We start from the raw sequence: 72,089 nt of genomic DNA on the forward strand, positions 1-72,089 counted from the left end.
TCGTACAACACTGCCGCGGTGAAAAACATATATACTTAAGGGATATTTCAGGATTTTTGACATAGGGCCTCGCTTACTAGTTATCCAGAGTGTTGCTGGAGATATTTTGTAATTCATGCAGTTCTTATGTTTGAAGAGTTTCGTGGCGCTAGGCTAGTGCAAGGCTAGCTCATTTCTATGGTATCAGCTAGCCTGCATTAAAAACAGTCTGACCCTGAGGCAAATCACTTATATCACCAGACTAACCATATAAATGTCTGTGTCGATAGAATAATTTTAACCATTTTGCCTTTCAAAATAACTTACATTTGAGCAGCATCAGCTTCGTGTTTGTATAAGCTACGCAGCGGCGGAGTGATCTGCTAGAAAAAAAAATATCTCCAGGTATCAGCAACACTCTGGATAGGCCCTAAGTCAAAAATCCTGAAATATCCCTTTAAGTGTATTTTAAATAGGCAGCATTTTTCTGAAACACATTTTTAATATATTGTCATTTGAACATATTGAAAATTTAGAATAAACACATTTTTGAAATCATACTTCAAATGTATTGTTTTAAAATATATTTAGGTACACGTCATACAAATATTTTTTCAAAAATATACTTAAGATCATTGTTAAATCTATTTCTGAAGTTGTACTTTCCATGTATTTTTAAATATATATATATATTTATACATACCCAGGTGAAAATAAAGTATACTTAGTGCACCAAAATTTAACAAACTAAATATATTTTTGAAATGATAGTAAAATAAACTTTAAGATGAATTTAAAAAGAATCAAAAGTATATTGAAATAGTCCTTAATATACTTAATACTTAATATACTTTATATACTTAATATATAGTCCTTAATATACTTTTGTGTGCTAAAATGGAACAACTTTACATACACTTATACTTTAATTATATTTTAATTTTTGCATTTAATTTATGATTGAATAATACTTTTCAATGTAACTTTAAGTGTATTCATGATGTCTTTGCATTTAACTTATAATATAAATCAAAATAGATTTAAATGTCCCATAAGTTGTTCCATAATAAAGACAATTGTCTAATTGTGTTTGAATGCAGCAGTTCCCGCAGTGTGGGATCTGCACAGTTGTCTCCGCCCCTCCCCTTCTGTGTGTTTGTCTCTCCACCTGCCTCAGTCCAAAGCAGTTTCTAAGATCCCAATGTTTCTTGTTCTACTCAATGCTGTACTAAATCTTTTGTGAAGACACACCTAAAGACTGTGTCTTCATGTAAAGATGTGGGGTCGCGTGTCAAACCTGTCCATGATCTATGTGATGGTAATGTTTGTAAATGGTAATGGCTATCGGCTCCTGCGGGCAGCGAGTCTCCCCTGTTTGTTTACTCCTGATGCTCCTCATAAGTCGGCCTTTGGAGCGGCTCAGCTCACGATCATCATCATAGACTGAAAAACATAACCTGTCCGTCCCAAATCTGCAGGGTATGATCAAAATGTTTGTTTTGAACTTAACTCAAACTGTTGAATACATAAATGAATATGTAAAAGCTATTTCCTAATCCATGTCTCTGTCATTTCGATGGTAACAAGACCTTTAAGCGGGCGGGGCTTAGGTCGAGATAATGGTGCTGGATCTGGTGTATCTGTGCCATATTAATGTAAACATAAAACTACTTGTGCCACATTCAGGAGTGTCTAATGTCTGATAATGACATAGAAACACATGAAGGTTGTGCAATCTGTGGTCAACACATCTCACCGCAGCAGAGCTTCTGTTTACTCTTACAAATTACTACCTATGTACAGGTAAAAATAACTCATAACAGCTAGATTTATGACAGTGATGGGATTTTTCGGCTCGTTGCTGGGAGCCGAGTCTTTGGGTCCACTCATTTCAAAGAGTCTTTTAAATCTAATATTTCATTAAGGCCAGCCAAATAACTCACAATATCTAAGACGCCATCAATAAAAGTCACACTTCTTTTATTCAAATAATCTAAAGCTTTCACTTGTGTTGCCTGCCCCATTGTAGGGCTAATTGTTGGGTGTTCATTTGTGGGAGTTCTGGGTAAAATTGACTGAAAAAAAGTATACTTAAAGGGACCATACGGAGTTTAAAAATGTTACAACTAAGTGTTTCCCTCCTACATGTTCCTCCATGTCCTAATGTGTATATAGTTAATATAGAAGCTGCAGTTACACGTATGACCTGAGGTGGCAGGAGTGAGTATAAAATGTCCAACTTGTATCTAGTCTCTTTAAAGCATACTTGAACATACGTTTTGCTGAGGGTAAACCTGTGGTACAATGTCTGAATTTCACTTAAAGCATAACTTAATGTTAATATGTGGCTCAATATATGTGCACTTTTAAAGCAAACTCAAATACAACAATGACTGTAAAAGGTTATTACCAATGAACAGAAGTATTTTTAGGGGTTGCCTATTTTAAATCATTTTCAGTTTAGGCTCGAGGTCAGGGTGCAAAAAAACATGGGGAAACATTGGGATAAGGCTAAGATAAGTTTGAAAGTATCATCAAATACTTGCAATAAATCTAATGCCCCCATTGTAACACTTACCACATGAATGATCCCTTCTAGTAATAGTTAAAAAGCTCTAAAACCTTTCATGCTCTGTAAGAGTATTAACCCGTTCTTAAAGGCCCTATACCTGACATATCTCACAACTTTTCAGGGTCACTTTCACAGCAATACTGAAAACTAGACTGCAAGTTCATGAAATTCATTCCAATGCTTTATAATTGATCAGTGTTTTCATACCTATAAAATCAAGTACAGTGCCTTTAAGTCAATCACTTAACATCAGAAAGGAAGCACACCCTGTGAAGAACAACACAACTATGGAACAATGAAGCGCCATTAAGATTTATTGTACACACAAGCTTTTTCATACATATTGTTTTCCTACAGAAACCTCAGAGAATAACATTAAAAAGTAAGAAAATAATGATTCAATTAATTGAACATAATGGCATTATTATTATTATTATTATTCAGTGTTGGATGAACGTGGATATATTATGTACTCCACCACTGTTCCCTCGATGACCAGATCTCGAATGGCGGCCAAACTGTCCAGTGGCTGCTCTGAGTTAAATTCTTTCTGCATTTCTATTGCCTGAGAGCTGCCAAGTACCTCCTTGTCACCACCTGCGTTACTATCGGCAACTTCTGCATTTTCTAACTGCACTTTTTTACTATTTTCCATTTTTTCTTCCTCTACGATTCCTCTTTCGCTCACCTTTTGCTCTGTGTTTAAAATGACAGTGCCATCTTCTGGTAGAACCTCCTTTCGACTCTCGAATTGCCAGTTTTCCATAACCGGCCCCTTTAAGTAGATTGCTTTATCTGTCGACTGGTGCAGTACATTTTCTGTAGCATCACAGACGATGGCTTCACTCAATGCCTCAAGGCTGATTTTCATCGGATATTCTACTCGTGAGGTTGGCGACTCTGAGGAGGGCATAGATTGACAGACATTGGAATCTTCCGGTAACTTTTCCAAATCTTGAACCTCGGGATTGGTTGTCGTTTCAGGTGAACTGTTTTGAGGAGCCTCTTCCAAAGCATCTTCGAAACTTGTTAAAGATTCGAGGACTTCCAGTGGATCGGAATCCGAAATTTCCTCCCAGATTTTGACCGATTCCGAGTCTGACGATTCGTACTGCAGCAGGTCCATGACGGGCTGGGACTGAATCTGGCGCGTGTCGGCCGTGGAACTGTCATTGATGTCCTGGGTCACCACAATCACAGGTGCAGCAAGTTCTTTCACTCGGTTGACCGTCACGCTCGATTTGTTGGCTTCACGGATAGGACCGTTGTCTTTGGCTGAATCGGAATCTTGAACCGGGACAGTTGAAGGAATATCCCGCAGTGGGAGGGCTGGACTGTTTGGCGTGGATGGCGCTGGGGTCTGCCCCAAAAGGCTGTACTGACTCAGGGCCAAATCGGATGTGTCCAGTAACAACTTGCTGCTAGTTTTGGACGTCGCTTCTTGGAGAACTGCAAAGACAATTGTATTTATTCACAAATATCGGCTTTTACAATATATTGATGGACGTTTTATTCAACTAGGGAAAGTACAGGTATAGGGCCTTTAGTGTCAAAACTTTAGGACTGTTCAGAAAAAAAACACCTTGCTTTAGTACAGGGGTGCCCAAACTTTTTGTCTCTGGGGGCCAAAATGAAAAAGCGTCTGTGGGTCGCGGGCCAAACAAGGCGATGTTAGCGTGAAACACATATAACTGCAAATAATACTAGTTACAGCTCCGTCCTGGGCTGCCCCCTGGACTCTGTGGAGGAGGTGAGGGACAGGAGGGTGTTAGCCAAGCTCACCTCCATCATGGACAACACCTCCCACCCACTGCACGGGACTGTAGAAGAGCTGAGCAGCTCTCTCAGTGGCAGACTGAGACACCCTCAGTGCAGGACGGAGCGCTACCGCAAAGCCTTCATCCCCACTGCTGTCAGACTGTACGATAAGACTGTGAAGTAACGCCGACTGTAACAAGTGAATTTCTCCTTTGTGAGATCAATAAAGGTTTATCTTATCTTATCTCATCTTATTTTCTTTTTTTGGTATACATTTGCATTTAATTCTATCTATGCAAAAAGCATGCTACAAAAGTCTAGTTTTAGCAGAACAAAATCAATTATTGTAGCAATATAGTGCAAAATGTAAACAACACCACCTGTAACCTGCACTACCTACAGTGACTTTGCCTCATTCATTTCTTTAAGTCAAAGAAAATGCCATATTAGACCAATTTGAAAGTGTCAGTTCAGCATAAATTCTTTTATAAGTCATATATGTCAATGACCTTTGCAATAAAATTTGGAAAAACGGCAAAGTTGATGCTACGACACTCTATGCCAGAGAAATACCAAGACACCAGAACAGTGTTTCCTTAACTTTGCGAAAGGAGTGAAACAGCGCCCCCAATTTGTCACTGGTGGCCAAAAGGTGTACTGCATCCATATTTGCCATTGAGAATGAATGGGAGAGAGTTAGTATTAACCAGGTGCGACGCAAAAGTAGGTCACTCTCTGGCGGGCCCCACTTTGGGCACCCTTGCTTTAGTATATGTCAGCAAAAAGATATGCAAATCTCTGTCAGATGCTGCGAACTTGCGATGTATTGTGGCTTCTTACGATACGGATATTGTGCCATAAAATGTACAACCCAACAATAAACAGCACCAATGTACCTTTTTGGATCTCGTTGTTGAGGATGCCCCTGAGCACGTCCTCGTACACGTTCTGAACCAGGATGAAGCTGCTGAAGTCTGAGAAGATGTACTGTTCGAACGGCTGCAGCTCCTGAGACAACAGAGCACACACTGTAGTATCACGCCACGACATCTCGGGCTGATCCGACTTTGTAAACATGGGTTCATCTAGCGGCTGTTGACTGACCGTTTTCCAGGTGCTGTCCACTCTCCTGGTCAGTGTGGGCAGAGCGATCTGCAGCAGAGCGTCCTCATACAGTCTCTTCTGAACCAGCCTGCTGTCATAGTCCAACTGCTGCTCAACACAGACGGTCAAGTTTAGCTGTCGGATGTCTGTACTGGAGAACATTTCACTCGACGAACAATAAAATACAAGAATTCATTTAGTCTGTTCGTTTTTTAGGTCAAATATACCCCTTTCTCATCACAAAACATGCCTGGAGCAGTGTTTTGACTCATGCATCTTTGAGTGATCGTTGAATCTTGCCCAAACCACGGTGGCTCCTCCAGTTCCTCCTGAGGTCCTACACGATCATTAGGAGCAAGTCTGGTATCATTGTGAGGCTTGTTTTTTTAGTTGTTAATTACAGGACATGGCCATAGAAATACGTTGGAATGAATTCTGGCAGCCATCTTGTGCCTGGTTCTTCTGACCCAGTGCAATGCAGTCAAATGGGAAAAAAACACTTATTTCCTTTCATTTTGATTCAGTTTTCATCTCTTTTTAGTTATTCGTGACTCTTTGATAATTGACTGATCTTATGTCATGTCTGTCTAGAAAATATCATTTTGCAGTTTTTCAAATGTTATTTCAATCGCATAGGAAAACACTTCCAATCATTCAGCTCTATTTATATTATATCTAACATTTGTTTCATACTTTAAAACAGTATTTCTGTACTTTTTAACACTGCATGACCAACATTTATTGAACATGGGACAGTGATACAGTGAATGCTGCTAACCAAGGGAATGAATGGAGAAAACAATGCTAATACGGCTAAACAACACGACGAAAAAGGATACCTAGACTTAGAAGTAATAAACCAATCACAAACAGTGAGTGTATCTCACATTCTACCATTGAATCAATGACAATGTAGTTCCTGGTTTTGCATTGGTGCTACAGAGGTGTTAACCTTAAGGCTAAAAGCTAACATTAATTCAACGCCGCTAACATTTGGTGAAATAGCAAAACCATCCAAATTTTAGGCTTGATGTTTATTTAATTTTTCTTCCATTTTATTAAGTTTTTTGTCTTTAATTTACATTAATGTGGACAGAAATAACTGGAGATGCCTATCCTGCTTTTTTGCTACTGATACCGATGGGGTTTGAGTGTCTGCCGATATCCGATATTTATCGATGCCAAGAGACTTTCTTAAAAGTGTCATTCTCTGAGTGAAAATTTGTATTGACTCATCTCCATGGCAAGATCAATAAAGTCATTTTTTATTGTCATGTTACAGATCAATGATCAATTATTTCTATGGATAAACTCTTGAAACATTTAACAAGGATCACTGGACTTTTTTACACTAAATATCCTTGGGTATATGACAGGCTTTAGGCTACACTAATATAAACAACACACATGAAGTGATCTGATCATTACAAATATGTTAAATCAGTAAAATACAGCTGTGGCTATTTTATTTTATTAGGCCATTTCTAGCATAGTTTCTGAGCCAGCCTTGATTAGTTTTCGTTAGCATTAGCATGCTCCCGCTAGCTTTAGCATGCTTTTGCTAACCGCAGAATTTTGCACGGCGATCAAAAATACATCTGCAAAGGTTAAAGCCTAATTTAATTCTATGGTTAAAACTAACTCAGCGGTTGAATTCTCCAGGTTTTTAGTTTTACAATGAGAGCCAAAACTGGTATCGGATATTTGTAGCCGATACCTAATTTCCTATTTTTTCCAGTATCGGCTCCGATATCTGATACCGCAGGGGGGCTATAAATATTCAGTATACTGATTGTGTCACTATTTAACATACAGCTGACTCATTTTTAACTGCAGTTGCATTGTCCTGGCACATTAGCAGCACGTGTGAACACAATGAGAAAGAGATGCTTTAAAAATAAAAAAAAATAGATGTTTTTCATTGTCTACTCAAATGGTGAAACACAACAAAATAACCGTATTCAGACACTTGAATCGCTTAAAATCATTGCCAACCCTTTTAGTCAGTACAATGTACAATGCGCCTCCTTTAGCCAACATTAAACCTCTGAATCTCTTCTAAATAATGATGAGGTTGGGAAAAAAAAACAAAAACTAAAAAAAACAGTGAATTCATTCTACAACCTACATTCTCATATTCAGAGGCCCCAAAATGTCTTGAGGCCACAGTTGAGTAGAAGAAATAAAAGGCATCATCTAACAGTAATGTTGCGTAGTCTGGAAAACCATTTGGAAAAATCATTTATGTATTAAGCAATCGGTTCCTTCCTCTGATGTGGTAAACCGTCTAGACTACTAGATTTGCGTTTTTTTACCTTGAGGACTCTCTCTTTGGCCCGGTTGGTCTTCACGCTGTACTGGTCTGGCAGCAGTCTGGCCGAGGTGCGCAGGAACAGCTCGAACGTGTAGACGGCGCTGTCCAGAAGCTGGAACACATGATGACTTTTACACACCCGCACACCCACACACAGACAGATGGAGCCTCGCTGTTTCCGCCCCGGTCCTAAAGCTGTCGTCGGCGGACCGTTACCTTCTCCATGTCCAGATGTGCAGAGTGGACCAAGCGCTCGGTCCGGCTCAGCCCAAAGCGCTCCCGAAGATTGGACAAGTCCCCTTTTAGCTTCTCCACCCGCTGGTAGCATTTCTCCAGGCCTGTTTTAGTCAGGGAGGAGACCTGAAACGGCAAGACAAAGCACATTACATTCTAATACTCCTTTGGACACAGAAAGTTCTGTTCAATTAAAACTAAATTAAGTCACAAAAGCCTCAAGAAAACTTCTGATGCTGGTTCTTTGATTGTGTTCATTGGATAATAACTTCTGCAAAGGTCCTCATGAGGTGCCTCTGCTCATTTTGGGACAAATACGTCACTTCTTATTAGTAGGACTGTCACAATAATTACTATATTGACTTATTGTTCGATAAATAACAGTTAAACTATACATTTTGGGCTCAATATTTATTGTCTGTACATTTATTTGCATTTTTCCCTATTTTTTTCTTTGTACAACTTGATTTCTTACTGAAGCAAATTGTGTTTCATTGTTTTTCATGTTTTTTGGAGTTTGTGTGATATTTTAGGATTCGGATTATTAGGATGATGCACTTTTAGAGCAAAGGTTTACTGCCATATCTATACTTTGGAGTTGACAGTATCTCGTACCTTTAGATTCAATAATGTCATTTATCTCAATATATCTAACTGGCCTACTTATCAGCACAAATCAGGACTTGACTGGAAACATATACTGGGATTATGGAGGAAGGAGTGAACTCATTCTGCGTTCTGATTGGATTATCATCTTGCATCGATAAATTAATGGTGTAAATTGCTGTTGTTTTAACGTCTTAACCCCCACCTGAGCCGAGCACATTTTCTCAAGTTTGGCTTTACCCAAATCTAAAAGCTCCTTGGAAAAAAAAGCGGTAGACTAGAAATATTTAGCCATTTTTAGCCATTTGTGAAACATTTTCATTTTTATTTGTACTGGTTATAATTACTTTATTATTGTAATAACAATAATGTATATTTCTTTACCTTCTTTACCACTGGGATGCAGTTCTTACTCTGTGTGCTTGATGAAACCTCTTTTCTCAGCACATGGCACATTGAAGACTACAATTATTTGATCACTAAAATAGTTGAGGATTATTTCCATAATTGATTTGCTGTGTCAGCCCTACACCATTGGTATAAAAACGTATCTTAAGAGTCTTACACTGGTTTGTAGCCCACAGTATTGTATTGTCTGCAATCTGCTCCGTCACCACTAGATGTCCACAGCTCCTTCATCCTTTTGCTGTGTTTCTTTAGACTAACAAATGAGATGTGTCCGTACCTTCTTGGTGACCTCGCTGCCTCCTCCTTTCTCCGCCAGAGCCGAGTCGATCTGAGCCTGTAGAGTCTGCCTCATCTCCTGGAGGGCCGGGCCCATGTTTTCTATCAGAGCGTCCAGCACGGAGGGCAAGTACGGAGAAATGCACTCACTGAGTGCCCTCTCTGCCTCCGCGCTCACACAGCCTGAAAGCACACTAATATTAGGCTGATTACCTGAAGAACGGGGTTGTGCATTAAAGCCACACTGCGCAACGTTTCACCCAATTAATATAATAGAATTAGATACAAACAGTAGAGTAGCCAAAATTGTTATTCAAGTAAGCGTAATGTGATAATGTTACTCAACAAGCTGACGTAAAAAGTAGCCATCCAAATAATTACTGGAAAATTTGACTCTTTTTTTGGGGGGGAAATGTCGTTGGATAGAAAAAACATAAAATAATGATTTATTTTGACAAAACATTGCAAAAGTAGCATTATCAGTGGGCTTGCTTGTTTATCTATCAGTGTTTTACAACCGTTTAGTTGCTCTTGTGACATTTGGTATGTTTTTCCAGAGAGATTAATAATCTCTCTGTGTGGCCCCTCCCCTCACTGCTGAGCTCAGGGATCAAGGAACAGAAACTGCTCTCCTCTCGCACTTGACTTGGCAATAACTAAGTTAGACATAATCGGACTTTGTAAGATCAACATGAAAGAGAGTGAGTATTTTATGTAGAGTATAACAAGGCCCGGTAAGTATTAGGGGCTGAGAAATGTAGTGAAATGATGACGTTTTAGCTGATGTTTATATGTGAGTGATATGGGAACAGCTTTATAATACAGCAGAATTATTTTGGACTTGTGCGCCCCCTGTACCTCGGATCTTGTCGAGCAGAAAAGTGTGCGAGCCAGTGATCTGGTCCAGGTTGGCCCGGATCAGGCCCTGATTGGCTGAGGCGGAGCCCTGACACTCCTCTCTTAAAGCTGCCAGGCCGGGCTTCAGCTGCTCCAGCACCAGGGTATGGGCTGCATGCACCGTCTAAGGAGACAAATGTCAAACTGATCAGTAACTCACTATTGTGCTGATGCTACAACCAAAAATAGTGCACCCCATGCTGATAACAGAGCTGATAAAAAAAAATGAAAATCTACCTGAACAGTTACTGACATCACTTAAATGCAGGAAGCCTGCTCTGGAGAACGTTTGTGGACGTTACTTACAGCTGCTGAGCTACAGGTCGTACGAACCTCTCCAAGAGAACCAAAACTTAGAACCAAACTCAAAACTTCTTGCTCTGGAGACAACATGGAGCAGCGCAGGAGGAAGAGGAAGGAGGAGGTGGAGCTGACCAGTGCAGGACACCACTCTCTGACACATGGACACCAGGAGGCGGTGCACCGTTTCAGAGGATCACAGGAGCCGGGTGCTATGGTTTTACTTACCTCCAAAAACATGCTGGTCAGGTTGACCCACAGTGACGCCGCGCTCAGTCGCAGCGGCTCAGGACTAACACCTGAACACTACTTCGTTGTACTGTTGTATAATGACAAATAAAGCACTTACTAACTACTCAGAGAGGGTTCATGGATTTGAGCTGCAGGTGTTTATTGGGTTGAGGCTAAATGCTAACCGCGGTAGAATGCTAACGTCTTGAGTAGCTTAAACACAGACTCAGACTGAGGCTTTGTTGACAAGACGAACTGTAAAATTCACAGAGAAACGTTTTCGGTCACCTCTTCGATGTGTTCATGTAGTCTGAGGAGTGGAAACAGATCTTAAGTAAATCCTGCGTCTTTGCCTTATAAACATAACCACATGCTGTTTTGGTCACATAAACGTGCGTCTTTTTACTGTTATCTTCTTGAGCAATGATCACGAGTACATACAAAATACTACTGTCAATCAATTGTCCTTCATTTTAATCCTGAGATATTGTTACATGTTGTAACAAGGCAAGGCAACTTTATTTATACAGTGCATTTCGTACACAAGGCAACTCAATGCGCCAGTTGACACTGCTGGAAGTGACTTGTAACTGAAACCACAAAAAATAGCATATATTCTCAGGTTGTGTCTTTGAAACTCAGTGACCACAAACAACCGTGTTCTGGCATCCTGCTTTTAGAGAATCAGATGCACCACAGGAAATATTCTACCGATAGCTGCTGCCGACATGAAGTCAGCTCAGTTGAACACCCTACAAAAGTGCATGCACTGTCAGTCAGTACTCCAGCAACATGTCACGCTTCCTTAGTTTGAATTTCTATAAGCAAAACTCCAGCAGAGAGGGCGAGTGTCCATCCACACGCACAGTGCAAAGTGAAATCATGTGGAGAAAGCTCAGACAAAGAATGTAAAATGGCTAAACTGCAACTCTAGCTTTGTTTCTGATGAATGAACATTAAAGAAGGGGGTATTATGCTTTTTTCAATCACACAGCACCAGTCTATATCACACTACAATGATGACAAACCTTCTGTTGGTCTGTAAATGCAGTAAATTAGAATAACTGCCTTGTATAAAACTGCTCTCTCAAAATGGCTGTAGTGAATGTCTTGAAATAGGCCTCTGTCTCTTTAAGAACCTCTGACCCTTTCCGACACGCCCCCTCCACACGCTGTCTGTGGCATCAGTGATGAGGGGGTTCTGCTGAGGAGCAGTGGTTGGTTACTCGGCTGGTGGCGAAAGCTCGGAGGCGTCTCCAGGAGGTGGGGGCGTTCCTAGGAGAACTCAGGCAAACCTATCCCTAAAATGGCCGCCATCAGAGTTTTTACAGATTACTCAAAAATACGTGAATGTGCCAAGGCAACACTTCAGGCATGTTTTTAATGAGGGAATGATGCATAATACCACCCCTTTAAGTCAGTTTGACATGATCTCTTAAATCTATGTCTTGTTTGAGCTGTGCTTGTCATTACTATATGAAGCATCTGTGCCACTCACCGCTAACCACAGTCGAATTCTCTCCATCCTCTTGCCTTTCACTTTGTTTTGCAGCTGACTCTGTAACCACGGCAACACTTCCTCCATCAGCTGAGCCGCCAACACCTGCGAATGCGCGGCAAAGGTCAGCGCTCACACACACACAACGGCAACTTTTATGATTTACGATAATACAAAAATACAGTAAAAAACGGACTTGTTCTTCAGAGCCCAGCAGCATTTCCCAGCATTCATAGCAGCCTTTGTCTCGCCTGTAAAGCCGCAGAGCGTGAACAAAGGCTTGGCTCTCATAGGAAGCCTCAGACCATGGATCTGCGGGGGGAAAAAATGATAGAAACACTGTCGTTTTTTGTTTTGGCAACAGCTTCAACACAGCAGCTCCATGTTTATCGTCTAATACAATGGTTACGTTATGTTTGTGTGTTGGAAAAAAAGGGCAACTATTGCTCCTGAGACATTTCACAACTTTTTGCAGAACTGAAAGTGCCAAACGGATCACATCACTACTCAGGCATAAAGAACAGACGGATGCCAAACCACCTAACGAATCAGTTTCTCTACAAACGAGAAGACAAAAAAAAAGTACTTTTAGAAAAATATCCTCACTGAGAATTGCAGTGACTACCATATGCTTTGGAGACATTGTTAGCTAAAGAGATGTGAACATTTGAGAAACTTACTTTTTAAGTATTTGTTTCATTGATATCTGCGTTCACACCTTTAGTATGATGCAACCATGCCAATAAACGCATTGTGCGGTAATCAGTGGATTATCGGTCCTAAGAAGTAGTTGCAGTGAAAAAATCTCATGTGTAGGTTGGCCTCGTGTGGCATGATGGTGATTTTCCTCAGAGAGTTTACATATCATCTGTTTATTGTCATAAACCATCTGCATGCCAACGGAAAGGAGTAGGTTTGGTGTCATTGTTGGTGCTTCTTGTGATTCATAATCTCTCTGTGTGGCCCCTCCCCTCACTGCTGAGCTCAGGGATCAAGGAACACAAACTGCTCTCCTCTCGCACTTGACTTGGCAATAACTAAGTTATGGAAAGAACCCAATTATTTTCTGAGTAACTAATTTTGAGTAAAACATCTGATGTAATTTTCCGCCAAACGCATAAAAGCAGTGGTTCTCCATAAATGGGCTGTGCCCCAAAATAACCCTTTAATGTGAAGATCAATCATCACGAAACAAAGAGTGATGTGATGGCCACAACTCCGGCACCTGCAGGGAGTCCTAAATGCTGCGTCCCGCCTGCTGACCGGCACAAGAAAATGGGAGCACATTACTCCCATTCTGTTCTCTCTATATTGGCTCCCAGTTCCCTTTCGGATCAACTTTTAAATTCTGCTGATTGTTTGTAAGTGTCTAACTTGCTGGCACCAAAGTATTTGTCAGAGCTGCTGCAGCTCTTCTACTGTCCTCCCAGAGCTCTGAGGTCTGCAGACCAGCTCCTCTGCTTTGGCCTTCAGTCAGGTGTAGACAGACAGAATGAACTGTTTTATTGTGTGTGCATATTGTACATATTGCTCTTGTACCTGTACAGCCCTTTGGTCAACTGAGGTTGTTTTTAAATGTGCTTTATAAATAAAATTGACATTGACAACTTGGTCATTTTGAAACATTGGTCCTCACGCAAACTCATGCTGCAGGTTCCAAATGACTGGAGGCACCTGACGTGAAAGTAGAGAAATGAATCTGTTGCTTTTCTGTTCCCTTCGGCCCTGCTATACGACCATATCAGTCCAGTGCTCCGGTCTCTGCACTGGCTTCCTGTCGTTCAGAGAACAGAATTTAAAATAATTCTGCTCATGTATAAGTCCCTTCATGGTCGGACACCAAAGTACATCTCTGATTTGCCATATGAACCACCTCAACCCCTCCCTGAAATCCTCAGGGAGGGGATACTCCTTTGGTGGTTCCCAGAGTCACCACCAAACACGGTGAGGCTGCGTTTCAGTGTTGTGGAACAGCCGCAGTGAGGACATGAGACAGGCGTCAGCCTGACTATGTTTAAGTCCAGGCTGAAAGGACACCTTTTTACTGCTGCCTATGGCAGATGATTGTATCTAAACCAATTTTATATATACAATATACATATATATTTTTTACTGTATTTTTTATGTAATTTTATTGTGTTTTTAATGCTTTCTATTGCATTTTTTATCGTGTCTGGTGTTGCTGTGAGGCACATTGAGTTGTGCGTGTACATGAAATGTGGCTTTCAAATAAACTTGCCTTGCCTGTATATGTTGTCTTCTAACTGGTTGACTCTTAGTAAGAATGAATTAGTCCAATGATTATTATAAATATTACATAAGTTTTAATGAATTCAGTATATGGCAAATGTGATGGATTGGTTTGACTGTCTCTATGGAAAACAACATAAACACAGAAATAGGAACAGAGTAACAAAAACTATTGAGGGGAAAGTGTGAGCTCATTGCTGCATAAATGTAGCAGCAGCACGTCGTTGGTGCGTGTGTGCGGTTACCCAGGTTGTGATGTCGGATGCAGCGCTTGAGGGCAGACAGGAAGTGATGTCGTTCGTCGTCATGTTGAAACAGGAAGCCGTAGAGGCCGGTGTGGGGCAGGTGTAAGTGCACGGCGGAGCCCTCAGGAGGTGACGCTGCAGGAGAAGAGTCCTCCTTCACTCCTAAAGATACAGGATAAATAACCAACGAGTTTAAACTAATACACTTGTCGGCTGTTTAGATCATTGAAATTGTTTGTAAGCTTTATTTCAACACAAACCATCGAGTATCCCAGAGCAGGATTGGGCCAGCACAGTGCGGGCTTCATCCTCAGAGGTCAGTGCAGCGCCCCCTACTGGCTGGAGGACACATTTGGCAGCAGTTCCACGAAGAAAAGTCTACAAAAACGACACAGAATATAATACAAAGCGCTTGCGGAGATGTTCAAAATCGCGGGAGCCTTTAATTCGGTCAGTTACATCATTGCTCTCGTGTATCTCCAGGTTGTGGTTTCGTTTGAGCACAACGTATTTCTCTTTGCCCTTCTTGCTCGGGTCGTCCCAAGTGGAGAACCTGGCTCTGCTTTCAAACACTACCTCTTCAGGATCGGACGTTGGCTATAAAGCACAAAGGGAGAAAAGTGGGAGAGATTTCATGGAATGTTTTGACATGACAAAAAACATTTGAAGCAACCACTCTAGTCGGTTCCTCAAATGTATATTAACAGTCTTTGTGGTGAGCAATATCATTTGGTGCTGCCGTTGTTGGATGATGTGACAGCTCATAATATTATACCCTCTGAGTCAGCAACAGTCCTCTTTCCTGTTTCTTGGGCTCCACCTCTTGCTGTAAATGCCTGAAGTACGCCGCTGGATACTGCTGCCGATAAAACGTGCTGAAACTCCGGAGAGAGCTGTCCACCAGCCCTGCAAAGCATATTATTTATACATATTTAGGCGTGTGATTTTGAAAAAAGGGTTGCCCAATGTTGTATCGGTGGGACCAAGGCCAAGAGATCGCACACACAAGTAGACATGATTATTTTCTCTGCTCTACACTGTTTTGGTCTATTGAAAATATGATCAATGTCCAAATCAATTAGAAATGTTAATCAATTTCCTGCAGTGGTGAATGAAAAGACTCGGGAGTTAAATGTTCAAAGCAAAAGTAGCCTATTACAATTCTAGCAAAATAAAAGTATAAAAGTAGGTGCTTTCAAAACAGAGGCTGAAGAAAAGTGGTGGACTAAGTGAGTGTGGCCTCCCTCATCGTGTTCAGCGTGGGCTAACTGAAGCTCATTCATGCTAGCAGTTTGACTGGGGTTTTGGAGCCAGGTCCTATGTTTAGAACGGTGGAGGAAAAAAACGGATTTGCAGATTTCCAAATCACAGAGGCACGCGATTTTGGCCCATGTAGCTGATGGCGGTCGCCCATAGGAGTGGATGAAGCGGCGAGAGACGGCGACGTGCGCTGCGCCATGTGCTTTAGTTTATTTCTCAGTCTAGTTAAGGTGCGCGGTAGATCGTGGATGTACAGTGAAAATATCAACGTTTATAATACGGTCACCGTGAAGGACTAGGCTATATTCTCTGTTAGCATTGAGTTAGCCGCCGTGCTAATCACTCACTTCAGAGTCCCTATTTGCTAAACATAATTCAGTATAAACTTTTTGTAAAATATATAAATGGCAAAGTGGAGTATTTTGAAGTATTTTTCATATGATTATAAAGGACCTAAAAGTAAATAATACTTTAAAGGATCTATATCGTGCAAAATCGACTTTTTGGAGCTTTTAGCCATGTTCATTATTTCTGTTGTAAGAAAGAAATGAAAAAAAAAAAGGAATTGCCCGAAGCACTTCCAGGTCAGCGCTGCCCCTGCGGACAAAACAAACGCACCCCCTGAGCGTCTGAACAGATGTCAAGTTTGCAGCTGTGAAGAAGAAGCTCTATCCTTCTACTACTCTGGACACGCCTGTTTTTTTTTCTTACGCTAATGTTAGGTAACATTAGCGTTAGGTAATGTTACCTAACATTAGGTAATGTTACCTAGCGTTAGGTAATGTTACCTAGCGACTTTATTCACCTGCCAAAGAAGAGGCCACTCGCCAGAAGTTGGAATTTCTTTCCAGGATTCAGCAACTATCAGCCAATAGTGTTTTGCTGTGACTGTCTCTTGAGGGATGTAAATATATATTTTTTTTAGCGAGGAGGTAATAATGACCAGCTTGTATTCAATAATGATTTAAAGAGAGGTAAAAAAGTCTATTGAAAGTCCATTACAGCAAGGAAATTCCGGAGCCGGCCCCCATTTCCTATTAGGCTTCAGCAGCTAATCGTGGTGCTACATCCATGTTTTTCACTGTCTATGTTTCAAATGTATCTACAGGTGCTCATCATATAACTAGAATATCATGAAAAAGTGAATTCACTTCTGTCATTCAACTTAAACTGTGAAACTAATATACGATAGACGCATTACATGTAAAGTGAGATATGTATAGCCTTTGTTTGTTATAATTTATGGCTCAGCTTGTAAAAACCCCAAATTAAAAATCTCAGAAAATGGACTGTAAGCCATAATCATCAAAATTATAACAAAGGCTTGACATATATCACTTTGCATATAATGAGTCTATATCATATAATAGTTTCAAGTTTTTAGTTGATTACAGAAATAAATGAACTTATTCATGATATTCCAAGAAGAAGATTGAAGATTTGTGCTTTTGTTACTATCAAATCGGGACTAATACTAGACTAAACAAATGTCAGCCACATTAACTTTATTTCTAACTTTAATATTAGAAATTCAGGTCAAAATGACTTTACTGCAGCTGTAGATTCATCGACTGTGCGCCACTGTGAAAATAAATGTGCATAAACCACAACTCAAAATACTTCCAATTCACAAATGTAGTAGGAAGTGGAGATAAGTGCTGTTTTAGTATGATAGTATGACAGTGGACGGGCAGGGCACATGCCATTAGGGTTGTTTACTCAAATCCCCTTCATCTCATACCGCAGTGGGTCCATTCTCAAACCGATCTGATGTTTAATGGTTGGAAATAGCAGTAATTACATTCCCACAGATTACAGAAAGGAAGTGTTCCAGCTGATAACACGTATAGGAATGTGGCATGCTCCCCGTACGTTCGGGAATGTCACAAGTGAGACGTTTATTCTATAGAAGTGTTTGCTACGATCTGGCACATGTCATACGAAGATAAAAGTGAAAGTAAAAAAAAATATGTTCACAGATCTCTCTGTAGTAACTGTAGTAACTGGGATTAATTTGTGATTTTGATTCACAGCGTTGACATCACTGATTTTTTTTAAAATAATATTATTCCGCAAAGTAAATCATGATTAAAACGCCGGACAAAGCTTATGAGATAATAGTGAAAGTCTTGTTCAGAGTGAAGGGCCCCACCGAAACCACGGCTCACTAAAGTTGAAACTTTTCTTCTTTTAAGGTGTATAATATTTGACTATTTAAACAGCCGCTAATAAACGAAAATATGCAGGAGAGAACAGTACTAGCTTTTCAATTATTGAAGAGTAATGTAATTCAAGTGCTGTGTAGTTTATTTCTTTGTATGGAAATTAGGGACCACCATAGAAAGTTGTTCTAATTATTTTTTCTTTCTTTTTTTTTGTACACAAATGTAAAATAAAACAAAAACATTTACCTGAGATGTGGCTGGCTTTGGCCTCGTCCAGCAGTCCAGATGAAGAGGCCCCCATGTCGTCCCGTGTGTCCGAGGTCTGAGTGGGTTGCAGCTGTGTTGAGGCGCTGCACACAGGAAGCCCCAGTGAAACATGACAGCTAAATACATTGTGTCAAGAGCCCTGCGCTCAACCCACTTCCTGTGGATTCTCTAACTCCATGTGGTGAAGAAAGTAAACATCTTACTGATGTCAATATACTGTCACTGCTGCAGCCCTCTGCTGGTGATAAAGGGTGGATGTTTGGATTCCAGCCCAGAGTCTTAAAGCTGCTTGTGGGAGTGTGTCCGAACAGCAGCAAAAATGAGACGAAGATACGGATGAAAATGCAACAAAAGAGCAACTGAAACGTGACCAAAGATGTGACGAAAAGAGTGCCAGAAAAGTGACAAAAAAGTGATGGAAAAAGGTGATGAAAATGCACACAAAAGAGCAACAAAAGGGAAGAGAGCAGTGACAAAAAAAAGGGATGAAAAAGAGATAAATGTGAGGAAAACGCAACAAAGAAAAGCCACAAAACAGCAACAGAAAAGTGACAAAAAGCGATGAAAATGTGGGGGAAGAAAATGCTACAAACAAAAACGCAATGAAATCAAATGTCAAAAAAGTGACAACAACGCAAGAAAAAAAAAGATCCGTTTAGGTTCGTTTTGTAGCTTTCAAATGAGGCTGGCCCATAGGCGGTCACCTATAGATTTGGGTAAAGCTGAACAGGAGAAAACGCACTTGGTGAAGGCGGGGGGTAAGAGGTTAAAGGGAAGTTACTTGACATTTCACAACTTTCAGGGGGCAATACTTTTACTTTCACAGAAGGTAATGTAATGGTTTGCTAACAACTAGACATTTGAGTCCTCTTGGGGGGGAGGGAAGTCTACATCCTGCATTATTTAAGCTTTTAGTGTATTGGAATTTTGCACTTTATAACATTACAATACCGTATGGTGTATGGAAAAGTAATAAGCTCAAATAGAAAGTCTCAAATGTCTGGACAAAAGTGGTTGATGTGAAGCAGTGTGAATGAGGTCCTAAAAGCTGATGCTAATGTTCCATAAAAATCAAGATAGATCTGTGAATAAAACGGATCAATCTCATCTCTAGTTATGTCACAGATGTCAACAGTCCTCCTAATACAGTTAATCCTCCTACAAGTACTTATTCTGGTGGAGGCAGCAGTCCACACTTCAGGGGAGAACATCCTGAGCCACTGTCAGGCCAGCGTTTCACCAGCTTTTCCTCGCTCTGTAACTCACAAAGAAAAGGACACTCCATTTGTTGCTCTTCAGACACTTTTGTCAAGACGCTTAAAGAGTTGGGTAAAGCGAAACTGGAGAAAATGTGCTTGGTTCAGGTGGGGGTTAAGAGGTTACATGCAATGCTTTGGGCCAATCAGAGCTCAGGTCCCTCACCACGGCCCAGCTCTGGAGAGGGATGACTGGCTGGGGTACTGGGACTTGCTTCAGAGCGCGTTTGGACACGAGCCACGGCACAGCTCTGGCTCCTCTCTCCAGCCGCATTACGCGCAGGACCACATTACGCACAAAGCACCGTTTCTTCAGCCGCCTCCTCGCTTTATCGCCACATTTAAACGTGTGCATTCATTTCTGCAGATTGGGATTTTATATTTTCCATCTTGCATCTTATATATATATAAAGAGGACTGTTTTTGGGGAGAGTTTGGAGATGGAGCGCAGCGGCGGATTGCCATTGCTACTTTTGTTTAGTTTGGTTTTATGCGCATCGAAGTGTGAAGAGGCAACGATAGAGAAAAGTCAGGATTCGTCGCTTGGGGAGGGGCAACAGAGCCAAGGAGCGGAGGCAATGGAGGTGAAAGAGCCGGGAAAGGCACATCCATCTCAGGTGGTGAGCGGGACCGCCGCCGGTGCGCAGGCGAGAGCGCTCAATGTGACGCCTACCTCCGAGCCGCTGGAGGAAGAGATGGACAATCAGGAGAACATCATCAGCCAGGTCAGCTTTACAAGTAAAAAACTATCGAAAACGAAGCCAGTGTATTACTTTATACAAGTGTTGTGAAAAAGTAACCCACAAATATGATTATTTATGTGCTCGACAAGCTAACGTGACTTTCAATTAGCACATGTATGTATTCCTCCGCCGGTAAGGGGCTAGCTGCTAGCATGAAAGTTTAAATTAGATACTACGCAAATAATAAATTAAATGTTGTCTAAAAGTTATAATAATACGCCCATATTTACAGTGGAAGAGGTTTAAGGCTTGAATAGGCTTCTTTTGTATTTTTTTTTACGTAGACAACTTACTAACAAGCTAGCTATATTTGGCAATTAAAGTATCCTTCCGCCAGATAATTAAATTGGGCGCTAAATAGTCCTTAGTGTTGTGTTTACTATGAAGTTATTCTGCTAAGATGAATCAATATTGACACGCCTCATGTGATATTAAAAAATATGACAACTCACACTTTCCAGATAGATAGATATGTATTATAATAAGCATTATATAATTGGTGGAGAGGGAGGGAATGTATTATTGTCCATCAAACACTAACTCACACACTCCATTAAAGCAGTACTAAGTAACTCTTCCCCCTAGAGGCCATAAGTGCAACTGCAGGTGTAGTAGGAAGTTACGATTTTTTAACTTATTAATTGTCTTGGAGAGAAGACAGGAAAGGCGAAGGGAGAGAGGGTTACTGTGCATCCAATTATACAATGGAAATATTTTTTTTTCACTCAAACTTGGCTGTAAATACTGTTTACGTTAGCCCGCAGTTAGCTTTGCCCGTTAGCATGTTAGCTTCTTCTTCGTGATTACATTAGTGTGTATTGCTTTCTCCGCACCGGTGGCAGTCAAGTTGCAAACATGGTTTTCTGGTCAGAGACACCAGGGGGAGATGAAAGACCCTCCACTCATCCCATAAACATTTGTATTACCCCCACAGGGACTACGGAAAGGATTTATTAAGGTAAACACGTTGCTTAGTACTGCTTTAATGCTTTCATACATACTCGAGGTTAAAGAAGTGTCTTGCCTAAGGACAGTCAGAGGATTTGAAACTTTTGAAAGTATTTAAAAGAGTCCGGTCGTCCGCAAAGATGACATGAAAGGCCAGTTGATTTATGTGTCCGGTTTTCTTTAAAAGTTCAACCAACTTTCCATCTCTCAGTGGAAAATTCAGACATAATTTTGGACACATGTTCTATAAACCCAATTTTCCCCCTTTGGAAATTGAGATTTAGTGATTGTGTTGGACTCAGCAGTTTCTGCACATGGCTAAAAATACTGCGTTTGAACCAACTCCAGACCTCAGTGAGTCAGCTGGACAGTGTCATGGGTTCGCCCCACAATTGAATGTTTTATGGTGAAGGCTTTCTTCTTCCCGGTGGCTGCTGGTTATGTAATTCCCAAACTGTAGGTGCTCCAAACCCAAATAACTGTTGGTAAGTATTGGAGGCTCTCAACATTTCATCACGCTTAAGTGCATACATTTACGTTTAATTGATGTTAATTCTGTTGCATAAAGTCTCTTGTTTTCTACTTTAACAAGCTTCAGTTTAGTAGCTTCAGTTGTGATTTTTGAGCAGTGTAACCGTGACTAGATTAAAAGGATTACGTTTTGTTTCAGTTGTTGGGAGATTACGACAAAGTGAGGACCATATCATCCGGCACAGACTGTGTTTGCCGCTGTGTCGTCCGACCAATCAGGCGCTCCGACTGTAGCCTGATGCAGGACAGTGCCACTGGAGCACCGGTCCGGGACGTTTACACTGTGGAGACGGTGACCTCAGGGAAAGACTGCCGGCGCTGTGAGTGCTTGGCTCCGCCCTCTGCTGTCAACCCCTGTGAGGGAGAGTACCGCTTTAAGAAGCTGCAGGAGGCCAGCAAGGATGACATCAAGGTAACAGTACAAGTCCAATTATGAACCGAGTGTGCAGCATTTCATTCATTAGCACCATTGTCTTACATATCGGTCAGTTGGGTTCTACAAGGCTCTGTTTTGGTCCCTTTCTTGTTCACTGTTATATAAATGACATTAGGCCTGGGGCGGTAACCGGATTACCGGATTACCGCACACACCGCGGGTCTGAGTTCCTCACCATCATCACCGCCAAAAAAAAAGAAATGCCTTTAAGTAAACGAAATTTTACCAGAAAAAGAACTAATAATAAATCCGAACAAGTGTCTCAATGAAAAAACTAACAAAAGTCTCAAAAAAGACCAGCCACAGGTGAAAATAAAATGAAAAAGCAGCCGCCCTGAGCAGGTAAGGTGCAGCAGTCCCATATCAGGCCTACGTGAGCGCGGAGTGTGTGGGTGACGAGATACAGCTCCATATGCAAATGAGCAGGACGCATTTACTTAAAGACTTTCAGACTGGGCCTGTTCAATAGGCGACGCGAGGGCAAACAATTAAATCTGACCCGCACCTTATTTTCCATAAAAAAAAATTGTTTTGGCATTATCCGTGCCACGACGCTCCGCGGCGCATTCGCTCCGCTTTGCGTAGCTGTGTTTATGCGGCTCCGCTACATCACCTCAGAGCGGCTGAAATGTAAACATGGCTCTGTAAACCGGGGAAAAACAGCTGAACTACGAAGACAAGAGGCTGATCGTTGGACGGACTGGCAGATTTGACCAAACCAAAGCACAAGGACACTCGTGCGTCGTGTTTTCAGACTTTTTCATGGATCATCATGGAGGAGCAGGACTCTTCGCGGTCCTCGGCAGGTGGACGTGTTTTCCTTCTTCATCAGGACAAAGACCTGACCAGTACCTTTAAGGAACGGATCTTTAGTTTGGGATGTGTTTACAAAGCGGGTGATGAAGCTGATGCAGCCTGAGTTTGGGGAAACTGCACCGGGCTGGCACGAGTGTTCAACCGGTCAACACGTGTGTTAAACTTGCTGTCTGGACTCTAGCTTAGCCCATTAATATCAGAACAATTCATTTGACAGGTAAATGTTTGCTTCCTTTCTCCTTTCACTCAATTTGATCTGCATTTGTGGGAAACATAAAGATACAAGCACAGAGATGTTTGTTTGCGATGGTCGGAGTGAAGAGGCTGAAGCTGGATAAATGATCACGCTAACATGAGCGCGTCATCTCATAATAAGAGCCTAAAATACTCAGTTTTTCATAAAAGATAGCCCTCCCTCCCCTGTTCAAATGTGTCTCCCCCACCTTTGAAACGCTTCTGACGCCAGTGAGCGCTATATCGCAAAACTGCGGGAATTTGTTGATTGCCGCCCGCGGTATGAAAAAACCCAAACCGGCACAGCCCTAAATGACATTTTTTAGTTAAGTTTAGTTTATTTCAAAATTTCATATATACAATCATAATCAACTTATAAACCATCATGTAACGCTACATGGAAACCCAAAAAGCTTCAGGCTTATCAAGAGGACCTTCCAGCCATTTGTCCTGAAGTTCACACACAAATGTACGCAGATGACGCTGTGATATATGTCCATGCTAAATCAAGTCAGAAAGCTGCAGCTGGGCGCCCGGGTGCGATGGGAAAATGTCCAGATTGGATGGTGCAATCATGTTTGACACTACATTTCAGCAACTGTCTGCAAGGCCATAAGAAATAATTATCACTTTGCACTGGAAACTATTGTTTAAGGAGTTGTAAACCTCTGGAAGTGAAGTATTTAGGTGCATCCTGTATTAACAACATTTAATTTATCACAGTTCAGGTATATTCACCACCATAAAGAGCACAGATTTATTTGCGATAATATTTGCACATCTTACATATAACATCACCACTTGGTCTATGTCAACCAACACTGTTTTTTAGTCTTGAAAAAGTGTCTGAACATGTTTTTCAAATGTACATTTTTAAAAGATTCCCTGTCCTTGAGCTACCATAGTTATTAGCTTGTTTTTTAACTGTTTTATTCTACTATGTCCTGGAAGCATTTTAACATAATTTAGACGATATAGGCGATATATAATTTGCCTTATTTGATCACATATTGAAACAGTTCTGTCATTTATTACTGTAGCTTGCCACCATAATAGACCTTCTGGAGGGTTCCTTGTACGGGATGGACTTGTTAAAGCTGAACTCTGTCACCACTAAACTACTGACCAGAGTCGACAACTTGGAAAAGGTACAGATAACAGAAAAATAATGATTCCAACATGCTAAGTATATACAACACTCATTCCTAATGCCAAGACTTTTCATTTACACGAGCCCACTCGCCAAAGTAGATAGATTTGTAAACCTGACGTTGTATGCTATGAGAAAATGTCACTTGCTTTTGGTTTATTTTATAGATTCATCCTATATTGTATGAATATTATGCAAAATACTTCAAATGTCTGTCTATGTTTCCAGTCTTTTTCTCGTACTCTCACTGAAAAACTAAAAGAAAGAGAACGCATGAAGGAAAAGGAGAAAGAAAAGAAGTCTCAACAGAAGAAAAAGAAAGTCAATGATTTAGAGAGAAGTAAAGTAAACAAGCAGGTAAACACACTGACTTACGACATGTCACAGAATATTTCGGTGGATTTGCTTGGTTTTTCATGCAGGTTTCTTTTGTTGTTATATTGTTGTATTGCAGAAATTATTTGAAGAGAAGTCGCCGGCGAAAAATAAGACGGAAAATCAAAAACCTCCTCAGGATAAACTAGAGACCAAGCCAAGTATCAAGGACAAGAGCAGCCTGGTCGTCAAAGGCGTGACGTTTTATAAAGCTGAAGAGGAGACCTACAAGGGGAAGGAACAGGGCAGGAATACAAAAGATAAAAATAGTCAGTTTTATCCTTGCCATTATGCTATTATGTGAAAGCTATTTTTGACAATTATTTACCTTATTCATTTCAGTGGATTTGTTAATTGCCGACGAGTTTCCCCCAACCCGCTCCACCATTCCTCCTGCGACCACAAAACTCCAAGAGATCCCTTCAACTACCATAAGGACCACCACAACTACAAGCAAACCAACGACTAAAGATAAACTTACAGAGGTGTCCCAAAAAGCAGACCAACCTCCAAGCAGAGCCCCTATCCAAAAGACCACCGCCTCGACTCTGTCTGATGTGGGACGGCCCATTGATGCAGCTCCTACACAGCCCCAGCCCGGTGTGAAGAGCAAGCTAAGCTGGACCGAGAGCCCGGCCGACCAGCCCAAGCCCACCAAAAAACCTGGTAACCTTAAGTGAAGATGGCTGGTTTCAGAATGCAGTCATGGCTTTAGGTGTGACTAGTATTATATTATTGTTGCCTTGTCTGAACACAAGTGTTCTAAATGTATTTCACCAGGTCTGTGTAAAGACACAGTGGCCAGTATCTCTGAGCCTGTCCAGCACAACACGTATGGTTTAGCAGACGGAGCCTGGATGAGAGACGCTCGAGGCCATGGCAGTGTCATCTACCTCACTGACGGTCACTATGGCAACACCCTGCTGGAGTTCAGAGACATTGATGCTTTCAAATCAGGTATTTTTGCTGTGTATTTTTTCCCTAGTGCAGTAGTTCACTATTCGGCATAGATACAGTACATATCTGTAGAGCTGCTATCCCTTAGCCGACCACTAGGGGGGCCTGCTCCAGACGTTGCCTAAATGCAGTAATATTGATCAAATTGCAGTTGCAGTTTGAAGTATTTGTTCGCGTTTTGAACTGAAAAGAGTGAGAGAGGAAGCTTTCTACCAACATGTCAGTGACATGTGACATACCACAGTAAAAAAGGAAGAGATTGCTTTACGTGTTTGAAAACATGTTGCCACAGCAAAGGTCATTGTTCACATTACACGCTGCACTGCCCCACAGCTCCACAGACTCACAGATCCACAGACTCACAGCCCCACAGTCTCACAGCCTTTATATCACTGCTGGAATCCATGTGAAAGAAGCCCGGCTTAAGCTGACGGACAGCAGTTAAGACCCGCCCCCCTCCTGTTTTCTCTATGGCTGTCCTCGTTAGTATAGTGGTGAGTATCCCCGCCTGTCACGCGGGAGACCGGGGTTCGATTCCCCGACGGGGAGGCAATACCTTTTCCTTATGCGCTGTTAACACATACACTCTTTTATAGAGTGTACACATGCACACATTTGGCAAAAATATTACATTTGTTTAGACCGTGGTCGAACAACCTTTAAAACAGTGAAAGCTTTACTGCCCCAGTTCTTCTCTGTGTCTCACTTCCTGCTGCAGCAGGCTCTCTTTGTTTTTCTACGGATCAGGCAAAAGGAGCCTCAAGGCTTTTTCAAAACTACAATGAAGAGCAGAAATAAGTAAAGTGAGAGTAAGACGTTTGAAGTGTAGAGTTGCGTCGCGGTCTGCAGACTAAAGGCGCAGGCTCATGAATAGGTCTTTTGTTGTGGTAAACGCGGTGAGCAGATAACCCCCAGGGCAGAGGCCGGAGGTGAAAGGTTTTAGCCCAGTGTGTTTTGACACAAACTGGGGTCACAGAAGTCTATATTTTGAAACATATCTTTATGCAAGACCACAACAGTCCTCTTGACTCTTGTTGCATCAGCTACTTCATTTTCCCCTTTGGAAAATGTATTTCTGTTGTTACTTTTGACTGAAGTAATCTGGGCATGTATGGTTTTCCTGTGTGTTTATTTAGATAAATCATTGACGTGTGTCTGAGGAGAAAAATTGCCACTGCTTTGCTGGTTCATATGTTTGAATGCCCCTCCCCCGACCACGAGTCTTTGCTTTTCCTGCTCTTCTGAGCTCAACTGCTCTGACTGGAGCATTGCTAATGTGGGTTTACAAAGCATTAACTTTCTTTTTACATTTCTTCTAGCTAATAATTGTTGAGCTGGAATAAGGAGAACCCAATAAATATGAAAAAAATAAATAAAACCTGACCAGACATTTCTAGCCCAGCTTTATGAATATAGCACATTTCAACAACTTGGACTATATCCACACGAAGACAAAACGCTTATAATTTCAGAATCTTTCTCTATAAACACGGAGCCAGCTCAGTAAATGAGTGTGTCCACATGAAGCCACATGGGATTCATGGATTTACGATGTACAGAAAAGACGAGTTTATTCTTCAGATGTAATGGGACTGAAGCAGAAAAACTGTCAGTGACCAGACTTTCACTGTCAGTCCAAAAACACAGACTGAATAGAGGCTATTCTGCAGTGTTTTACTTCTTGTCACCTGTGGCTCACAGACCGTGGTGGAGCATAGAGGAGCGGAGAAAAACTCATTATAAGGTCAATAGATTATGGAGACAGACACAGCTCTGGAGCTGTGATGTCATCGTTTTAGTCAAAGTTGTGGAGACGCCTTAACAACGAAGCCATGTTAACGGCGTTTTGAGATCTTTCCACTCAGGGACCTGGTTTGGAAAATATTTGTTTACAGTAGGGTTGGGCGATGTTTACAGTGAACCATCGTGATGGACGATGATATCGTCCATTTCTCATTATAAGCATTTTTTAAAGACATTTACATAGCCTATATAGAGGCTGCATATTACTATATATGTTAGGAAAATGTGAGATTCCATGATAAATCGATCTAAACTAAACCTAATCTGAACAAAATCACGGAACACGAATTTTGCAACAGAAGTGTGTGTGTTAAAACTCGTGCGTAAAGTCTGAGAGGAGAACGACTTATTCAGAGCATCAACTCCTCAATACCAAGGCTCTTATCACACTAATACAAATGTAAATCGGAGCTTATTATTTGCATTTGCTCAGTATTAATGTAATACTGGGTAAGAAACAGTGGGTGAACGGGACAATGTTTAGAAGTTTGCGTCGTAGTTTACGTTTTGAAGCCGCTCCAGCCTCTTTCTCTCCTCTCTCTTTCCTCTCTCGCTACTTCGTGAGAATAATCTAAACCCATGCGTGCCCAGCTTGCTCCGATGTGAGAGCCGTTCTTGTCATTTTAAAACGGTTTAAGTTTCCGTACGAAGTAAAGCAAAACCACGCGCTGTTAAACTCTGAGGTGCAGAGAGAGAGAGAAAGCTCCGCGCATCAGAAATAGAGCAGCGCTGCGTCTTTACTTTAATAATTACGGCTAACACATCATGTCTTCTGGCAGGTACTGAAACTGAAAATTCGTGATTTAATTTACAGTGCAATCTCTGCAAAGTTTGTAGGTTTACACGGCCTACTGAAGACCAGTGCGTGTTTCTGACAGGAGGGGGCGTGGCATCACGATGGTGGCTCTACATCGTGATGTTGCTCATCCATCATGATGGACGATGATATCATCCATCGGCACAACCCTAGTTTACAGACCCCCAAAACACCGGTTTCGTGTGGATGTTGCGCTGTATTGATAAAATATTTTCGTGTTTAGCCCTGAGCTTGACTTCGTGTGGACAGGGCCATAGACAGTTTCCAAAGAGCTGCACAGACAAGAATTAAGTAAGTGCTTTGTTTGTCACTGTACAACAAAATTGTGTTCAGGTGTTAGTCCTGAGCCGCTGCGACTGAGCCGCACTGCCATTGTGGACCAACCTGACACGCATGTTTTTGGAGGTAGTGAAAACCGTAGCACCCAGAGGAAACCTGGCTGGCTTCCTTCAGTGGTCCTCTGAAACTGTGTCCTTCACTGGTCAGCTCCTTCCTCTCCCTCCTGTGCAGCTCCCTCCGACCCAGAATAAAGCATAATAACATAGATAATATAATAAGAGTTTCATTCAGCTTCACTACCTTAAAGCTGCCCTCAACTATTCCATTTTCCGGCCCGGAATTGTTGCATTCCAACATTGCTTATTCTACTCAGAAACCTCCCGAGCTGCTGCCGCTAACCCGCTGTAAAAAGCCAAACGTAACGACTTCGTATTGAACAAACAGACGAGCCACGCACACTTCTTCTTTCACAAACACTCAAACTAAACAGTTTCGGGTGGAGTCTATTTGCGCACACGGCAGTGTGTACGTGCACACGCATGAGCGCTCCCACGTGCACGTCAGCGTGAGCCGGTGTCGACCCACAGGACACAATCTGAGTGGCAGAAAACAGGCTGTAGCTCGAGTTTAGTTCATTATTTTACTGCACTAAGTTTTCATTTGGACTCAGTCCCCAGAGCTACAGCCAAACCTAACCAACAGCATTGATTTCCTACAGTAGATATAGATAATAATAACGATTAAAAAAAAGTTAAGTAAGTGAAGTATTTTAACTCCCATATATTGTGTAGTGTATGCGCAAAGTAGAAATAAAATGTAGAGTAATAAAAAAATAAATATAGGCCAAGGATTAAAGCCTACGTATGCAGTAGCCTCTAACTCACTTTTTTTTTTCCTTTTAAAGTACCAATAAGAGTACCGTAGCCTAACTCTATGATTGACAGGCTCTGGAGCTCTGGAGCTCTGTGGAGGCTCGTTGCAACTTCCCGCCTTTTTGCCCTTTTACGCCGCGCTCGCACCAAACAAAATTAAGTCACTCGGTGGAGGTGGAGTTTGAGACGCAGCTGAAGTGCATGAGCCAATTACACACAGGTGTCTGACAGATCTTGTTCTATGGTTGGTCGTCGCCACTGGAAATGGCTCTGTATTTGCATAGAGTTGGATTGATTTCAACGCTATGCAAATGCCATCGCCGCTCATGCCTTGTTGAAAGCCAGAGAATTAAAGTCGGTCTTCTCCTCTGTCTGAACCTGTCTAAATCCAGTCTGATCTAGTGCAAACTGGTCTGAACCAGCTCAAAACCAGTCTGTATCAGTCAAAAACCCATCTGAACCAGTCTAAACCAGCCTGAACTCATCTAAACCCAATATGTCAAGTTCATGGCCAGTGTGAACCAGTCTAAACCAGCCTGAACCGCCGCTGTTTGAGACCACTAGCCATAGTCTGTCTATTGTACAGCAAGTGCACAGTATGTTCCTGTGTTGAATTGCTCTGCACCTGTTGGGCTGGTGCTGCTGAAGTGACATTTCCTCTGCTCCGCGATGGCTCCAGTCGTTACATAATACACTCATAAACCCTGTCTAATGGTCTAAGCAGCTGCCTGTGTGTGTTTTGTCTACAGGACTGTCCAGTAACTCATACAAGCTGCCGTACAGCTTCACCGGGACGGGCCACGTGGTGTTTGACGGGACGTTCTACTATAATCGCGCCTTCAGCCGGGACATCATTCGCTTCGACCTCAGGCGCAGGTTCGTGGCCGCCTGGACCACGCTGCATGACGCCCTGTTAGAGGAGCAGACCCACAGGACGCACTCGGAGGTAAGATTCACGGCCTCTGGAAACACACAGGGTGAGTTATGGGACAAGGTGGGCCAGGCCACGGAACAACAAAAAAAGTGTGTAAATCATGAACAGATAAGAAACCAAAACGACCGCTGTGGAAAACGGTTGAAATGTTGAGTTGCCCTGTGTTGCCCAGAGACACGTCAACCACTTGAAAGATACCTTTAAAAAAAAAAAGTCAATTAAAGTGCTTTTTCATTTTGAGTGTACTTTATTATTAATACATCATTTATGTATGTGTGTAGTCATGTGACTGATGAAACAAATATATGTGCTCAATACGGCTGTGGAGGGCCTTAGCACGGAGGCAATATGAGAACTGAAATGTACACTCAGGCATAGGCAAGGAGAGTGAAAGAGGGAGATCATTGCACACTTGTACTCATGAAGTTGTTGAAAACTGCATTATAGTAGATGTACCAGAGCGCTGGCCTACGGACTCAAAGGTCAACAGTTTGTTCCCTTGGTGCACAGATCCTGTGGGTGCTGCAGAGCCACCCAAATCTTTGAGCACCCAGGCAAATTTGCCCTGATTATAAAACGATTTAATAGATATAACTTGTAAATCACTTCTTCTCTTCTCACACGCGCGGGTCACTTCATTAGGTTAATAGAGGTGCAGCACAGTGTGTTGTTTACTTTTTATTAAAAAAGAAAGATATTTGTGTGTGTTTGCCCTTTTAGTGACCCACCAGTTGTTTGGGTGGTCACAGCAGCCTATATGATCAGTTGTTTTTAGGCTTCTGGTAGGTTTTCTTTACTGATGGAACCATCTCCATGATTACTCATCCATCCATCCAGAAAACCAACCAGAAACCCTAAAAACCTGTGTAACGGTTCAGGGTGCAGCACCCATGGCTCAGTGCTTCACGCTGCAAGTGCAATATAAAAAATATTAAGTTGGTTTTGAAATAAAAATGTTTTATAAATGTTCATTATTTGGCAGTATGTATTGTTTCAGAATAAAACTGCAAAAAAAGCAATGCTTTCTAAAACTGTTTATATATAAAAGAATATAGACACAGTCACAATACAAGGTACGATGCATATCGTCACATTTTGCACCGCGGTGTATTATTACACTAGTAAAAAACTATTGATCCTGGATCATTGTAGAGGCCAAGCACCCACACAGCCACTGAGTCACACGAACGTCAAGTATGCAGTAAGATAATTCTTTTCTCCATAGTTGAAGAGTTCCTTAATGCACCTTTGTGTTGACTGGAGTTGTGTGTATAAGTGATGTTCCAGAGACCTGTAGCGATAGCTCCGTGTGGCTGTGATTTCAGGTGGAGTTTGCGGTGGACGAGTCAGGCCTGTGGGTGCTGTATCCTGCTGTGGACTCTGAGGGCTTCCACCAGGAAGTGATCCTGCTCACTCAGCTCCGCCCACGAGACCTGCAGCCTATCCAGACCTTCCGCACCGGTCTGCGCCGCGGCCGCTACGGGAACAGCTTCCTGGTCTGTGGCGTGCTCTATGCGGTGGACAACATCGAGCGGCGCTACGCTAACGTGACGTACGCCTTTGACACGCACACGTTCACACACACGGTGCCTCTGTTGGCCTTCACCAGCGCGCACCAGCACACGGCCCAGCTCAGCTACTGCCCCCTGGACAAAAAACTCTACGCATGGGACAATGGCCACCAGATGGTGTACGACGTTATGTTTGCCTATTAGCACGAGAGAAAAGTGACACTTTATGAATGTTTTACTGTGGATAACTTGAACACGCTCATCTGCAGAGGCTTGGACACTATCAACTATTAACTACGTTACTTTTGACTTAGCCCGATTAATTAGCCAGCGTCATGGCCCAGCGAAAACCAATTACTGACACTGTGGTGGATTGTACGCTGTTTGTTGTTTGCTCCAGTGGTGTGCTGGGTCGTCCAGAGAGTCAGGACGTTTCCAAGTGCGACAAACAATAGATATTTATATAAATAAATATTTATAGCAGACTCTCAAAGTAGGGCTGCTATAGGCTTTACAGGCATTTACAGACTGCAGCAGGAGTCTGGAGTACTTCTAAAGGTAGAGACATGAATAAGTTATGCAAACGTTTGGTATAACGTTTAATAACTGAAGTATTGAAATCAGAAAGAACTTTTTCACCGCGCTTCTCTTTAACTGCGTCTACAATATGGAGACACCATTAGACGTTGCACACCCCCTTTGAGCTCATTCAAGATGGTAGAGTCCAATGTAGCGGCTTCTCACAACAGGAGTATCCACGGCCGTCCACATAAGTACGAAAAAGTCGACCGAAAAAGGCGAGATGGGGCTGAGAAAGAAAGGTGTGTGTGAAAAGTGTAAAAATAAGAAACATTTTATCTGTATTACCCAGATTACAAGCGTGGTAGCCCGATGTGACAGTGTGACATCAAACAGATGTAATTAATCCCCGACCGTTTTGTCTGCAATTATCTAAGCGAGCTAAACCTCCGACTGTAAAAAGGGCCAGTCCAAATGATAAGACTGAGGTCCCAGCCACTGCTTTGCTAGTTTTGTGTATTATTCCTAAAGTGGGTGTACGCTGCACAAAACAGACCACCATAGCCCAAAAAAGGTGGTCGTAGGTCTCACTGTGAAAGAGGGATATATAAATTACAACCACCAAACGACCTTAGACGAGCTACGACTGATATCCAGCAGCGTCTCATACTGTGTTTTGAAATCTGGCTGCAGAGTCAAAGTGCTGCCTTCCTCACGCTGTGCAGTGTGACGACTCACCACTTATGATGCACATGAAAGGTAAGCTCTATTGTGTTAGCTGAAAGGCTCCTAGTCTAAGCTACTTTTATAAACAATACAATCGCATTTCTCTTTGTAACAATGTGAGACAGTGAAGTGTCTCTGTGACTCAGATTTGAAGCTCTGACGACTGCTTTTCTCAGCCAACATCTGAGCCAACGAAAATAAGAGAAAAACTGTAATTGCCTTTGAGCAGCCATTCACTTTCAGCTCATTGAGTCTGGACCAAACCATTTCTTTGTGTTTAAGTGATTTAGACGAGCACTCAGACTTGGCTCCTCCAAAAGAACTAGGTAAAATGCCAGTCCTTTTTCACAAGGTTTAGCCAGTAAATTACACAAAGATGCTTTTGCTTCAAAAACCTTCGACTGTGTGAAAGCAGTCCGAATTCCAAAGCTTGGCATCATGCACTGTACGCATCTTCGTTTTTTTTAATGTGTGTGTGTGTGGCAATTTTTCTAAATCAGGAGAGATTTGACAAAGTTTTATTCAGGCTGCTGCTTGTACTTGTTTGTAATTTAAAATAAACTTCTAATAATGTGTAATTGAGCTGTCTTCTTCCTTTAAGCTTTGTGCTTGGCCAGTCTGCTGTGGACACTTCAGGGGCGCGCAGTTTTCCTGGAAACTGTGAAATCAATGAAAGGCTCCCAGTGGAAAGTCACCCGCAGCCAAATGCAGTTCAACACCCTGACACAGCTCACAGCCAAGGCTTTCAAATTAGGACTATTCAGATTACTCCAAGCATTACTTTCACCTTGAAAACCCTGCATTTTTAACATTCAAACAAAACGTCAATGTGGCAAGTCCTTTGAAAGTCCTTTTAAAGTCCTGTCTTAAAGCCACACTGTGTAACCTTTTACTCACTAAACAGAAAAATACATGCATGTATTTCATTATGTTTCTTTTGGTGAAAAATGCCTCGTCTAAAGCTTTGCTGTGAGCGTCCGGCCTCTCCTCTGACTCATAACTCTCTCACTAGCTGGTCTCCAAAGAGATATTGTACATTTGCAATATGTTACAAATGTTTTGGTTGATAACGATCATGCTGCATTCATGTGAACTGGGGCGCTTGTTTTCCCGAGATGTGACATCATTATCCTCTGTTAGTTTGTGTTCATGTGCTTTTTATTGGGGAAAATGGGATTTTGTCTTTTATCGGTGATTAGCGCTTAGATTAGCTACTCATTTAAATGTGTGGTTAGCATCTTGTAAACAAATCTATCAGGCATTGATCTGGCATTTCACTTGCAATTTCGTTACTCCAAGGATGACGACAGCTCACATTAAAGGGACTTTACGGAGTTTAAAAATGTTAAAATTAAAAGTATTTTCCTCCCCCTACATGTTCCAACAATGTCCTAATGTGTAGAATGAGCCCAGACCTGTTCACCACAACTGCCTCTAAAATCCTGCACTGTCGCTGAAAACGGTGTTACTTTGGGTCCGAATTGCCGTCATGCACGAGTTTAAAATAGAAGGTGCAGTTACACGTATGACCTGAGGTGACAGTAGTGAGTATAAAACGGCTAACATGCGTCTAGCCCCTTTAAACTAAAAAAAGTAGCAGTTTAACAAAAATGTACACATTAAACGATAAAAGAAGAAATCAGCTGATTTCCGCAGTGCATGCAGGTGCATGAGTCAGGAAGCTCATCTTGGCCCGAGTTCCCCAGTTGTTTTCCCCAGTTGAGCGAGCACGAGCAGTCATGTGCATTACCCAACTGGGAAAAATGTTTTCCTCAGTTCCAGAGGACCACATGAACGCACCATTAATATAAATGGCTATGATGAAAAGTCACTAACGTTAGCTGCAGTGCTTACCTTTAGCTTGAGCTGCTAAATGATCGATAGCTTCCCCTCTCGGGCAAAAAAGCAATAATCTAAGCCGTTTTCTTCATTCATGTATAAGCCATGGTAAATACAACTCATCTGACTAATATGTAAATATTAAAGTGTCCCTTGAACCTTTCACAAAAATCCACTATAACCAAAGTTAAGCGGACTTGTAGTAGATGTTGTGCACTCAAGTAGTTTGTAATAATAAGGCCCAGCTTCATCCTCTGCTGACACAGGAGGGAGTGAAGCTAAAGACATCTTCTGCTTCCTGTAGCCCCACTTCGTGACATCAGCAGTTGAGGGAACATTCTCTTGAAGGACACAGACTGAATATGTGAAATTACCCAAACTTACTTGACTGAAAGGAACTTCTCTAATGTTCAATGAGAGGGAAACATAGGGAACATCGGTAAAAAACCTCCAGGCAGTTTACCCGGATACTCACCCTGTAAAGAGACATTGAGTTATGAGTCAGAGCGGAGGGGGTCCCCGCAGTGACTGGGGTGTAATTCTTCACTTCATGGACTGCCTTTTATTGGCCCTCTGCTGCGGCGGGGCATCCTGACATGTGTTTGTGAATGACCCGTGGAGAGCACTTAACCCCGCGCAGAGAGGAGTCGGAAAACACACTGTCACCATCTCCACCTGCGCACAGGCTTTCCGAGCTTCACTCCGTCTTCTCTTAATTACTCTGAGGATGGAGATGACTTTTTACCACTCAGGAACAAAAGTCTAGCACACGTCATTCACATAATAACCTTGAGTTTGAAATTAATTGCATGCAGGGTTTCTGCGGGGTATTATGCCAAAATCAAGGTCATAAATATCTGAATCAATCTTTTATGCCATGAATCAATTAAAAAAAGACTAAAATGGTGATCCAAAGCACATTCAACTGCCTGTTGTGCTGAAGTTTTCTGTGAAGTTTTGGGTTAATCTAATGTTTCCAAATCTTTTGTAATGTAGAAAATGCATACATTTGTTATGAACCGCTTCAACCCGCAGCTAACCTTCTCTTTGTCTTCTCAAGGCTGGACTATTGTAATGGACTCTTTTATGGGATTCCTGCCAAAGAGCTGCAAAGGCTGCAATACATCCAGACCAGAGCGGCTAGAATCCTCATGCGAGGCAGAACATGTGACCATACTACGCCCATTCTGTATTCACTGCACTGGCTTCCTGCTTCTGCAAGGATCAAGTATAAAATTCAGCTGCTCACTCACAAAAGCATCAGCCGCAGGATCTTGTTATGATGAGCCTTCTCCGTGGCTTAGATTTAGAGATTAAAAGCCTTTGTTTGGGTGGGCATGCTGTGTGGTCGAGACGTTCAGCTGGGGCCTTTCATTTACATCGTTGTTGCTTCCTAGATGACTCCACATCTGTGAGCGGCGCTAGTATCGGCTCGTCATTCTTTTTGGCCCATCCTCTTTCCAGTTGTGCCATGTCGTCGCGGATCTTACCAGGCTTTGGAAATGGGATAAGAAAAGTTCCGTCCGGCAACCCGTCTGGATATTTAGAGTCCGATTCACGCAGGCCCCAACAGAAGTGCTTAGTTCTTCTTCTTTCAACTTATAGTGAGCCAAACTACCTACTGTATCGTGCTGAGTTCTTTGGTGTTTGAAACCTTTCGAAGACCAACTATCGAAGCGACTCAGGCCATAGGCATCATCATTGCATCACTACACATTGCAAATGAACAAAACAAAGAATAGAAACGTTTTAAGTTCATTCAAAAGCCACTGCAAAAACTAAACTGCAGTTTTCACAGTCTCCTCCAAACAGAAAGCTCATCTGTTAATCAGAAGAACTGGGCTTTAAAGAGGGGGTGTTTTGCTTTTTTCAATCACATAGCACCAGTCTATATCACACTACAATGATGACCAAACCTTCTGTTGGTCTGTAAATGCAGTAAATTAGAATAACTGCCTTGTATAAAATGTCTCTCTCAAAATGGCTGTAGTGAATATCTTGAAATAGGCCTCTGTCTCTTTAAGAACCTCTGACCCTTTCAGACACGCCTCCTCCACACGCTGTCTGTGGCATCAGTGGGGAGGGGGTTCTGCTGAGGGGCAGTGGTTGGTTACTGGGCTGGTGACGAAAGCTCGGAGGCGTCTCCAGGAGGTGCACCGCAAAAAGTATTTAACTAGATCAGTATAAACATCTCAATTTGAGCACAATAATCCAAATTTTTGTTGTTTTGACTAGTTAAGAAGTTCTTGGGCATTTGTCCTAGATTATTTCACTTGTTCTGAGATGTTTCTGACTCGTTTCGATACATTTCGTCCTTATTTCAGGTCATTTTCTTTGCCAATGGGGTAAGAAAATTGGTCTTATCTCATTGGCAATTTTACTTTCTTATTTCAAGCGAGATTTACCCTGGTCTGAAATGAAATTCCTTCAAACAAGCAAAGTAAACTTGGTCCGATCAGGAAAAGTGTCTAAATGAGTGAAAACCGCTTAAAACAAGATACATTTCCTCAATTCAAGTCATTTAAGCCAATGCTTGATATTTACTTTTTGTAGTGTGGGGGCGTTCCTAGGAGGACTCAGGCAAACCTATCCCTAAAATGGCCGCCATCAGAGTTTTTACAGATTACTCAAAAATACGTGAATGTGCCAAGGCAACACTTCAGGCATGTTTTTAATGAGGGAACGACATAATAACGTGATGTAAAGCTTGAAAAAGTCCATTTTGCATAATACCCCCCCTTTAAGAATGTGTCTATTCTTCAGTAACAATTATGCTACCAGCCGTCTCATACTCACGCAGTGCCATGCCCCTCAAGCAGCGATTTCTGACTATTATGTAATGCCTTGCGTCAGTCCTGTGAGCCGAGGCTGTTCTGCTGACCACGCAGTGACACGGTGAAAAGTTGTGGAAAGATTGAGATGTTTTTCGAGGTAATGTTTGGGGAAAGTAGCTATGGAAATGTATTGTGTCTGTAGGCTCCTCTGAGATGTGAAAGCTTGTGAGCGCGTGGCCACCGAGGAGCCGGCAGCAGAAAGCCCCTCATTCACCCCGCAGTCGGACTCGGAGCAAATGTGAAAAATGCCAGTTGAGTGTTTGTGAATGTGGAATTATGCGACCACCCAGGAACACTCGAGCCAGTGTGTGTGTGGTTTGTGATCCGGACATGGAGGAAAAAAAACTTGACTTGGCACTTTTAGAACCTTTTAAAAAGTTAGGCACTCAATAAAATATGTGTTTAATGTTTAGGGGTGCACAATTTAAGGCAGTTTTGAGACATTTCAGACATGCGTTATAGATATTTTCTTGCTATGTGGCATTAAATAACTTGTCTACACATTTCTTTCCATGGAGTTTCCATAGAGAGTCCTGTGAGAGGCCTTAGTCCTGTCCGCATTTTGGTAAAGTTTCATGCTCAAGTTTGTGCCAATTAATGACAACCTATTTTCTTAAAGGTTTCTCAGACACCATAGGCTTTGTTAGACAGGACGGCACAGTTGAAAGGGGGTGAATAGATGGGACAAGAGACATTCAGTGAGTTGATGGAAAGTAAGACCATGTGTTTTTTTTCTGCTTTAAATTTGGCCTATTTGTGCCTTCTTTTATGCATCTGTTTCCAACAAGAGATGTGTAAAGTAACCCATTTGTAAATGTCAATTAAACTGAGTGGGGTGTCCAGTTTGCAGGATTGGCCTGTGCCCCTGTCCAAACCCTAGACACGCCCCTGTTAAAAATGTGAAATGTTTTATTTTGACCCAAACCCAAGCCCATGTTCACTGTTCAGCTTTGAGCGGTGGTAAAGTGAAGAGGGGACCACCCCCGAAATAAATTGCACTAATTTGGATTCTATCTTTTTTTGTCTTCCATCACTCACTAAACCTTAGGTGAAGACAATGCGACAAAGTCTGTTTTACTCTACTACAACAGAAAGTCAAGTACCCCAAACATGCACAATCAACTTTTTTGGAGCTTTTAGCCATGTTGTTGTGTTATTTCCTTATCAAAAACACAGTGTTTTTTGGCTTCATTCACACAGTTCTCAGTAATCCTCCTGTATCCTGCTCTCTGGGCAGCTGCTCCGCCCTCTTCTAGAAAACGACGAGTTGTTTAATATTATAGATCCATGGTTGTGACGTTTTTTACATCATAGTGTCAAACAGGAAAAGCCTGACGTCTGTAATGTAATGCCTTACGACCGGATTTTAATTTGTAAAACAGCTTTTTCATTATTTCTGTTGTAAGAAAGAAACAAAGGGAAAAAAGGAGGCACTTCCAGGTCAGCGCTGCCCCTGCATCCAAAACAAACGCACCCACTGAGCGTCTGAACAGATGTCATGTTTGAACTGCAAGCTGTGAAGATGGAGCTCTTTCTAACCTACTCTGGACACGCCTGTTCTTTTTTCTTACCTCACGATAATGTCACAGAGACAAAAAAGTGTGTTTGGTTGTGGCAGAAGTGTTTTTTTCTCTTCGGGATTCAGCCACTATCACCAAAATAGTGTTTTTCTGTGGCTGTCACAGATGGATGTTTGGTGGACCTTGGCCAGAATCAAAGTGGATTCACTTTTATAACCAACTTGAGTCCCATAATGTGATAGAGCTGCCAGGACAGAGCGGTGAGTCAATCAAAACACGTGTTAGCGTGTGTGTTAGCGTGTGTGTTAGCGTGTGTGTTAGCGTGTTAGCGTGTGTGTTAGCCATTTATGAAGCTGTGCTGCAGACGTCAACTCCTTATTTACATTGTGAAGTAACTTCACTTATTGCTGTGGTATTTTTATTTATACTAGAGTAAAGTTCTATGAGCGGAGAGAGGAGGCGGAGTTAACTGAATCAAAGCGTTGTGTCTTCTGGATTTGAAAAATACCTCCAGAAAATACTTAAATTAGTGCTCCATAGTGGTAGTGGTACAATATCTCATATAAAGGCCTATACTTTACTTTGGAATTGCTAAAATAGCATACATGAAGCACATAAAAAATATTTTACATAAATATATGTAACAAGTTGACTGCTAATCTCTCTGAGGAACTTTCACTATAATCATTTCCACATTCAAATATACTATACCATGGCAGGTCATGAAGCCATGTAGATACACTAACAAAGCCATAGTATTACAACACAGCCAGAATGACTATAAATTCCCATCATAAAGTCAGTGCACACTATTTTCTGAGTGAAAACATTCTTTTGTAAATATTTTTTTTATGTCCTTGTCACTGTTCATGTATAAAAGCACTCATTGACCTGTTTGTTCTTCTGGTTGATAGAGATCAGTAGAAAGCAGAGACTGTGGAGTTGGATGGCTGGAGGTAGTGCAGGCTGGTGGAGAACGTTCAAGTATTTTGTCCAGACTCCAGCTCCACATGTGCTGCATCGCTCAGTCTGGAGCTGCGCACAGCTGCAGAGGTGAGAGCACTCAGTGTGAGAGGAACGTATGTCCATCTGTGATATTTAACTCTGAGGGGAACAGCAGGGAGACTGTACTGATGTTTCCAAATGCTGGGTGTCAGAAAGTGGATCTTTTGGCTTGTTTTGGCTATGAAGTAAGTTACTTACTTAGGTCTTGTGCCAGCAGCTCAGCTTCCTCCACGGTGGCTCCGTGTTGTCTGAGGTCACCCGTAATTACATTACAGACTTCGAGTGCGGGGCATGCCTTGCTGCCGTCACCGTCCTGCAGCATTGGGGTCGAACTGAAGAATGGTTTTAGATCGTCTGAAGGTATTCGGAGGACATGATCAAATCAGCAGGTGCGACGCTGTGCAAGCCAGACAGGATGGTCTGGGCTGGAACGTACAAGCTCTTAGCATTTTGTCGAAGATCCGCTGGGACCACCTTATGTTCTCGATGGTTCTGAGAGCCCTGCTATTAAAGCTGGCTATCAGGTTTTGTGAGTTATGTGATAAAAACTCCACCTGCCACCATAATGGATGATGTGTCTAATGCAAATCATGTCAAACTGAACCTGATGTTAGCCGCTAACATAATGCAAAAGGAAAAGTCTTCTGGCGACAGAAAGATTCTGTGTAAATGATGTAAACTTTCAGTGTGTATGGAAGTGCATCTGGCCACAAAGGCATGTAATTACAAACTTTTAGAGATAAGTATTGACCAGTTTCTTCAAGTCCATGGAAGGCGGTCTGTTATCCCTGAATATGGCACTGACTGTCCTGCGTTACCATGGAGATCAGCTGCAAGACCGTGTCACCAATACGTGAGTTTTTATGAACCGATTCTTGCAGCCAGAGTTCTTGCAGAGCCTTGTCCTAGGTTCATGTTCTTTTGAACCACAAGCCTAAATCAAACATTCGGCCCGAAGCATTTGATTTGCTTGTGTACTGCCATGGTAACAAAAATATATATATATAAACTCACAAGGAGTTTGTACTGATTGTGAAACTTTATATCGAACTGCATTGCGTATTTGGATGACTCTGCAGTATTTGACCGGCCAAAAGTTTACAGTCAAACCCCCATTCTTCTTCTGGATAATGACCTTGCTGTGAATCCAATCAGTGCGCAGCAGCGTCAGGGCCGGAGAGTAACCACATCCAGCATGAGTCAACTCCTCCGCGGCTCTGCTCTGCGTGTCTCCTTCCAAACTCATCTGCTTTATATTAGAGACACTACAGACTCGCTGGGCTCCTCTCATTATATCTGATTCAGAGACAGACTCATCATGTCTCTGGATAAGGACACACAGGCGGATTTGCTTGGAATAGCTCAATTTATCTGACAGTAAACAGTCGCCCTGCTAAGGCTTTTTCCCCAAAACATATGTTCAACACAAATCAGTTTCAAATTAATTAACTTTTGGAAGATAAGGCATGTTCCTTCAAATTAGCCAGGGGACAAGGCGAGGTCATGCAGGCTATTATACTTTGGTGGGATAGATACAGACTTTGGGAATGCCCATGGTCACGTTTTGAGAGGGAAATAAATACTCTTTCACCTAGTACATCACCACTACTTTAACAAATGCTCAATTATGGATGTACTACCGACCAAATAAAGATTTATTCATTTAATTTATTTACTGGTTTATTTGGTCGGGACAGTGCATGTTAAAGGGACTATACAGAGTTTTAAAATGTAAAAATTACGTATTTTCCTCCCCCTACATGTTCCAGCAATGTCCTAATGTGTAGAATGAGCCCAGACCTGTTCACCACAACTGCCTCTAAAATCTTGCACTGTCACTCATAAATTTTTACTTCGGGTCCGAATTGCCGTCATGCACGAGCTTAATATAGAAGCTGCAGTTACACATGTGACCTGAGGTGGCAGTAGTGAGTATAAAATGGCTAACTTGCATCTAGCCCCTTTAATGAACATACTGTACATGGGTCTCATGCATGTAAACAAGCCACACCGGATTGTAGCCTTGGGCTAATTTCCATCCGTCGTCCGCCATGCGCACTCTCAAACACACACATTCATCCTGGCCTATTGTACATGTTTTTAGTGGTAGGGGAAACCGGAGTACCCGGAGGAAACCTACACAGACACGGGGAGAACATGCAAACTCCACACAGAAAGGCCCCTGGTCCCTGGTGGGAATCAATCAATCAATCAATCAAATTTTATTTGTATACCGCCCAACAAGGTGCCCAGAGTGCTTTCCAGGATAAATCGAATCGAACCCGGACCTTCGAGCTGTGAAGCGCGCTGTACACTGCCGCCCAAACCTGCCGATTGTGTTTTGATTCTACTGTCAACGGGATCAACAGCCTATAACTACATAATGGAGAATGCTAACCATAATCCTGGCGTTAGCTTTACGCTACATGCTAACGGCTAGCTTCGACTGCCGGTTCTTCACTTCCCGATTTGGACTTGACTTTATTTGTGTGTGCTTGATAGCCTACGTATATGTATAGTCCACCAGAAACATCAGTTTACCCGGGACAGTCCTTTAAGCCACCTTATCACTGAACATGGTTGTACCGCGCACTCTCTACGAACGATCTATGTACTCGCCTTGTCACGTATTGACTCTACCTCCATTACACTACACAATTAAACTCATTAAAATATTGCCTTCTGGTGGGGGTTATGGAAGCGCCAAGGCAAAGCTATAGGAAAAAAATGGCTAAAATGCGAGTTGTGAAGGTAAACAACACGCAAATGTTATGCTAACACCAGCTAAAGGTACGCTAGCAGCGGCTAAATGCTAATATCGGCCAAATCCCTTTTAGAACAGCAGTATGATGTTCTGAAATATATGACCTGCATGTTATTAGTGAGGGCTGTCCAATCAGAGGCCAGCGTCTGTTCACCTCACGTTAGTCTCGGTTTAGCCCACAGTCAGAGGTCGGTGCCAAAACTTATACCTGGTCACACCGCTTTGGCTCTGGCTTCGGCAGAAAAGCTCGCCCAACCGGGTTGACCAGGCACTGGGCTGTGTAGTGTCTGCCAGTGGAAAAGTGGCTTTTGAAGCCTCTGTCCCATGTCCCCTTGGATTTCTCCAAAACCATTGATTTGTCCTGCCTTATACAAACTCTGTACCAGTTTTCCCCAGTTTCCCCCACCAGTGCCATGCCAGAAGCAGGAGTTTTTTCTATTTAAAACTTAATCATGTGTGCATCAAACACAGTTTTCATAGCGAATGAACCAATAAAAAAGCTCAAAAAGACTTTGGTTTATTTAATTGACGTGCACACTGACACATACAATTTTACTGTTGAACTTGGGGGAAAGGTCACTTTTTAACCAGGTTTTTACTATGAAAAATTTGATCACCCTAGTTTAATCTCTTAACCCCCACCTGAACCGAGCACTTTTTCAACAGTTTGCCGTTACAGCACCCAAATCTAAAAGCTTCTTTAAAAAAGTGTCAAAAATAGCAACAAAAATGTGCCAAAAAAGCAATAATAAATATAAAAATAAAGAAGAAAGTGACAAAAGCACAACTAAAAAGTGATGAAAAAGCAACACAAAACGGACACAAAAGAGTGACAAAAACGTGGCAGAAAAGCAACAATAACACAAAATAAACCTAGCATGACATGTTGCTGTCTGTGTCTATTGAATTTGGAACAAAAATATTGTGCCCAAATTTCACTCCTGTACGGCAACACAAAGGGGACAAATGTTCCTGCTTGTTGTGAGTCAGTGGCATTGACAGTAGGCATTTAAAATGAACAAAACACATGGCCAAATGTACTTTTTACTTCAGAGCCTTTTTAGAAATGTAGTATATTTATCTTTCTGTAGTAGTATGTAGTATCTGTTATTGTAAGAGGAAATATTGAAAGATTAGTCTTGATTTTGGGAGAAGGAGTTAGTTTTACGCCTTAGTATTGACTTGTGTTTTCCATAAAAGCACTAGAATGACTCTTAACATATTACAACTGACAACACCTTGATTTAACAGAGCGTCTCATTTCACAGCAGCCGTATTTCACTGTGGATTTTACCGAGACCACACTGTTAATACTTCCACAGGAAAATCCCTATTGTAGCAAATGGAATATTTCAAAAGCCTTAGAGCTTTTGATGCAGTCAGTAATAAAGTTTGGCCAAAAATGTTTACTTCCAAATGTGGAAAACGAAAGTCCTTCTAATCCTTAAACATTTATGAGGACAGGATGATGGGATAGTTTGACTAGACAGTTGCAGCCTGGACGTAATATTAACGGCGCAGTGGTTCTGCTCCTGCCAGTGCTTAATATCATGTTGGGCAAGACGCTTCACCCACCTGGGCCTCAGTGTCTGCATGTGGTGTATGAATGTGTGGGAGAGTGATGAGTCCATGATTGCTTTATGGAGGTGGGAAAGCTCACTGGCCACTGGGGCTACAGCCTTTTTGTCCACTAGCAAAATATAATTTTTTACTAGCCAGGATTAATTAATTTGTATGATTTTGGTGTAGACATTTTTTTTTAAATATATATGAATATTGTGTAAGTTATTTCTGCATGCTGCATGATGGAGGTCAGTGTGACCAGAACGTTTCAGCAATAAAAGCAGAGTGCGGGAGTTTTTATTTGTTTTTCAAGTAAGTATCCACCTCTCTTACGGACCTGTCGCCTTCTTCAGTGTGCAGAGCTTTTTCTTCATCATGCATGCTATTCAATCACATTTTATGCTGGGCCAGGTTAAGGGGTACTAGGCTACTGTCACCAAATTTATTCATATTGTGGGAGTGAATTAAAAATCTATTACTAACATCAAGTAGAATTAAACATTTAGGGTCAGATGGTGTAAGGACAGCGTTGGTCCAAACGTGACACAGGACACGCGTAATCTTGCATGTGGCGCAGCTTTTGCGCTCTGTGCACCACTGATGAGAGGGAGTCGCTTATTAAAGAGGGGGTATTATGCTTTTTTCAATCACACAGCACCAGTCTATATCACACTACAATGATGACCAAACCTTCTGTTGGTCTGTAAATGCAGTAAATTAGAATAACTGCCTTGTATAAAATTGCTCTCTCAAAATGGCTGTAGTGAATGTCTTGAAATAGGCCTCTGTCTCTTTAAGAACCTCTGACCCTTTCCGACACGCCCCCTCCACACGCTGTCTGTGGCATCAGTGGGGAGGGGGTTCTGCTGAGGAGCAGTGGTCGGTTACTCGGCTGGTGAAAGCTCGGAGGCGTCTCCAGGAGGTGGGGGCGTTCCTAGGAGGACTCAGGCAAACCTATCCCTAAAATGGCCGCCATCAGAGTTTTTACAGATTACTCAAAAATACGTGAATGTGCCAAGGCAACACTTCAGGCATGTTTTTAATGAGGGAATGACATAATTACATGATGGAAAGCTTGAAAAAGTCAATTATGCCTAATACCCCCCCCCCCTTTAAAAAGAAGGATGTTGACAGAAGCGTGGGTTATTACAAGCTCTCCAACGCAGCTTCCCACTTTAGCATTATAGGCTTTTATAAGCTTTATCTTATTATCTCTAACACGTATTCACCCCTACAGCCCCTCTCCCTTCCCCTTGCCGGTCACGCGAGCCTGGTTGGAGGAAGAAGGTTGTTCTACATACAACATCGTCATTGGCCATGGGAGCAGCAAGATCTCACATTGCGCCCCTTCTAGGCGGAAAAGGTTTCGCTATAGAAACATAAGATCACTGTGACTGGCCCTATTGTTGTCTAAAGCAGTGTTTCTCAACCTTTTGGAGCCGCAACCCCCATTATAGCAGGTAAAGAGGTTCGTGACCCCCGCCCAGGTCACACCGTGAGAAACATGAACATTAGCAACAACACATATTGGATTTTCAATGAGCCATGCTGAAAGACACATTTCTGCTCTCTGGAACAGACAATAAAGCTCTATTCTATTCTATTCTATTCTATTCTATTCTATTCTATTCTATTCTATTCTATTCTATTCTATAATTCTTAAAGGGACTATACAGAGTTTAAAAATGTTAAAAATAAGTATTTTCTTCCCCCTACATGTTCCAGTCATGTCCTAATGTGTAGAATGAGCTCCGACCTGTTCACCACAACTGCCTCTAAAATCCTGCACTGTCACTCAAAAAGGTGTTACTTCGGGTCTGAAGTGCCGTCATGCACGAGCTTAATATAGAAGCTGCAGTTACGCACAAGACCAGAGGTGGCAGTAGTGAGTATAAAATGGCTAACTTGCGTCTAGCTCCTTTAAAAAACAAAGATAAAAACAAATGGCTGAAATTAAATTCATCAAACTACGAACAAATAATGGCACTCTGGTAAAATAGCAAACACATGCTACAATAAAACATTAGATTATATGCTAATGACAATATGTATATTTTATCTAAATGATCTGGCGACCACCCAAATTTATCTGGCGACCCCTTTGGGGGTCCCGACCCCCAGGTTGAGAAACACTGGTCTAAAGGCCTTTATTTTGAAGGCACTGACCCTCAGCACACACCAGAAGCACATGGCTACTTAATACGCAGACACATAAGGAGGTGCTTTAGTGCTCCTGTCACTGTTGGACTTGATTCAGAGTTCTGCCTCTTAATAGAAGGACTGAAAAGGTTCTAAAAGGTTTCTGTAATAATTATGTTTGTAGCAGGCGCCTCCTCAGTGACAGTATAAGCTGCAGGGGACTTGGGTAGTAGCCGCGGTAGCATTAGCAGATGCGTTGTGATAAGCCTATAAGCTTATAGTGGGCCATACTAGATTGTTTGACGGGCTGTATTTGCTATAGGATACAAAGTTCATTTGTTTTATGTCTCCCAGAAATATGGTTTACATTACCACACCCATTGATGCATACTTTGGAGAAAAAAAAAACAAGTATTACTTTTTAATGCTATAGTAATTGCGTCATGCTCCAGCTAGATGGCAAACATTCAGGGCTGTGTTAAGAAGCCAAAGTGACCGGTGGGACTAATGTGTTCCAAGCCAAAGTCTAATGTCAAGACCTGTTCATGATATAAAATGGGTTTCAACTTTTGTCATGTGTTGATTTTTCCAGGCAGTTTTTTGGACCTTCATTTGTGTCAACGTCACTCTAAAGTCCAGGTTACTTTTTATTTTTAAGGAAATAAAGCAGTGCATCCGACGTGGCGTTTGGAACGGGAGCAGTCATGTTCTTGAACACCTCTCACAGCCATCGGGGAACTGTTAAATTCCCATTTATCTCCTCCATTCCATTCCTGCAGACCACAGATTAAAACATTGATTAGTAACGGTGATTCTTGGAGCAGGCTTTTACCATTCCCCCGGGGTCTGAAGCACAAAACTGTTTCTAATTATCCTAATCTGGGCGCAGATATAAAAAGCCACACGCGGAGCTCATAAAAGCGATCGGATACGCAGACGTGCCCTGGCCTCTGATTGGTTCTGGATACCTCCGTGTCTTAGACAATGGAAAACTCCTTTGGTTCAAGATCTGGTTTCTCAGCCATCCTGAGATCACCTTGTGCTTACAGATGTCTTTTTTTTTTTTTTCTTTGGCTGCAGGTGGACCAGGTTTCCAGTGGTTTGCCGGACAGGAAAACCGCATACAGTCTGGACTAAGCTGGACAAACCTCTGAGGTCAGAATTTCTCCCAATCAATGAGATATTTCTTATTATGATTAAATTATTCGTCTAGTGAGTTGTTCTGGCTCACTGCAAAAAGTAAGATTTAAAGGGGCACTATGCAACTTTTTAGCATGATATATATTAGTGGATATTTATTTGTGTTTACCGTTCAGTGACCGAGTGGCTGCTTGGGTGGTAAGCTTATTGTTTTTAGGTTGTTTGGTAAGTTTTCACTGCTGATTGAACTGTCTCCATGGCTACGCATACATTTCAACCTACCAGAAATTCTCTAAAACTTGAAATAAAATGTATCCTTTAGCATCATGGGATCACCAGGATGGAAAGTAAGGGCACTTAGCTAACCAGCCATACAGCCACTGGGTCACTGAAAGGTCGAATACCCTCTAATATTGACTTCTTTTTTTTTTTTTGCATAAAAAGTTGCATAGTGCAGCTTTAATAAAATAAATGTGTCCTTGATTTGAACTAATTTCAAGAAATCTTTCTTTCTTTTTTTTCACAAAATACATCAACAATATTATTTTTTCATGTAAATTCAGAGACTTTTTTTGCAATCTAATTTTGAGAACAATGAGATCTTTTTTCTTAATTTGTTAAAGTGATAGTCTGTAAGTTTATTTAAAAAAAAAAAAAATAGATTCTGAATAATTGACCACCTGCGTTGTGATGTTTTAGGTAAAATCAATCATATTATCTTTTTTTTTTCCAAAGTCCTTCCCTTTGCTGATTTCAGCAGCTCATCAGAATCAGCGTTCCTGTTGTGCGGACAGTAATTCTTGTTTTTTATAAAGATAACTTAAACTTTTTGGGGGTAACTTTTGCACATGGGTCTCAAAGGAGCCACAATAGTATTTTTTTTTATCTGAAAACCGAAAACCCAAAGCAAGCAAACTTTTCTTTTGTAAAATCTGAATTATTATTGGGGCTCAGACCCTGGCGGAAGACTGAACGAACGATATGGAATGCATGTCTTTGACGAATGATAGCCATGATCTTCCCCGGAGCCTGGACCCTGGTGGTGGTGGAAGAGACCTGGGTCGGCCACTTGATGAGCGGAGCCGAGGAGGAGCCAGGCGGAGAAAGGGGTGGAGGAGGGTCGTAGCACGGCTGGCAAACGGCTGAGTGATTGACCAGGAAGCTTAAAAAGGGGATCCTGAGCGATGACGGGCTGCTGAGGGGATGAGCAGCTGCGGTGATTGGCTGTTGTGAAGGTGCGGCTTGATCGGAGTCCGTGATTGGATGATTGGAGTGCGCTGCCGGTGATGAGGTGATGAATGAATGCAGCTGGTAGGTCTTCCAGGTTGAATTTGCGCCTAAGCTTCATTTTAAATACACGTTTTTCCATCAAACTTCAAAAGAGGCGCATCTGGCTCTTGAGATAGTGGTTTCCGTACCCCTGACATAGGTTCTAAACCAAATAACATCAGTGAAGTAATTTCTTCGTAAACCGTTTGGTTGGCATCGAGGCTTATACTGCTCCCTTGGCCATAGTTTTTCTAACTTTCTCTAAATGTTGTGATAGCTTTTCAGTTTCATAATCCTAATCCAAGTTTAGTCATCAAACACGCTTCACATTACAATTTGTGACTGAAGTTCACATTTAAAACTATGTATTTTTCAAACATGCCGAGTGACAAATACTCTGTTATTATGGTTGGGCCATCAGTGGCTGCTACAGTTATTCTTCAACATTGGAAAACCCCCGAAGCCCCACAGTTTAAAGAATGGGTAAATATGATGATTAGGATGGCTTCATATGAACTTTATGAAATAAATAACAGAGACAGCACTACAATGTGTGTTTGGGAAAACTTTTGGTCTCATGTTAATGTAATAACAAGTCAGGAAGAAACCTAATTGTACCTATTTTGTATATTTTACAATATTCCACACCCTACATCCTTTACCATTATTATTTTTATTATTTAAATGTATGTGTTTCACTATTTGTGCAGATCCCAATATGTATGGCTGATTATATTATTTTGTCATGTACCAAGTAAAACATTGATTCAAAACTTCACTGATGCTCGAATAGAAAGAGAGCATTTATTTCTGTTTATATTTAAAGTATCCAGGATTTTTTCCGCCGGCCCTGAACGCACCACGCTCTGGCAGGTTTACACGGAGCCAGTGACACTTGAATGCATCCCGGCGCCGCCCACATCAGACGGCTCTGCTCTCACGTCTGATGGAGTCTGCAGATGTTTCAGGATATGGATATGGTTTAGTCATTTTCTGGCTGCAGTTTCGTTCAGCTGAATTTATTTATTCATTTCTGAATAAAGGTTTACCCAGCCATGGTCACTGTTGCCCCCTAATGGCACAAGCATTGACATGGTCTTGATCCAGGCCTGCCGGTAACAAATATTTTGCGAGGTGGTTCTTGATGTGAAAAGTTTGACACGTACTACTGCAGATGAAGCAAAGTCACTAAAAGTCTTTGAAAGTTTGAAAGGTAAGTTAAGTTTACCTGATAACTGACTGCCATCGAATGGTCGATCAGGTGTGGTCAGATCTGCTCTTTTATGTTCCAGCACATTAGTATTTAGTATTCAGTATTTTGACAGATTATAAAATCATGTGATTGTGATTTTTCCAAGGAACACACATCCATCCATTTTCTTCCACTTTATCCGGGAGAGATGCCCAGACTTCCCGATCAATGCACACCTCCTCCAGCTGTTCTGGGGGGACCCCGAGGCGACACCAGGCCAACTTGGAGACATAGTCCCACCAGCGTGTCCTGGGTCTTCCACGAGGCCTCCTCCCAATAGGAACATGTCATAACAATATTCAATATATATATTCAGTATTTCACTTTTTGATCCTGAAGCGTCCTAGAGGTCACTGTGATGGAAAGGTAAAGGCCACTCATACATCACTACAAGGTCAAGTACATCCATCCATTTTCTTCCGCTTTATCCAGGGCCGGGTCGCGGGGGCAGCAGTCTCAGCAGAGATGCCCAGACTTCCCGGTCCACACACACCTCCTCCAGCTGTTCTGGGGGGACCCCGAGGCGACACCAGGCCAGCTCGGAGACATAGTCCCACCAGCGTGTCCTGGGCCTTCCACGAGGCCTTGTCCCACTAGGACATGCCTGGAACACCTCCCAGGAGGCATCCGGAACAGATGCCCGAGCCACCTCAGCTGGCTCCTTTCGACGTGAAGGAGCAGCGACTCCACTCCGAGCTCCTCTCGAGTAACTGAGCTCCTCACCCGATCTCGAAGGGTGCGCCCAGCCACCCTGCGAAGGAAACTCATTGCGGCCGCTTGTATTCGCGATCTTGTCCTTTCGGTCATGACCCAAATCTCATGACCATAGGTGAGGGTGGGAACGTAGATCGATCGGTAAATCGAGAGCTTTGCCCCGACTCAGCTCCCTCTTCACCACGACAGACCGATACAGGTCAAGTACACACAAATATAAACTTTCTTTTCTACACAAAAAATTGCATAATGCACCTTTAAGGTTACACGTTTTTCTACATTCCTGTTTTAGACATTTTTAATCTTTTTAGTCAAAATGCAAAATAGGTATTTCATGCCGTCAGTCAAACTGCGGGACAAAAAAGGTCAGTCCCTTTTCATTTGGATTGAACATACACAACAAATCCTATTACAATGCAAACTTCCCACATTAGACTTATTTTTCTCACAACTTTTACTATATACTTTTATGGGGGGAAATAGAATGCTACCAAACAAAAAGGAAAAAAAAGGTCAGGTATATGGCCTGACATTTTTTTTATTCTCATACTGTGATATGTTCTTACCTGAGCTTAGACGAGTTGATGTGTACCTGTCACCTCAGTCACGGCAAACAACCAAAGATGTTGTTCGCATTTAATCTCTCCCAGCATATTACCAAACGGGGGTGAAGTTGGATACCACGCTCTTCCACGGACACAAAGACCAGACAGGTACTGTAGGTATCAACTCGTCTAAGCTCAGGTAAGAACATATCTCAGTTTGGAAAAACGGTGGACTGTTCCTTTAAATTGAAATAGATTGCCCACAGTACTTTCTTAGTAATGTGTTATTTTCCTTACACTATACTGAAAACAACTAATACGTTACCCCTAACACGGTGTAAAGGTTTGATTATTTTTCTGTCCACTCTGTCCTGTTAGAGTTTTATCTTTGCTCCACTAGAGGTCACTAAAGCCTCACCAGCCTCACAGCGGAAGAGGAGATGGACACAAGGAGAGTGGCCAAGGCAGGAATCCATGTGGAACGCTTCAGAGAAAGGCTGAAAAAGCTCAAGCTTATCAGTAGAACCTTTCCCCTCAGTCTCTGTCCCATTGCCTCACAAATGATTCATGTTGGATGGTGTCAATTTTCAGAAAAGCCTGTGCACTTTAAAGTAGATGAAATGTTAGGTGGTAACTTCACCAAAAACAATTTGATCGACCAAAGTAAAGAGGATGATGTTTGAAGACTTCATTTCAGACTTAAACTTATACTATATTTAAGTTTCTTATTTGGACTTCCTTTCACAGGCGTCTTTTCAAAAATATTTTGGGAAATCCTTGATGAAATGCAATCACTCAAGATGATACGCCTAAAATAAAAATGAATTTTGTAGGATTTTTGTATTCATTGTAGTGATACATACAAATAAAACCTTGATCAAATCAAATCATCAAATCATCAAATCCTTGATTTGCAAAGAAAGCCCTGTGTGGTTTTATTGTGAACTCATACTCCGACAAGGAGAAGCATTTGCTCTGTTCGTAAGCCATATGTATGTATTGGGAATTGTACTGTCTTCGTGCTGCTGCAGAAGATCATTAACTAATTTATCCCTTAGGATGTTAAGACATTTAATTTCAAAACCAACAGGGTCACTGTTACTATCTGTAGTAACAGCATCTGGACTGGCACAGGGAAAAGGAAACTGTCTGTTCACCCACAGTTTCATAAGTTTTGTTTCCAGTAGCTTTTCTATACACTTCTCTGGCTTTTGGCTGCTCTGAGAGTCCGTACTTTATGGCACCTGTCTGAACAAATTGAGTTGACCAAACATGAATGACATGCTTTGTTCTTGGGTACTGTTTCAGAAGCACCAGGAGCTGTCACTCTTTTGGCTGAAGTGTCATTTGGTGTCAGTGAGTCTTTATTCCTGCTGTACATGGTGAAGCAGTGTTTCCATCCGCTGGAGTAAGTCCATAGTCCTGAGTGATTTCTCCCACATGGACTCCTCCTTGGTTTATGGTCTATGATGAGGTAATTCATTTGCTTGTTGGTCATAGGCCCTCTGTGTTCTTTGGGTCTGGGGTCCCTCTCTTACACTCATCACTTCATCTCTTAGCCGTGTATTTTGCCTCATGCAGAGGTTTGGGGTTTTGGAACGTTTTCTGTCTGTTCCAAACACAAGCTTTTGAAGTGGGTGGTATTGCCACCTGGTGGCCGTTCTTATTTACGTAATGTTCAAGTTTTAGAAGTAGCTGCAATGTGCACACCCCTCCCCAAGGCTGATGCTTTACAGTTACTACAGGCTCTTGACACCAACCCACTGATATTACTCAAAACAATCATCTCACCTAAAGGGTTCTCAGTTTTCACAGAGTGCGGAATATGTGCTCGCAAAAAGTCATTTTGTAAGTGTGGGTTGGTTAGTGGGCCCTTTCTTTTTCAGTTCATATCACTCCTGGATAAACTTTGATTTTCATTGCGATACATCTGCGTCCGTGCTCAGTAGCCTCATAGTGACACACTTGTACTTTGACCGTCACATTGGAGCCATCGCTCCAGTTCTGGCATTAGATTTTGAGCTGCTTTCTCCAATTCTCCCTCTTGTAATTGCTTATTTATTAAATAAATTCAGATTTCCACAGACTATTTCTGCATTTACAACTATACTTACAAGAGCTGAGTAATATATATATAACTATACTTACAAGAACTGAGTAATTGATTCAGAGAAAGTCCTCGGCAAAAACTGTGAGGAAATGTAATTTCACCCCTGAAGTGGCTGCAAATTTTCCTCCAGTGACTTTACCTGCTAACTGTGATTTTATTGTTGACAATTTTAACAGTAAACTACTCACTGCCCTTGATACAGTTGCACCATTCAAACTTAAAAAGATTAATCCTAAACAACTTAAGGAAATTGCAGGAAGACTGAGAGGAGATGGAGGAAAAGCAAAATAACGATAAATTATCAAATATTCTGCGCTCAACAAAAGACCTACAATACGGCAATAAGAAATGCAAGAAACAAATTCTTTTCCACAATAATCACCAATCATAAATTCTCAACGATAGAAAATGTTTTAAACCCTAATTTAAACAAAACTCCTTTTAACCCCACAGACGCCTCTGTGAGGAGTTTGCAGACACTTCGGAGGAAAGATAGACACTATCAGATGTAATATTTTATCTACCCAAAGTAAGACGGTTCTAAATACATCTGATGGTCTATTTGTTCCAGAGGAAACACTGGACAGTTTTGTCCTGGTTAATGCTGAGATGCTTGATAAAGTTTTCTCCTCAGTGAGGCCCACCACATGTCTTTTAGACCCGGTCCCAACCCCGTTTTTTAAAACATTTTATGGATCTTTTAGAGACGAGCTTCTAAACATGATGAATTGCTCTCTCCAGACGGGGGTCTTCCCGGCTGCGTTTAAAGGGGCGGTGGTGAGGCCCCTGTTGAAGAAGAGCAATCTGGACTGTAAAGATTTTAACAATTTTAGACCAGTATTCAACTTACCATTTTTAAGCAAAATCTTAGAAAAACTTGTCTTTATCCAACTTAATGATTTTATTACTGCACAAAATGTCCCTGAGAAATTCCAGTCCGGCATTAGGGTAAACCACAGCACTTTGACTCTGAGCTGGCGTTTATTCCACACATTAAGAATATCACAAAGATAGGTTTTTACCATCTGAAGAACATAGCCAGAGTCCGCCCCATTCTCTCTCGGGCCAACACGGAGACGCTCATGCATGCTTTTATCACCAGTCGTATCCACTACTGTAATGCCCTGCTTTCTGGTCTTCCCAAAAAGAGTATCTCAGGTTTACAACTTTTACAAAACTCAGCAGCTCGAGTCCTGATGAAGACCAGGAGGCGGGACCACATTACACCGGTTTTAGAATCGCTGCATTGGCTCCCGTGTGTTTCAGGATCGATTTTAAAGTTCTTTTATTGGTTTTTAAATGTCTTAATGGTCTTGGTCCTTCTTATCTCTCAGAACTGCTTTTACCTTACGAACCTTCACGGCCCCTTCGCTCCTCCGGCAGGGGTCTCCTAGTTATTCCTAAAGTCAACAAAAAGACTCACGGTGAGGCGTCTTTCCAATATTACGGCCCTCGCCTCTGGAACCACCTGAGGAGGAGCTCAGGGCTGCAGAGAACGCTCATGTTTTTAAGAGCAGCTCAAGACCCACCTTTTTAGCTTAGCCTTTAACTGACTAATCTATTTATCTAATCCTAATATATAAAATGTATATATGGGAGGTTGTGCCAGGCTTATTGTTTTAAATGTTGTAATCTGTGAAGCACTTTGTGATACCTTTCGGTATGAAAAGAGCTTTATAAATAAAGTTTGATTAATTGAATTGTATTTTAAATGGGTAAATGTGGTTTGTTTGTTAATTTTTAGTACCCAGCAGCACTTGCGTGGCTAAACTGTGAGGTCAACTGTTAAGTTGGCTGTAAAAAGCAAAATAAAACACCTTCTGCAATCTCTCCCCTGTGTAAGTACGCACTGCCTTCATGTGTCGGCTACATTAGGCCGACATATGAAAGGCCTGTAGCATTGGAATCAATTTCATGCACTTGCAGTCTAGTTTTCTAGTATTTCTGTGAAAGTGACCCTGAAAAGTTGTGAGACCGGCCTATAAACTCGTCCCTGTGAGGGATTGGGAACAAATATGTGAGGAAAGTTGAGAATGAGAACAAACAACAAACTTTTCATTTTAGCTTCCTGGTTTCATTGTTTGTGATTAAAAATATATATATCAAGCATAGGGATTTTAAGAACGGGTTAATACTCTTGCAGAGCATGAAAGGTTTTAGAGCTTTTTAACTATTACTAGAAGGGATCATTCATGTGGTAAGTGTTACAATGGGGGCATTCGGTTTATTGCAAGTATTTGATGATACTTTCAAACATATCTTAGCCTTATCCCAATGTTTCCCATGTTTTTTGCACCCTGACCTCGACCCAAATCCCTAAACTGAAAATCTTCTGTTCATAATAACCTTTTACAGTCATTGTTGTATTTGAGTTTACTTTAAAAGTGCACATATATTGAGCCACATATTAAGATTAAGTTATGCTTTAAGTGAAATTCATACATTCTACCACAGGTTTACCCTCAGCAAAACGTATGTTCAAGTATGCTTTAAAGAGACTAGATGCAAGTTGGACATTTTATACTCACTCCTGCCACCTCAGGTCATACGTGTAACTGCAGCTTCTATATTAAGGTCCTGCATGATGAAGAAACACCTTTGTGAGTGACAGTGCAGGATTGTAGAGGCAGTTGTGGTGATCAGGTCTGAGCTCATTCTACACATTAGGACATGGAGGAACATGTAGGAGGGAAACACTTAGTTGTAACACTTTTAAACTCCGTATAGTCCCTTTAAGTATACTTTTTTCAGTCAATTTTACCCAGAACTCCCACAAATGAGCATTCAACAATTAGCCCTACAATGGAGCATTATTTAAATAAAAGAAGTGTGACTTTTATTGATGGCGTCTTAGATATTGTGAGTTATCTGGCTGGCCTTAATGAAATATTAGATTTAAAAGACTCTTTGAAATGAGTGGATCCCAAAGACTCGGCTCCCAGCAACGAGCCGAAAAATCCCATCACTATCATAAATCCAGCTGTTATGAGTTATTTTTGATTTTCAACCTGTACAATAGTAGTAATTTGTAAGAGTAAACAGAAGCTCTGCTGCGGTGAGATGTGTTGACCACGCAGATTGCACAACCTTCATGTGTTTCTATGTCATTATCAGACATTAGACACTCCTGAATGTGGCACAGGTAGTTCTCCATTTATATGTTTCATTAATATGGCACAGATACACCAGATCCAGCACCATTATCTCGACCTAAGCCCCGCCCGCTTAAAGGCCTTGTTACCATCGAAATGACAGAGACATGGATTAGGAAATAGCTTTTACATATTAATTTATTAATTTGTTAAGTTCAAAACAAACATTTTGATCATACCCTGCAGATTTGGGACGGACAGGTTATGTTTTTCAGTCTATGATGATGATCGTGAGCTGAGCCGCTCCAAAGGCCGACTTATGAGGAGCATCAGGAGTAAACAAACAGGGGAGACTCGCTGCCCGCAGGAGCCGATAGCCATTACCATTTACAAACATTACCATCACATAGATCATGGACAGGTTTGACATGCGACACCACATCATTACATGAAGACACAGTCTTTAGGCGGGTCTTCACAAAAGATTTAATACAGCATTGAGTTGAACAAGAAACATTGGGAATGGGATCTTAGAACGGGAAACTGCTTTGGACTGAGGCAGGTGGAGAGACAAACACACAGAAGGGGAGGGGCGGAGACAACTCAGCAGATCCCACACTGCGGAAACTGCTGCATTCAAACACAATTAGACAATTGTCTTTGTTATGGAAAAACTTAGGGACATTTAAATCTATTTTGATTTATATTATTAGTTAAATGCAAAGATATTATGAATACACTTAAAGTTACATTGAAAAGTATTATTCAATCATAAATTAAATGCAAAAATTAAAATATAATTAAAGTATAAGTGTTTGTAAAGTTGTTCCATTATAGCACACAAAAGTATATTAAGGACTATATATTAAGTATATAAAGTATATTAAGTATTAAGTATATTAAGGACTATTTCAATATACTTTTGATTCTTTTTAAATTCATCTTAAAGTTTATTTTACTATCATTTCAAAAATATATTTAGTTTGTTCAATTTTGGTGCACTAAGTATACTTTATTTTCACCTGGGTATGTATAAATATATATATATATATTTAAAAATACATGGAAAGTACAACTTCAGAAATAGATTTAACAATGATCTTAAGTATATTTTTTAAAAAATATTTGTATGACGTGTACCTAAATATATTTTAAAACAATACATTTGAAGTATGATTTCAAAAATGTGTTTATTCTAAATTTTCAATATGTTCAAATGACAATATATTAAAAATGTGTTTCAGAAAAATGCTGCCTATTTAAAATACACTTAAAGGGATATTTCAGGATTTTTGACTTAAGGCCTATCCAGAGTGTTGCTGATACCTGGAGATATTTTTTTTTCTAGCAGATCACTCCGCCGCTGCGTAGCTTATACAAACACGAAGCTGATGCTGCTCAAATATAAGTTATTTTAAATGCAGAATGGTTAAAATTATTCTATCGACACACACATGTATATGGTTAGTCTGGTGTTATAAGTGATTTGCCTCAGGGTCAGACTGATTTTAATGCAGGCTAGCTGATACCATAGAAATGAGCTAGCCTTGCATTAGCCTAGCGCCACGAAACTCTTCAAACATAAGAACTGCATGAATTACAAAAAAATATATCTCCAGGTACCAGCAACACTCTGGATAACTAGGAAACGAGGCCCTATGTCAAAAATCCTGAAATATCCCTTTAAGTATATGTTTTTCACCGCGGGAGTGTTGTACGAGAGCATGTTGCAACCATTAGCTAGACTAATGCTGGTTTATTATTATTATTGACCTTTATTTAACCAGGATAGTCCCACTGAGATGAAGAATCTCTTTTTCAGGGGAGTCCTGGCCCCAGAGGGGAATCTATTGTACATGTTTTTAGTGGTAGGGGAAACCGGAGCACCCGGAGGAAACCTACGCAGACACGGGGAGAACATGCAAACTCCACACAGAAAGGCCCCGTCCAGGTGGGAATGGAACCCGGGACCTTCTAGCTGTGAGGCGTGAGCGCTAACCGCCGCGCCACCGTGCCGCCCGTTAACACCTTAACCCCTCCTGCTTCTGGACCTGAGAGTTTACAGCCGTTTCACCTTATTCCGGAGGCTCGCGTGGGCGCCGCCATTAATTGTGCCCGCCCCTTTTCTCCTATGTGTTAACATGGGACTGGAGAAGTCCACTTAAAATCAGTCACTACACGAAAACAAAGACGTTTTTTCGGCCGCGCAGAGAAACGGTGCAGTGTTGACATGTTGGTGCAAATGAACAGGCTGTTCGGAAGTGTCTGTACAAGGGAAGTGCCGAGACAAAGCAAACCGTGGCAAAAGTGGGCGGGGCGGAATAAGGTGAATAGGCCTATGGTTCATTTGAAAGCTAAGGCCTGCAGAACATTACTTCTGCCGTGTTTTTGTTGTGAAGTGTCGGTTTTGACATTTCTCGTTGATTTTGTAGGTTTTTTTCCACATTTTTGTCACGTTAAGGAAACTTGACAAAAACTGTGATGAAAACACATTTTCATCACATTTTTGAAAATGTGACGAAAATGTGATGAAAATATGAGGAAAATGTGACGAAAATGTGACGAAAATGTGACGAAAATGTGATGAAAATGTGACGGAAATGTGACGAAAATGTGACGAAAATGTGATGAAAATGTGACGAAAATGTGATGAAAATGTGACGAAAATGTGATGAAAATGTGACGAAAATGTGATGAAAATGTGATGAAAATGTGACGAAAATGTGATAAAAATGTGATGAAAATGTGACGAAAATGTGATGAAAATGTGACGAAAATGTGATGAAAATGTGATGAAAATGTGACGAAAATGTGATGAAAATGTGATGAAAATGTGATGAAAACACATTTTCATCATATTTTTGAAAATGTGATGAAAATGTGATGAAAATGTGACGAAAATGTGACGAAAATATGATGAAAATGTGACGAAAATGTGACGAAAATGTGACGAAAATGTGACGAAAATGTGACGAAAATGTGACGAAAATGTGATGAAAATGTGATGAAAATGTGACGAAAATGTGACGAAAATGTGACGAAAATGTGATGACAATGTGATGAAAACACATTTTCATCATATTTTTGAAAATGTGATGAAAATGTGATAAAAATGTGATGAAAATGTGATGAAAATGTGACGAAAATGTGATGAAAACACATTTTCATCATATTTTTGAAAATGTGACTAAAATGTGATGAAAATGTGATGAAAATGTGATGAAAATGTGATGAAAATGTGATGAAAATGTGACGAAAATGTGACGAAAATGTGACGAAAATGTGATGAAAATGTGACGAAAATGTGATGAAAACACATTTTCATCATATTTTTGAAAATGTGATGAAAATGTGATGAAAATGTGATATAAATGTGATGAAAATGTGATGAAAATGTGACGAAAATGTGATGAAAATGTGATGAAAATGTGATGAAAACACATTTTCATCATATTTTTGAAAATGTGATGAAAATGTGATGAAAATGTGACGAAAATGTGACGAAAATATGATGAAAATGTGACGAAAATGTGACGAAAATGTGACGAAAATGTGACGAAAATGTGACGAAAATGTGATGAAAATGTGATGAAAATGTGATGAAAATGTGATGAAAACACATTTTCATCATATTTTTGAAAATGTGATGAAAATGTGACGAAAATGTGATGAAAATGTGACGAAAATGTGATGACAATGTGATGAAAACACATTTTCATCGTATTTTTGAAAATGTGATAAAAATGTGATGAAAATGTGATGAAAATGTGACGAAAATGTGATGAAAATGTGATGAAAATGTGACGAAAATGTGATGAAAATGTGATGAAAATGTGATGAAAACACATTTTCATCATATTTTTGAAAATGTGACTAAAATGTGATGAAAATGTGATGAAAATGTGATGAAAATGTGATGAAAATGTGACGAAAATGTGACGAAAATGTGATGAAAATGTGATGAAAACACATTTTCATCATATTTTTGAAAATGTGATGAAAATGTGATGAAAATGTGATATAAATGTGATGAAAATGTGATGAAAATGTGACGAAAATGTGATGAAAACACATTTTCATCATATTTTTGAAAATGTGATGAAAATGTGATATAAATGTGATGAAAATGTGATGAAAATGTGACGAAAATGTGATGAAAATGTGATGAAAATGTGTTGAAAATGTGATAAAAATGTGACGAAAATGTGATGAAAATGTGACAAAAATGTGATGAAAATGTGATGAAAATGTGACGAAAATGTGATGAAAACACATTTTCGTCACATTTTGGAAAATGTGATGAAAATGTGATGAAAATGTGATGAAAATGTGATGAAAATGTGATGAAAATATGATGAAAATGTGATGAAAACACATTTTCATCATATTTTTGAAAATGTGATGAAAATGTGACGAAAATGTGATGAAAATGTGACGAAAACACATTTTCGTCACATTTTTGATAATGTGATGAAAATGTGACGAAAATGTGATGAAAATGTGACGAAAACACATTTTCATCATATTTTTGAAAATGTGACGAAAATGTGATGAAAATGTGACGAAAATGTGACGAAAATGTGACGAAAATGTGATGAAAACACATTTTCGTCACATTTTTGATAATGTGATGAAAATGTGACGAAAATGTGATGAAAATGTGACGAAAACACATTTTCATCATATTTTTGAAAATGTGACGAAAATGTGATGAAAATGTGACGAAAATGTGACGAAAATGTGATGAAAATGTGATGAAAACACATTTTCGTCACATTTTTGATAATGTGATGAAAATGTGACGAAAATGTGATGAAAATGTGACGAAAATGTGACGAAAATGTGATGAAAATGTGACGAAAACACATTTTCATCATATTTTTGAAAATGTGACGAAAATGTGACGAAAATGTGACGAAAATGTGACGAAAACACATTTTCATCATATTTTTGAAAATGTGATGAAAATGTGATGAAAATGTGACAAAAATGTGATGAAAATGTGACGAAAACACATTTTCATCATATTTTTGAAAATGTGATGAAAATGTGATGAAAATAAGACGAAAACAAAAATGAGGAAAGAGCTTAGGCCTTAGCTTTCAAATGAGCTGTTGCAGTGGCCTAAAGGCGTCTCAGGTCAAGAGGCTTTTAGATTTGGGTTGAAGTGTAGAAAAGGCACTTGGTTAAGGCGGGGTTGAGAGGTTAAGGCGTCTTACACTCAGCAGGCACAGCTCTTCTTAACCAACAAGGCTCATTTTGAACAGCTTAATACCAGCTTTTTCACAGTGAGGTTGTTGGACAAAACCTGTACTTTCTGTCCAACACTCATGACCGAGCAAAGCTGTTGTTAAACTGTCAAAGTAGTGCCTTCAAGATGAATGTCAAGTCCAGTTGTTAAGATGTTAGTTTGGTCAACCAGATCAAGTCATATCCGATTGGTCAAATGTGTAGATCTTCACACTCCTTTCCAAGATTCCTCAGTCAAGCATTAAGCTCCTGGTTCGTTTAAAACCAGGGGTGGGACAGAAGCTCGTCCAGCTTCAGTCGTTCTGACAGACCCGTCTCCAGGCACGCTGTGAGGAAGTTGCGGCACTCTGGAAAAAGAAGAAGAAGTGAGATTCTGAATCATAAAACACATTAAGTTTTTGGTATTAAGATGGCTGAGTGGTTTCCTTTGTCTGTACTTACCTTTGGAGACCCGCCGTTTGAACTTCAGATTTTTCATCACGTAGTTCTGGGTGTCAAAACTCTGCCCGTTCAGCAACTCGAACAGCACCGCCCCCACCTGCCAGACACACGTGGACTTAGCATAGTATGATCCGTCCAGGTGGAACTCCGGAGGGGCGTACTCAATCGTTCCTGAGGAGAAGCACAGAAGACATGAACTTTAATACGGCCTGGTTCACCATTCAAAAAATGTCATATGCAGTTTTGAACCGAATCAATCGGAAGGGCAGCCAGATTTTCTAAACCAGAAGTTCCCAAAGTGGGGGACGGGACCTCTTGGGCGGTCGCAAGACACACAACATTCAGAACAAATAGATTTGTATGTATTTTTGATTGAAGGGACTATATTTTAATGAAATGAAGCCACTGTATCAGATCATACTGTCAAAACAAACATTCATAAACTGATTTTTAAATGTTGTAAATTTATTATAATACTGATGATAATTTACAGTTGTTATGATGGTAATGGTTTGGTAATGGTTTGGGAACCCCTGTTCAAAACTACAAGGTTGTGATGTTTGAACACTACTCTATATAAATGGCATATTTTGTGGTTTGCATCATATTGTCACATTACTTAAATTACAATTTGCTGCTTGTGTCCATTCAATTGTCGATTTGTATTTGATTCTGTTACAATGTTACAGAAAACACCCTGACATCTCACCTGCGTAGCCGCTGTCGTAGACTGAGCCCAGTGGACTCCCGCAGCCGAAGTCCACGATGCGCACTCGGTCACCACTGTCGCTGGGCTGGACCAGGACGTTGTCACACTTCAGGTCTCTGTGGAACACGCTGTTGGCGAGCATGTCTTTGGCGGCGCAGATCACCTGCCGGATCACGTCTTTAGCCTTCTTCTCACTGAGCCGCTTTTGTTTCTTCTGGACGATAAATTGTCGCAGGTTCATGGAGCCTTCAGGCTTCTCCATCACGATGATCACCTCCGACTTCATCTCGAACCACTCGATCAGAGACACGGCGTACTTCTGTCCCAGAGAGCTCTGGTCACCCCCTGCACGGAGCATCAGCACCACCTCTAAGGGGACAAAGCGCTCCTCACCTTCCTCGTCCTCCTGCAGACAAGAAGAGATTATGATGTGAGACAATGCGCTCAAGCACCATTTCATATTTATAATCCTGGAAATCATATAGAATTGTGTTAAATGTGCATCTTGTCTTGAATTTACTTACGGCAAGAGTGCAGATCATGTTGCTTTTAGCAGCGCGCTTGATGGCGACCTGTGGAGAGAAAAGGTCAGGTTAGTACATCGTGTCCACAACATCGGAGTCATGGAGACACGCCGAGTCCTGAATGAACTTACAGACAGACCGTCAGACTTCCTGACCCCATCAAACACGGAGCCAAACCCTCCTTGTCCGATCTGCGCCTTCTGACGGTATTTCTTCCGAAACTGCCCTACAAAGAATGAAGAAAACATTATTATTAGCACAGAGAAGGACAGTGTGAACAGTAAAAATGTGAGTGTGATCTTACTGAATCCGCCGCCCATCAGTCTCAGCACATGGTGGGCATCGTGGGTCCTCTTCTCCTCAGCCTCCGTCACCGCTTCACTGCTGCACTGTGTCCTTGAACTTCTCGGGGACGCTGTTCCTTCATTGTCACTGTTGCTTGTGGTTTTCTCCTCTGCCACCTTCCTCCTCTTCCTTCTCTGGGGCTGGACTCTCCTTACCGGAGACTGCTCAGGGTCCTCATCTGAGTCTTCCCTCGCCTTTCTCTTCTTTCCACGTGAAACTGTGAATCAAAAGAACGAAAGATTAGTTCAGCTTCATTAGGTAACGTTAAAAACAACAACAAAATAGTCTCCATTGTTTAGCAGTTCAAATTTGCCCTCTCAAATGCTTCTGAAAATTAGCGGCAAGAACTGAATCTTGACTTTAAAACATCCTCCGCTAATCTAACATCGATTGCTTTGCTCATGAGATGAACCGTGATGACGTGTTTATCCAAACGGCTTTGTTTTGAGGACCCTGTTGTACTTACCATGGTTGGTGTGGCTTGAGTTGGAGAAAGATGACGATGAGATCGACTCGTCTGCTTCCTCCTCAGCCCTTCTTCGCTTCTCAGACGTGCTGCTGAATGGCTCCTCACTGCTGCAGGAGTCTGTACGGAGCAACAAGCAGAAAGATCAGTACAACTGTTTCACAAAAGGCGACACAACAATTACTTAACATGAGAGTCCCCAAACAGACCCAAGAGTGCAGCGCTTTGTAACATGGTCCTAGAAAGACACTGCCACGCCTGGAGCAGCTCCTACAAGTTTATCAGAGGTTTCATTGTCCTTTTGGTCAACTTATTGTAGAGACTAAGCTTATCTAGACCAAACAATGCATAAGTAGTCGGCTACACAGTCATTAATGAGGCGAAAAACGTTCAGTTTACTGTGGACTTAGCTATCTTTGGAGTTTCACAACGAACGTGAACTCATTCTGACCAAAATGAGCCAAAGAAATGCTCTAAATGTCACAACACCAGGCTGAAAACACACTCTCAACTTCTGAAGTCAAGCAAATGTGGTTTGACTTAAGTTTGACATCACAAAGTCACAAGATACAAGTTCAATTCTCAGTTTGCGGGATTAAAATGCACTAGAGAAGTTAATTTTCTGAACCGTCTCACCTGTGGCCTCCTCAGGTGTGTCGCAGGCGCGAGTCCTCCGTCTGTTAACCATGTTTTCGGAGCAAACCAGACGTCCCGCGACTGCAGAGATGAGGCCTGCTCCAAATGACGTTTCTGCCTGTTCGCTCTGAGCTACAGGACACAGTTTGGAACCTACAGTCTGATGTTCAGAGATTCTATAGTGACAGAACCTGCGTCGCCAAGGGGACGTCATGGCAATATTTGGAATTCTGATGGAATGAGGAAGCACTGTTTACAGACAGGAAATATGTTTTTTTTTTCTTAAATATTATTGTAACCCACATGAAACAATGGGCTACTAGACCAGTACATGTTGTCTAAGCTGCAATTGCACTAGTTTTCCACTAGAGTCTGCCACAGCGCCTCAAATAACTTAAGCCTCACCCATGCGGTCATTGTCACTTCACAAGCACGCTCCTCGTGTGTCTGATTGAACGGAGCGAGTAAGTACTAAAAATAGCAACTAAATATGATTATTATGATTCTAATTATTTATACTGTACTGTAAACAGGCTAAAGGTACAAGTCTGTGTGCTGCAGAAGTGACTCCTTTGAAAAATCTATGAAGAAAACCCCGGTGAGTGCTCATGTTTAGCTTGAGGCTAATGTGTACTCAGTCAGGTAAATTGAGAACACTGAAACCAGATATTTCGTATAAAAAAACAGTCGGGTGTTTTATGATGTAAGCCCAATATTTTACCTGCTTTGGTCCACATGTATCATTACAATTCATCGGAATGTAATAGATAATGCTAAGCGGCTAATGCTAGCTGTTGGTGCTAATGGCTAACGTGGTCATGGTTTTCTTGGCCAGTGTTAGCACTACATTGCAAAAGCACATGCTCTTAGCGGAGCAAATGTTGTATTTGATATAAATACTGCATATTTGAAATCACAATACATTATTTTGGTTAAGAATGGCAAACATTGTACAATTTTGTTTTAAAAGGTCAGTTCATTAGTTTTGATAAATACATTAAAAATACAAGTTAAAAAGATAATGATAAATAAGCAATGCTGACGTTTTATTTTAAAAAGAAGTTCATGTGTTTAAATGTAATTTCATCATTGTTATGTGTTACTGCTTGAAATGTGGTAATTCTTTATTGGCTGACTTAGCGAATCTAGAGAAATTGTTCATTTAATGCAGTTCTCAGCAATTGTGTAAAGAATTGAAATGACCTTTATTGGAGAACATCGAATGAGGTCTCGTAGGGAAAAGAACTGGAATTAATTTACTTTCTGCACTTTGTGTAGACTGGTTTGATAGTGATCCCTGAAAAGTGATGGCGAGCCCAGCCCACGATCCATGCAGGCGAGTGTGATGCTGTGGCCAGCCAGACGCATTCCGCTGCAGAGGAACCGAGACTGGACCCTATCCATTGGATTGAGATAAGACTGAAACGTTGGTCACATCACTACCCGGGTAGCAATGTTGCAACCAAACCTTAGAACCAAACAAACTGAACTTTGCACATTTTTGGGGGAAAAGAGCTCTATTTTATTTTCTTTGTTTTATTTTATTGTATACACATTGTACCTGTTAGTGTGGTTGCCATATTGGTTGAGCAATAAACCACAGGTTGTTCATCTTTTCTTAAATCTTGGCAAATCATTCCAATCTCTCTCTTGGACGTACCCGTTTCTCATACTGGTCCACTCTAAGGGCGCTACATTAAGTAAGGATTAAACAACTCGGAGCCGTGCATTAGACGGTTATAATGCACGACGCGGAGTCAAGAACACCACGACGCGCAGCGGAGTGCATTATAACCGTCTAATGCGGCTCCTCGTTGTTTAATCCGCTCATACCAGGGTCCCACAAACGTAACATTTATAATAAATGTTTTTTTCATTTACTAAACTCACTAAACATGCCAGACTACGGGACTATTTTCTGTGGGTTATTAGCCGGTCACTGAAGGCTGGTCTCAGAGCGAGTCATTCTGCGCTGCTATTACGAGGATCTCAGTCAGGCTCAACGACACAACATCAGCACAGAATCACAACACAACAGGACTAACCCGGAAACACTTTTCCGTGGAAGTAAACACCGATATGCAGCACTCGTGGGCAGGAGTTATTTCACTTTTACGCTGTTAACCTGAAGCTAAAGCTAGCTAGCTCAACCAGCTCAACTGTTTATGGAAACAGCTGCGGTGGAGTCGCTCACACCTGGGCCCCACGAACTGAAACTTTTATGTTTCACTTTACTAATCCAGACAAATATGCTTAAATGCAGGATCATTTTATGTACGCCTGAAAATTATGAATAGTGTTTTCAATAGAAATGTAAAGCTCATATGTTATTAACAGTAGCTAACCGAGCTGCTCACTCTCCTCTACTTCCCATTTATTAAACGTTTTGTTTTGGCCAAAAACGTTGATATTAACCACAAAATTCATGTCATACGTTCCTGTCAGTCACTAATTACGCCTTTATCTGATTCAGCTGTGTCATGCGTTGCTATGGCGATGCCACAGCGGAGTGATATCCCAGTGATTTAGCTACCGGACTACGTGTGCGGTTATACCAAAATAATGCACCAGCCAATCAGAATCCAGTATTCACCCAGACCATGGTGTAAATTATAATAACTATAAACTACTATAATTTGACAATAATAGAATGCTCTTATTATTTTTGCTAATCAATCAGTAGTAGTTCTTCTAAAACATCACTAAAATCTCACATCTGGGCACATTTTTGAGCAAAGATCGTCAGTAAGTGCTTTATTTGTGATCGTAAAACCGTCAAACTAAATTGTGTTGAGGTGTTTGTCCTGAGCCGACCTTAAAAAACTACAAGCAGGTATTTTGGAGGTCGGGGGAAAAACCTGTGCCTCTGAAACGGTGCACCGCCTCCTGGGTTTGTCCCTGTTTCAGAGCGTGGTGTCCTGCACTGGTCAGCTCCCCCTCCTCCTTCCTCTTCCTCTTCCCTCCGCTCCACAACAGTCTTTCACCATCTTCTGGGAAGAGCTTAGCAGTTCATCTGTTTTATTCTCCAGTGAACGTGCGTTAGCCAGAACAATAGCAGGGACAGAAGACATTTGTGGCTGTGAGTCTTACCCGGATACCTCCTCATTTGTCCCTTCCTTGTTTCTGCAGATACTCAGCTTTTGTTGATATGAATCTGAACAGCAATTATATTTTTATTTTGTTTTTTCTGATGTATGTTTGAATTCAGGATAATCCTTTACTCTTGAGTGTTGGATCTTGTGTCCCCTGTGAAGAACCCACATGTTTTAAAATGTCAAAAGAATCCAGCTGGTTTGATTTATTGGAGCGCTATTTTTTTATTTATCAGATTCAGGACAAGCTCACAAGCTAAAGATGTTTTGTGTCAAAGTATAGCGTATCGGTAGCGCCGCTGTTAGCGCTTATGCTTCACAGCTAGAAGGCCCCGGGTTCGATTCCCGCCATGACGGGACCTTTCTGTGTGGAGTTTGCATGTTCTCCCCATGTCTGCTTAGTGCTCTGGTTTCTCCTACCACTTAAAACATGTGCAATAGGTGAACCCTCCAGCCTGGTGTTTCTCTCACAAGGACCACAACCTCAGGTATGATGTTTGAAAACATGTTTATTTTAGAACGTTGCGTTGGTGTTTTGGGGCTTCAGATAGGGAAGCTCACGGGCTCTCGTCCCCTACCTGTAGGAAAAGCAGAAAAATATTAGTAAAATGGAGGGAGGAAACTCCGAACGAGAGGACGAGGTTAGTAAACGGGGGGCTTAAATAGGCCGGCGGCCGGAAGAGGCGTATAGGAGGTGTGGTCCGGCTCTCGAACCTCAGATAAATATAAATACTTATCTCCATTTCTGACCACCAGCCTGGCTCCACATCTGGAGATGGGTCCCCGGGCGCTGCTCCTACGGGTCGTCCCAACCTTAAATTCCACCTGTAGTCCTTCACATACTTCATTGTTTAAAAAGGTTTTATACTGCATTGAATCACAGTAATGATAAATATCCAGGTCCACAGGCTGTGATCAGAACTGTTAAAGACCCTTTACCTGTTTTATTTTCTACTTAAATACAATTTATGTTTGTCATGAAATAATAAAAGCATATATTTGTGAAAACATTTGGATCAGGACCTAACCTATTTAAAGCTCATATTTCTGCCTATGGAGACGAGCTGGAGACGTTTCACTCCCAGTAAAGAGAGTTTGAGCCGCTCACAGCAAAGACACATGAGATTTTTTTATCTGTAATAAAATATATATTGTATGTTATTATATTTAATGGGTGAAATGTTACATAGTTACAGTTATATCCTCACACTGAAGAATGGACTTCTTCTGCACGGAGGCTGGTTTTAAAAATACCAGCGCTTGTATTCGGAGGCATATTTTTTTTCATCATGCACTTCTTGGTTTAACCTTTTAGCCCCCATCTGAACTGAGCACATTTTCTCCACTTTGGCTTAAAATGTAAAAGCTTCATGAAAAAAAGTGTCAAAATAGCGACAAAAATGGGACAAAAACAAAGATTGAAATTGCAACAAAGGAGCAACAAAAAAGTAACACAAAAGCCACAAAAGAGGAACACGACAAAAAAAATGTTAAAAAGGAAAAAAAAAAAGACAACAATGCGGCATCAGTGCGAGGAAAAAGATTTGTCAAGATGAGTTTTGTAGGTCTTAGCTTTCAAATGAGGGGTTGCACTATAGGCTGTCACCTTTTAGCTGGAGAAAATGCACTTGGTTCAGAGTTTAACAGCACTTTGCACTTGAGCAAGTCTGTTTGTACACATTTCTGGGTGCACATTAACTATATTGAAACAAAAAAATGCTAAAAGTATTGGAATTTTAAGTAAAACAACAAGTATGCTGGATCAAAGAACTCTGCATAGCCTACATAATACATCGATTCTTCCATATCTGACTTTTGCTGTGAGATCTGGGGAAACATAAGAGCACTTTACTGCCTTCATTTATCTTACAAAAAGGCAGAATAGCACACAGGGCAGGTTATAGAGAGCATGCAAACCCTTTTGTTTTATCAAAGCCACATTTTGAAACTTGAGGATTTAGTCAAATTTAGGACAAAAAGTGCTCCCAGAAAATGTACAAATAAGGTTCAAAGATAGAGATTGGTGTATTATCTAAGAGGGAAATATAACTTTATGTATGCAAAAGTAAATTCAACAAAAAGGAGTTTGTGTATAAAAGTCTGTGGAATAAAATTATGGAATAAACTGGATGCTATAGTTGTTATGGCCTCTTGTCTGCTCTTCCATGTGACCGTCCTTCCACGCTCCTACTCAAATAAATATAATATTAAAGACATACAACACAATACTAGGACAAGCAAGAGGTAACCGGTGCTCGAGTGGGACCACCACCCTGGTAACAGGTCCAAAAATCTTGCTCTTTTAACGCACAGACCAGGACACCCAAAGACACTTGTGGAAATGTAGATTGAGCCGGAGGTTGGTGCTTGAAGGGCGCCCTCTTCTGGCAACAGCTTACCAAACCTTCTGTTCATACATAGACCAGGACACATTGAAATGTATTCACAGATGACAAAACATTAAAGACACACAAGAAGAAAACTATATGTTTATATATGCATGTACTGTCCATGTACATGTATATATAAATGTGGTAATGATGGTCCTATATGGGGCAGTAATAACCCAGCACTATTGGATGCCTAAGACAGTATTCTTGTAAACCCGATTCTACACATCAGAAGACTATGTAAACTGATTTCTATTGTTTGATTTTGGTTATGTATCTAAATCCTGAACTATGTGTTGATTATGGTTATGTAAATCTTAATTGTACCATAATGAGCTGGTTTCATCGAACAAACCGGAATGTAAACAAATGGCAGTTGTAAAGTTTGTAAATACGTTGAATGGGGGTCGGCATAAATAAGCATTGTTTGCTTCGGCCTACTCCGTTTTGGCCATTATTGTGTTTCTTTTTTGGAACTTGGAATTGCTCACCTAAACTAAACTAAACTAAACTTTGTTACATTTTGTGTTAATGCAGTTTTCAATCTTAACACTTCAATAAATGTCAAATGGCATTCGGTTCATAAACTTTTGACACATGTTTTCTTTTTACATTAAAGAGACTAGCTGCAAGTTGGTCGTTTTATACTCACTACTGCCACCCCAGGTCTTAAGCGTAACTGCAGCTTCTATATCTAGCTCGTGCATGACGGCACTTCTGACCCGAAATAACATGTTTTTGAGTGACAGTGCAGGATTTCAGAGGCAGTTGTGGTGAATTCTACACATTAGGACATGGCTGGAACATGTGGGGGGAGGAAAATACACAGTTGTAACATTTTTTAAACTCCATATAGTCCCTTTAAGGTATTACTTATCATTACTTACTGTGTCACAATTATGTATCGTATCGGCACCTGAGTGACACTCTCGGACTGTGGGAAAAGTGTATCGTCCCAGCCCTAATAAAAACCCCGCTACAGGTGGACACGGCCTTAGAGGGTGAAGGAGGATGTCAATTTTTGATATATTTTTTTTTACCCTCAAAATAAGTGGATGTTGATGCTTCAGCTTCTCTCAGAGTACGTGCAAGGACATGGAAACAGCCATTGAACATTGGTGTTGACCTGTTGGTTGACATTTGACTCCACACCACTGACCGACTGCATCGTAAAACCAC

General features: G+C 41.2%; 2 protein-coding genes across 2 annotated transcripts; one reads left to right on the top strand and one right to left on the bottom strand.

Annotated features, from left to right (window-relative positions):
* Positions 1-2,888: 2,888 nt before the first annotated feature.
* Positions 2,889-21,803, bottom strand: LOC306972502 (protein Niban 1-like). Its single transcript, XM_079569152.1, has 15 exons — positions 21,662-21,803; positions 18,344-18,447; positions 15,448-15,578; positions 15,132-15,269; positions 14,933-15,050; positions 14,673-14,834; positions 12,374-12,489; positions 12,178-12,282; positions 10,110-10,272; positions 9,253-9,434; positions 7,944-8,087; positions 7,729-7,839; positions 5,414-5,521; positions 5,206-5,317; positions 2,889-4,000 (listed from the first exon to the last, which is right to left on the bottom strand). Exons 2-15 carry the CDS (start codon positions 18,396-18,398, stop codon positions 2,988-2,990), a joined length of 2,658 nt encoding a protein of 885 aa, XP_079425278.1. The 5' UTR covers positions 18,399-18,447; positions 21,662-21,803; the 3' UTR covers positions 2,889-2,987.
* LOC306972508 (olfactomedin-like protein 2B) lies at positions 20,048-32,459 on the top strand. Its single transcript, XM_079569161.1, has 9 exons — positions 20,048-20,345; positions 21,982-22,254; positions 24,369-24,476; positions 24,707-24,799; positions 24,933-25,122; positions 25,196-25,519; positions 25,634-25,810; positions 30,331-30,527; positions 31,841-32,459. Exons 1-9 carry the CDS (start codon positions 20,061-20,063, stop codon positions 32,228-32,230), a joined length of 2,037 nt encoding a protein of 678 aa, XP_079425287.1. The 5' UTR covers positions 20,048-20,060; the 3' UTR covers positions 32,231-32,459.
* The last annotated feature ends 39,630 nt before the right edge of the window (positions 32,460-72,089 follow it).

The sequence above is a fragment of the Gobius niger genome (genome assembly GCF_951799975.1).
Source record: "Gobius niger genome assembly, chromosome: 13".
NCBI lineage: Eukaryota > Metazoa > Chordata > Actinopteri > Gobiiformes > Gobiidae > Gobius > Gobius niger.

Excerpts from the sequence above, each read along its gene's own strand:
- LOC306972502 (XM_079569152.1), bottom strand. The coding sequence starts at position 18,398 with ATGGGGGCCTCTTCATCTGGACTGCTGGACGAGGCCAAAGCCAGCCAC. Across the intron at positions 14,835-14,932 it reads CTGCTCTGGGATACTCGATG|GAGTGAAGGAGGACTCTTCT; the intron begins GTTTGTGTTGAA and ends CTGTATCTTTAG. Across the intron at positions 9,435-10,109 it reads TCTGCTCGACAAGATCCGAG|GCTGTGTGAGCGCGGAGGCA; the intron begins GTACAGGGGGCG and ends GTGTGCTTTCAG.
- LOC306972508 (XM_079569161.1), top strand. The coding sequence starts at position 20,061 with ATGGAGCGCAGCGGCGGATTGCCATTGCTACTTTTGTTTAGTTTGGTT. Across the intron at positions 20,346-21,981 it reads AGGAGAACATCATCAGCCAG|TTGTTGGGAGATTACGACAA; the intron begins GTCAGCTTTACA and ends GTTTTGTTTCAG. Across the intron at positions 25,520-25,633 it reads CAAGCCCACCAAAAAACCTG|GTCTGTGTAAAGACACAGTG; the intron begins GTAACCTTAAGT and ends GTATTTCACCAG.